The sequence below is a fragment of the Lolium perenne genome, chromosome 3 (genome assembly GCF_019359855.2).
Source record: "Lolium perenne isolate Kyuss_39 chromosome 3, Kyuss_2.0, whole genome shotgun sequence".
Taxonomy (NCBI): Eukaryota; Viridiplantae; Streptophyta; class Magnoliopsida; order Poales; family Poaceae; genus Lolium; species Lolium perenne.
Genome location: NC_067246.2, coordinates 44014711 through 44082637, shown reverse-complemented (window position 1 = coordinate 44082637; position 67927 = coordinate 44014711). Strand labels below are relative to the sequence as shown.

The window sequence follows — 67927 nt, the reverse complement described above, 5'->3', positions numbered from 1 at the left end:
ACATAATTTCCAAACCCCGAATGCGGCACATTTTATTAATTTCATATAGCCTATAATACTACTCCCTCCTATCCAGGTAATTTGTCACGTAGTTGTCTAAATACACACGCGTCTTGACATATTTTAGTGTATAGATATATGATAATTTAGGCAAATCTGATAACTAATCTGGATGTGGGAGTTTTTTTTTTTTTTTTGAACAGGATGTGGGAGTAGTAATTTCACATTGAGATTTAATATGACTTTATTTTACATCACTGACTACATTTTTTTTAGTTCTTTTAAAACTTATAAATATGGTTATAAAAAATAAGTGGATCCCTAGAGCTTGGCCTCCATTTGTCCATGCTTATGTATGGTGAGGTTTTTTCTTCACCTTAATTACAGGCTTATAAGCCATGCATTGGGCTGAATGCTCTGCTTGTACTCTATCTTTCTAAAACCATAGTGGCTTAAGAACATAAGGACGAAACTATATAATCCCCAAACCTCTTCGGTGTTATTTTTAATTGTGGTTATGCATCTTGAAAATATTAAGAAAATGTAACAAAACTGCTAATGGGTAGGGAACCTGCAAAGTTTCAACAAAAAAAATTATTTTTATGCACAATATAAAGTAGAAAGAATGGTTTTTTGTTTTTGCATTTATTTAATAAATGTTCATAGTTTGCTCAGGAAATTTCCCCGTCATCATTTCGCAACATTCCCTACCTATATGAATCTTTCCAATTTCTGAAATACGAAACCACTTTCAAAAAACGAGATGAGGGTCTAAATTAAATGGTTTGATAAAGTTCACGGTGCAATATTGACAGTTTTCTAGTTTCGGGATTCAAAACAGACTTTAGCACCATACTTCACACCCTCCATCGTTCTCTCTTGTGCTTGTGTGACTCATGCGTTGTTGTCCACTCGATGTCTCATGAAAATGGATATTGTTGAGAGTTTTGATCAACATTATCTTGTTTATGTTGTATATAGATGTTGTTGGATTTGTATTGGAAAAACACATTCTCATGATATCAATTTTTTTTATCAAATAATTCTTATATATTTAGACTAATTTTTGGTCAAAACAAAATCTTAAAATATGTGCACCTTATCTATTGGAATAGAGGCAGTACTACACACTCTCCATCGATCTCTCTTGCACCCGTGTGAGCCTGTCAATGTCCGCTCGATGTCTCGTGATATGTTAGCGGCATTTGTTTTTACCAAATTCAGTGAAGTAAGATTGGTTGTGTACATCTCTACACCCGACAGGTTTTCTCGTGTCAAGCTTGGTTGATCGGTATTTATCATATATTCTGCTGTTGATAGCGACGTTTAATATTGCAAAATAAGTTTCTTCCGCTAACATGTTAATAAAGTCCATCGATCAGCTATCGCCAAAATGCATTGTTTGACGCGTCATCCTAAGATGCATTTTAAGAAACGTCCACTACAATGCATGGCTGTCGAAATCAAGAAAATCGGTGGCGATTTACACAAAAATAACCCTTTTGTCAAACTATAGCACAGACCTCCAGCGAAACTATTTCACTCATCTAACCCTTTTGTGTGGCGCCCCTCTCATGGGCGCCACACATGCCCATGTGGCGCCCGTCCTGCCGGCGCCACACACCCATCCGACGTGGCCCGTCGACGCTGAGCTGGTGAGCTGATCCGATGTGGCATCCCGTGTGGCGCCGCTCCCATCGGCGCCACACATGCACTTGTAATTGCCCAAAACATACTGTAAGACAAAGCGTCTGGGACTTAGCCGTTTTGGCGAGGCTGTTTGTGTGGCGCTGACGCCACGGGCGCCACACAGTGAGGTGTGGCGCCAATGTCACCGGCGCCACACAAACAGCCTCGCCAAAACGGCTAAGGACTAAACTTCCGAAGCCCCTGGATGTGTTGGACATATAAGTTGCATCGTGTAGCGCTGATGCCATAGGCGCCACACTGTGATGTGTGGCGCCGGCCTGAGTTGTGTTAAAAACATAAAAATTCTTGCCTTAATTAAACAGTTTTCAACACAACAATAGCAATTTCATACACATAGAACATGCACATAGCACGCATCATAGATCACATCTTAGCACATAGATTCAAACAACACGTAGCAATAGAGACACGGTTCGAAATGACATAGGGTTCACAACACGATACTTATGAAATAGAGTTCACAACACTAGCAAATGCATCTATCCTCCGCGACGTCCCCTCCTGACGGGCTGCTTCCGGACGGCCAACCTTTTCGTCTGTTGCCGTGGCTGTTGCTCCTGCTCCTGCTGCTCTTGCTGCTCCTGCTCCTCCTCCTCCTCTGAAGATAACGGCTCGTCATTCCTCATCTTCCTCAAAGTTGATCTCCGCGGCGGCGTCTCATCCTCCTCAATGACAACCTTCTTTCCTCGGTTGACATAATCGTCCGGAGTGTATCGTCCAACTGCGTACATAAGACATTTGGTTAGAGGTAGAGGTAGGCACAGTACTATAGAACAACAGTACATACAACAAATCATCACCTGTCGGTAGAGGTAGGCAAGTGCCGCTGTTCCCCAACTCCACCGGCGCTCCAACACCGTAAGCGCCTTGAGCCAACACCAATGGGCCAACTTCCCACCACTGTCAGCAAAGAGAGTCCTCGATATCATGTACCACAAGTACACTCGGGTGTACGTCCTAATAGTGTCACGCTCGGCCCCTTCCGGCAGGAGTTCTCCAAAGTTAGTCCGTATCCAAGCGAAAGGTGCGCCGACGGGAGCTCTCTCCTTTGGATTTTCTGGCGCCGGAGGAGCCATGCCAATAAGGTTCGCCATCTGCTCGCGCCACCCATCAGAAGCTGTGTTCATACACAGTGGCTCGCCCTGAATAGGAAGTCCAAGTACATTGAGACATCCTGAAGAGTAGGGGTCATCTCGCCGGCCCTCAAGTGGAAGGTGTGCGTCTCCGGCCTCCACCGATCGACAAGGGCGGTGAGTGCCGCGGCGTTCATGTTCAGCCCCCCCCCCCCCCCCCGTCTTACAAGCGTGATGAACGGGAGAAGACCGGTGGGCTGGATGAACTCCGTGTACCTCTCGTCATACGGCATATCAGCTGTGCCATGGTACCGAATCTTCAAAGGGTGAAGATCCGTTCCCCTCTCCGTCATATGAAAAGCCCGGTGATTCCTGTCATACTCTTGATCTACGAGCCACACCATCCTACATGTTTACACAAATACACCATATTATTAGCCATTCCTAACAAATATGAGCAACACATACATGATAACATATCCAAATAAGTCATCACACATGCAGCATATACATACATATACATTCATATCTAGGGATAAAACACCATATTATAAGCCATTCCTAACAAATATTAGTTATTTCATCACAAATACTACGCAACTATAACACATTTCAATGCATTTGCTAGGCAAATATTACACATTTCAACACATACATACATAGGATTTCAACACATACATGTAAAATTTCATATCTAGGTTTCAACAAATCTATGGTTCAAACACATGCATACATGAGGCTATGAATTTCAACACCTACACTACAACATAGAGTTCACCAAAAAAAAATTCCATGTCTAGGGTTCATGTCCAAATCTAGCAAGATCTATGAAATTTATGGATGAATTGAAAGGATTCGAAGGGGATTACCTTGAGGAATGGATGGGGAAGAGATTGGCCGGGCAGATCTGATGATTTGGTGGTGGATTTGGTGGGGGAGAGGGGGGAGGAGGAGGAACCGCCGGCCTCCTTGCACTCTTGAAGAAACAGAGAAGAGAGAAGAAGAAGAGGGTCGGGCTGGGGGCGGCTCAGGCGCCACACTTAAGTGGATGTGTGGCGCCCTTCCGAGCGGCGCCACATTTTCACAGTGTGGCGCCGATGGGAGCGGCGCCACACGGACTGCCACGTCGGATCAGCTCACCAGCTCAGCGTCGACGGGCCACGTCGGATGGGTGTGTGGCGCCGGCAGGACGGGCGCCACACCCATGTGGCGCCCATGAGAGGGGCGCCACACAAAAGGGTTAGATTGGTGAAATAGTTTCGCCGGAGGGTCAGTCTGTGCTATAGTTTGACAAAAGGGTTATTTCTGTGTAAATCGCCAAAATCGGTGCCCAGTAGTTATTAAATTCCAGGTTTAACACTTTGTTGTCTCATAAAGACAAAAAATATTCATTGGGAGGCTACATTTCCGTCGATTCCTCAGAGGGAATCATTCTTGGGGTACTATTTCTGAGCGTTCAGGGCATCTCTAGCGGTGCGACGCAAACGGATACTGAGCGACCATTTTCGTCCGCCGTGACCGGAAATGCGTCCGGGCTCTGCTCCAGCGGGGCGACGCAAAGTGACCGGGCCGTCCACGGAGACGCAAACCTGGCCTAAATATGCGCCAGGCTTGCGTCTCCGCGGTCGCGCAAAGTGTCCGCGTTGGGTGCATCCAGGCCCGGTCAGCAATGACTAGGTAAGAAAAAGATTTTTTCATTCCTATTGATTGGCCAAAAGGACCATCTTTACAGAGATGGTTAGTCGAGTTAACCTAAAACTACAACGGCCGTACCTACTCGCCGTCGCGCGGCATACACTGGCCTCGGTTACTCGCAGTCGCGCGGCCTACTACTGGCCGTCGGAGGGGCCGGCGCCGTCGTCGAAGCGCGAGCGCTTCGCGCACTCTGCACGCTGGGCACGCCCCAGATTGGCCACCCCCTCCTGACTGCGGCGTTCGAGGGCCTCGGCCAGAGAAGAGTCCCACAGGACTGCCCTGGCCATAGAGTTGGCCTCCTCCGCCGCCGCCGCCTGGGCCACCGTCGCCTGGGCCGCCGCCGCCTCCTCCTTCGCCTGGGCCGCCGCCTGCAACCCCGCCACCTGGGTGACGAAGCAGGCCTTGTCCCTAGCTGCTTCCGCCACCGCTTCGTCCTTGGCAGCGATGGCGACCGCCAGCTTCCGGTTCTCCTGCTCGACCCGCGCGGGAGAAGGGCCCCTCCGCTGGAGCGAGTCTAGGTCGGAGCACAGTAACCCCCCAGCCATGGCGATCGCATAGTTGTTGGCTTCCTCTTCCGCCAACCAAGCCTGGCGGCGCTGGGCGTCCCCAGCGAGGGTCTCGAAGGACGCGATCAGAACGAACTGGTCGCCGGCGCGTTCGAAGCGGTCGGGCATGGGGGCGTCGTCGTCCGCGATGTCGTGGATGACGGCGTCCGCTGGTGGGGCCGCAGGAGGGGCCGCCATCGCCGCCCGCGCCTCTGCGAGCTCCGCCCTGGCGTCGGCGAGCTCGGCCATGGCGTTGGCGATCTCCGCCCTGGTCGCCGCGAGGCACCCTTCGGCGCGCTCTGCCGCCTCCGCCTCCGCATCTGCAACCTCCGCCTCCAGTGCCGCCTACAGGTCCAGCTGCTGGGCCTCAACGCCGGCGGCGACTATCTCCTCCTCCTCCTCCGGGTGGAGGTGGCGGTACATCTGAACAACATGCCCCAACTAAGGTTCTGGTCGGCCATGGATGGATGGTAGAATTTAGCTTGAGGTGTGCCCGTCACCCCCGCCGGTGTCCACCATATATAGCCACGGCGCGGCGGGAAACGGCGTTGGCGCGCAGGTCGTTTCCCGCGCGCGAAAGGCCGGCGAAACTTGCCAATGTATTGGGCACGCGCGGGAACGGCCGTCGTCGGGCGGGAACAGTTAATCGCCGGCGGCAGTCCTCGACGGGACGTAAAATGCCATTAACGAGCTTGACGCTGTCCCCGCTAAAAAAATGTGTCCGCACCACTGGAGGTACCCGACGCAAACGGTCGCCCTGGGCCGCATGGCGTCATCGGACCGACGCAAACGGACATTTCAGACTTCCGAAACGCGTCGGCTGCCCTGGAGATGCCCTTATACTATATTTCGCCACAAAAAGTTGTGTTTAAGTTTAATAATTTTGGGCTAATGTATGCATGCATATGATTGCATTATCAAAAAAAATTTGTTATGCCTCCTTGAACAATAATGCCAGGCTTTAGATGTACCGGTCCTCCCAACAGGTGCACGAGGCCGACCAAACTCCAATTATTAAGGATCGAGAATTAATGGAGATCTGATAGGACTAGAAAAAAGGAAAGAGATTTGCGAAGCGGAAAGATTCGAAAAGGAAAATGCTTCTGTTCCCCCGGGGGATCGCGTCCCATGATCCTCCGCCTAGGTGGCACTCTGCGTGTCCTCTCGTACGTGGGACACAGCTGCATACGGGGCCCCACTACGTGAGTTATCTTCTCCCCTTTCTTCTCTGACCGGTTCTCCTTCACCCAACTTTTCCCCTTTGTTTCTCTCATCTCACACACAGAAAGCTCGATCCGCCATGAATCTCTTGGCCCACCGCCCCCCATGGTGCTCGCTTGCTGCACCAAGAGCCCCAAAATCGAGCTCTATCCCGCCGCCTCCACGTCTTTCTCCGTGCCCCGCAAGCTCCAGCGCTAGCTCACCGCCTCGTCGTCCTGCGCTTGTCATCGTCGCGAACGACTCACGTGGTGCTATGGGGGCAGCAGCGCTGCTGGTGAGCGGGCGGCGCAGCTGCTAGCCATGGGGGTGGTGATGCACCATGCTGCGAGGAGCGGCGACAGAGGCTGTAGGTGTCGGGGCGGCGTTGCTGTTTATGGTGGTCGGAGCTGCTGCGAGTGGTTGTCGGCGCTGACGGCCGACCTTGCTACCATGGGCGGCCAGACTTGCTACATGGGGCAACCGGCGTTGCTACAAAATGAGGCCTGGTATGCTACCATGGCGCGGCCGCGTTCCTTCCAGGCGTTGCTACGAAGGGTGCCCAGCGTTGCTACCATGGCATGGCGGCGCTGCTACAAATGGTGGCTGACCTTGCTACAAAGGGAGGCTTGCTACCATGGCGCGGCGGAGTTGCTACAAGGGGCGGCGGACCTTGCTACAAAGGGCAGATGGTTTTGCTGCAAGGGGCTACCTCAGGGGTGCGGTGGTGCTACAGGGGCTAGCGGCTTTGCTGTTTCAGTGGACAGCGAAGCTACTTCACCGGCGGCGTCGCGTCGGGTTTCTCCGACGACCGCCATGGCCGTCGCACGGCATGCACGGCGCGAGGGGGAAGATGCTGCATCACTTCTCCGGCGGCGCTCGCGACGAGGTTCTCCGGTGACGCCCGCGACAAGCTCTCCGGCGACGGTTGTGGCTCACGGCAGGAGCTGGGGCGGCGGAATAGAGGAGCTGCATGACGGCGCCATGTGCGGAGGTTGGCGCTGCCAAATCGTGGAGTGTGTTTTTTTTCCTTCTTTTTTGCTGCTCTGGCGTTGACCGGGTGTGGACGGTTTCGATCAACCATCGTGTGGCTGGCGAACTGGGGGATCAGAGGATTTGATCCCCCGGGGGACGCTCAGCACGCCCCATTCGAAAACCACCAAGACACGGCCGACAAAACACAAACCAAGGTCGACTCCTTTGCTTTCAGAGACGCGGGACCCTGGCGGTGCGCCCATGTCGGGGACCCCGGGGGTCGTAGGCTAGACAAACCCAGATCTCCATCTGGCATAAGCCTAACCTAGATCTCTAGGGCCTACAGGGTGAGAATCGGTAACACAACAGTGACTCTACGACTCAAAGAGTAATACTATCTCATAACTGAGCGAAAAAACAAAGTATTACAAGCAGAGGTCACTGACCTGACATTTCATCAATCAACGGAAGCGAAGTTATGCTATTCTAAATAGCAAGATAGTAAAAGGCCTAAGAGGCCAGGAGCATAACGGCGACGTCCCAGCCCATAGATTCCAGGCTGCCACCTAGGAATCCCAAGCTACTCGTCGAGGTCGACCTAGAAACCACAATTTGTTGGAGCGACTTTGTCTGAAACAAAGCATGCAAAGCTGAGTACAGGGACTCAGCAAGACTTAGTACAACCATTTAGCAAAGCTGGTATGCGAGGCTTTATGTGGAGCTTATTTTGCGGAAAGCCAGTTTTCCTTTATAAAACAAGAGGGAACAGAAGCTCGTCTACTCAGATCATTTTAAAAGGGGATAAGAGAGTGACATTTCTAGCTCTACTGATCATCATATTGAATCCACCGAATCTTCATCATCAGCTGAACCTATCAACTAGGAGCACCCCCTCGATACCCTGAGGAGGGATCCTTATCACACATTGATTCCAAGTTTTACGATTAGGTTCAAGTTATCTATGATCAACACGTAGTTCCCCAAGTCGTCCGTAACCGTGGACACGGCTTTTCGAAAAGATTTAACCCTGCAGGGGTGTACAACTTTACCCACACGCGCCGACCGACTCTTAATGCCAGAACGTTAGCACACTTCCTTGGTGTGCCGGCAGAGGGTGGTCGACCAAAACCTTTCCCTTGCTTCGCCTATTCCATGAGTCAATCTAACTGGGGAGCTCCGTCATCGTAGGTAGCCATTCTCCGAGGCGGTCCCGGTCATTGTGTGCAGGGGATCCAGTTCAATGCCTCCAGCATCCTTCACCCTAGCCACATCCATGTATGATGCACCTTTGAAAACCTTTTCCACGCCTTCGCCATGCAGAATGCCAAATGAAACTCGCAAACTAATTGACTCATGGGTAAGCTAGGCAAGTTCGGGCCAAGGGGTTCCCATGGGCCCCGTGTGGTTGTACGCTCAGTCTTGGTTCCGAAGGCGAGAACCTCAGGTCCTAGTATCGGCGAGAACGAGTCAAATCACCACATCCCCATGTGGCGGCCCATCCAAGCCTTTAAGCATGTTTAATTATCATCACTGATCTTACCACGTCATCCTGCCATACTAGGTTCATTCGTAGCTCTGATTCATCAACCGGATGGATCAGAATTCGTCAACTAAGCATGGCTGAGCATATTTGATATAACGGCTCTAGCGATGCACACATAGCTCAAACCTAGTCTTGCTGGGAGCAGTGGATCAGAATATTTAGGCTACAAGGATGGTAAATGCAACACACATAGGATAACTATATATGCCGATAAAATATATTGGAATCGTATGCAATATGTAGGAACCAGAAGTAAAAGCATTTCGAAATCATAATATGAACCAGGCTAGGGCTTGCCTTTGTCCCTGACAAACCGATATGGATCTTCGGAGATCCCATGCTTGACTTGTTCATCGATGGACAAGTATTGACCTTCGTCGTTGTCGATCTTCATCGTCTCGGGCACTTGCTCTATCGATCGCGAAGAAGCAAACACCGGAAAGGTAAAAGAACAATCAACACATGGCATCGATGCAATGCGCATACAAGAATGATGGTATGCCATGTTAATTAGGTACTGAAATTAACCCTAGAACATCATCAAATTAACTGGGGTTCGACGGGACTAGGGTTACTAGTTCCGGAGCCTCAGAGGGGTTGATAAAGTTCTTCTAAAACAACTAGGGTTAAAAGTTGTTTAACAATGCATGATTTTGCTACCAAATTGTAGATCTCATTTTTCTGAAAATTTTGATATATTATACATATTTTTCTGATTTAAAATGAATAAGTTATTAATTTTACAAGTTTTTATTCATTTTAAATCATTTCTGAAAATCCTGGAAAATGTTAAAATCCTGACAGGTCGGACCCACTGTCATAGATTTAATCATTTCCTAAAATATTTCTGAAAATATTAAAAATCTGACAAAGGGGCCCACATGTCAATTTATTTTCATTTACAGAAATAAAACAAATGAAAAGAAAAAGGGCGGCGGGTCCCACGGCGGTCAACTGCCGGTGGTCAACTCCGGCGGCCGGCGCCGGAGACCATAGCGCAGCGGCGCTGGAGGGCTCCCCTGGACGCGCAGCCTAGCGCGTTTGACGCGGGCGACCATGGCGAGCAGGCAGGTGGCGGCGCCGCGACCTATTGGTCGCCGGAGCATCGCCGGCGACGAGGCCGAGCGACGGCCGGCAGAGACGCGCGGTGCGGGGACGCTCCAGAGGCGTAGGGAGAGGGAGGAGGGCACCAGCAGGTAGAGCGGCTCACCACGGAGATGTGGAGCTCGTCGGTGAGGCGGAGGAGGGCTGCAGCGCCGGCATCGTGCCAATTTCTGGCCGCCGGACGCGGAGAAGAAGGGGGCGCCGGGGTCGATTGGAGGCTTCCCCGGTCGATTCCTTCGGCCAGGAGATGGAGGAGGACACGGCGGTGCTGATGGAGTGCTCACCGGGGCTCGGGGATGGCCGGAGCTGTGGGGCAAGGTGGTGGCCGGCGGGCTAGGGTTCGGCCTGCGCGTGCGGAAGAGAGCCAGAGAGAGGGGGAAGAAGAGAGTGGCGGGCTAGGGTTGCTTGGCGGCGGCGGAGGGGCAGTTATAGGCCGCCGGGGGCGGCGGCGAGGATCTTGGCGCCGGCGACAGCGTCGGCGGGCGACACGCAGCTCCTTCCCGAACGGAGGTTGGGGATGAGTTCGTGATACGCGTACAACACGCGTCCGTTGGGAACCCCAAGAGGAAGGTGTGATGCGTACAGCGGCAATTTTTCCCTCAGAATGAAACCAAGGTTTATCGAACCAGTAGGAGCCAAGAAGCACGTTGAAGGTTGATGGCGGCGGGATGTAGTGCGGCGCAACACCAGAGATTCCGGCGCCAACGTGGAACCTGCACAACACAACCAAAGTACTTTGCCCCAACGAAACAGTGAGGTTGTCAATCTCACCGGCTTGCTGTAACAAAGGATTAGATGTATAGTGTGGATGATGATTGTTTGCAAAAACAAGAGAAACGATTGCAAGAGATTGTATTTCAGTATAGAGAATTGGACCGGGGTCCACAGTTCACTAGAGGTGTCTCTCCCATAAGATAAACAGCATGTTGGGTGAACAAATTACAGTTGGGCAATTGACAAATAGAGAGGGCATGACCATGCACATACATATTATGATGAGTATTGTGAGATTTAGTTGGGCATTACGACAAAGTACATAGACCGCCATCCAGCATGCATCTATGCCTAAAAAGTCCACCTTCAGGTTATCATCCGAACCCCCTCCATTATTAAGTTGCTAACAACAGACAATTGCATTAAGTATTGCGCGTAATGTAATCAGTGACTATATCCTTGAACATAGCACCAATGTTTTATCCCTAGTGGCAACAGCACATCCATAACCTTAGAGATTTCTGTCACTTCCCCAGATTCACGGAGACATGAACCCACTATCGAGCATAAATACTCCCTCTTGGAGTTACAAGCATCTACTTGGCCAGAGCATCTACTAGTAACGGAGAGCATGCAAGATCATAAACAACACATAGACATAACTTTGATAATCAACATAACATGTATTCTCTATTCATCGGATCCCAACAAACGCAACATATAGAATTACAGATAGATGATCTTGATCATGTTAGGCAGCTCACAAGATCCGACAATGAAGCACAATGGGGAGAAGACAACCATCTAGCTACAGCTATGGACCCATAGTCCAGGGGTAGACTACTCACACATCACTCCGGAGGCGACCATGGCGGCGTAGAGTCCTCCGGGAGATGAATCCCCTCTCCGGCAGGGTGCCGGAGGCGATCTCCTGAATCCCCCGAGATGGGATTGGCGGCGGCGGCGTCTCAGTAAGGTTTTCCGTATCGTGGCTCTCGGTACTGGGGGTTTCGCGACGGAGGCTTTAAGTAGGCGGAAGGGCAAGTCAGGAGGGGGCACGAGGGCCCCACGCCACAGGTCGGCGCGGCCAAGGCCTGGGCCGCGCCGCCCTAGGGTTTGGGCGCCTCGTGGCCCCACTTCGTCTCCTCTTCGGTCTTCTGGAAGCTTCGTGGCAAAATAGGACCCTGGGCGTTGATTTCGTCCAATTCCGAGAATATTTCGTTACTAGGATTTCTGAAACCAAAAACAGCAGAACAAAGAATCGGCACTTCGGCATCTTGTTAATAGGTTAGTTCCAGAAAATGCACGAATATGACATAAAGTGTGCATAAAACATGTAGATAACATCAATAATGTGGCATGAAACATAAGAAATTATCGATACGTTGGAGACGTATCAGTTCGCCATTTTGCACATAACCCCCCGGGGGTCAGGGTGGGCTGAAATGGGTTGCTGACTGGGCCGCTTGTTGGGCTGCTGGCGCTGGAGAGAGGAAGATGAGAGTTGGGCTGCGCCCAACTAGGTAAGGGAGGTTTTTCTCTCTTTTGCAAAATCTGTTTTTATTTTTGTTTTTCAAACTCTTTTGAAATTTGAAATCTGTTTGAAAATGCAAACTTTTGAAACTTCCAAAATAACAAATGTACTTTTTAACAAAGCACAAATGCAAATTATTTTAGTTTGAAACTTTGAAACATTTTGAGCATTTAGAAGAGAGGGAGATTTGCATATCATTAGGGTTTTCCAAAATTAACTAATGCAATTTTTCTTAGGAAAACATGATGCTCATGAAATGATGCACAACCAAACCTAATTAGGGTTTAACAAAAAGAGGGGTGTTACAGATCTATCCCCCTTAAAAGAATCTCGTCCCGAGATTCCAAGGTAGGAATAGAGAAAGTAACAAGGACTACACCGGTCTTCAACGATCTTGTCCTTCTTGAAGAGGTTGATTCACGACATCATGAAGAAGTTGGTCCACAACACCATGAATGAAGTTGATCCACCACACCACGAAGAGCTCTTCATTTGCTTTCTTCACTCTAAAGGAAAGAGGGAATGACACTGGACGGTGGATCTTAAGAAAGATCGAGTATCTCATGGTCAACTCATGGAATGAGTGTTGCAAAACAACTCTTGAGTTAACAAACATGAAACATGTCAAGGTAACGGAGGAGACAGAAGAAGTTTCAAATTTTGGTAGACAATTGCTCCACGCTTTACAAGAATATGAAGGGAAAAAGTAGCGAGGAGTTAAACTGCCTTTGATACCATGACGAGGCACTCTTAGAGAGGGTGACTCGTAGAAGCACGGATGATTATCCAACGAGAGCGACTTTGGATTTCAAAATCATAGTCACTCTTCTGGAAGGATGCATGAAACGATTGAAAATCTATTCAAAAGGCTGGGGCACTAGATGACTGACGAATTCACACAACGTGTGAATTGATTAGAACTTCGGGTACAAACCAAAGAAAGCGAAAGAACACTGGCTACTGAAGGGCCATGGTTCATGATATAACTTCATGTTACTTGAACGAATAGACAACGGAGATTTGGCACCCTAAGGAAAGATACTTCTTTGAGGATTTGAACTTTGAATATGACAAGAGGAGTGCCATTAGTTTAAAGCTTACTCAAAAGTACTGGGGTCACATATGGCTGACGAATTCACACAACGTGTGAATTAAAGAGAACTTCAAGCAAAATCCAAAGGAAGGGGAAAAACATTGTCGGACGACGTAGCAAGGATCATCGGGAGGTGATACTTCTTCCCACAGAGTTGTTATCACCGGAGAAATGGTTTCGAGGGATTGACCGAGAGACATTTAGCAACGCTGCTTCTAATGTTCTCCTTGATGTTCTAGTCACCAATATCAGGCTTCTGACTAGCCTTCAATAGATCATCAAGTGAAGGTCGAGACATCAGGATTAAAAAGACATCATAAGGGCAACTCCTAGAATAAGTCACATAAGATCCTTTTGGGGAGTGGTTATTCTTGTTGTTTCAAGAGATTATGACATTAGACCTTCCGACTAATTCCGTTAACCACAACATCAATCTTGTCGGATTTACAAAGAGACCTATGTCATGAATCCTTGAGAAACACTAACCATCATTACTGCTTGAGATTCAGCTTAGGTTAGGTGGAAAGATATTTTAGACGTAGCAAGTCCAAACAGAAATTTGCAACAGCTACCACCAAGGTAAAGCTGCTAGATTCTCAAGATATAGACTACAGTGTCAAGCTCCAAAAGATAGAGCTAGATTGCGTAATACATGTGGTTGCGATTGCCAAAAGGCAATTGCGCGCATATGATCTGCTTGCAATGAAACACAATTGAGTATTGGTGGGGACATCGAAGAAGATATTGAAGTTCTTAAACTTCTTCTCTTTCTTGAACAAATCAGTCAGTGGCTTTGTGTGCATAGATGAACTTTTCAAGAAAATGGAGGTAACAACCTGCCACTCAAGAATATTCCGCACATGCATGGCCGACTTGTGATGATTCCCGGGGAAAACGAATGGAACCCTTCTCGGATCCACGGCGACATCTTTCAGCAATTGCACGTGAACCAGAGAAGGTCACTTCTAGCATCCAGAACACATACCTCGTGATAACACAAAGATGGTTCTTAAAAGTTTCTAACATTAGTGCTTGTTCAATATGAACCTCTTTGGACATGGAGAAAATAAGAATGTCATCGATGGGCTCAACAACAAACTTATCAAGATACTCCAAGAAGAGGGACTCACATGTTGCTTGAACGAGGCAAAAGTATTGGTCAGACCAAAGGACATGAGGATGTATTCAGGTAAAACACCATGAGTATAAACATCATCATCAAGATAGTCCTTGGAACTGAGTTTGATTTGACGATAGCCCAATCTCAAATCAAAGACTTGGGAAGATAGCATATCCATCAAGGATATACTTCCTGATTTCAACACGAACAAAACTAGATATTCCTTTAAGAAGAATCAAGTCGGGTAGAGCTCTTGTCTTTAAACTCTCCAAGTTGTTGTTTAAGCTCAACCAACTAGTCTAGGATATCCAGTAAGGTTTCTTGGAGAAGTAGTGATTCAGAGAACTAGCTTTGACTCATGATCTGGACAACACGGTCATGTGTGAACATGGCGATACTTCTAGAAAGACAACCAGAATATCACGTACCACCGATGTATCTCTAAGTTCGAGAGGGAAGCTTGCTTTACAGAGCAAAGGATGTGGTCTTGAGAGCTTCGGCGTGAACCTAACTCTTTGACCGAAGAAGGTGTGCCTAGATAGCAAACAAGGGAAACTTTGCTTAGTGATCAGTTAACCAACCATGCTAAGTATGACGCAAACATCCTTGGATTTCAAAGCAATGAAAATTGCTAAGAATCTCGGATGGCCACATCAATACAAACACCCAAACATTCCCAAGCACGAACAGCTCGGAGGAAGGGCGAGTAAAGATATGTAAGAGCATCACTTCATCGATAAGGCCATGAAACTTAGCACGACCTATGGATATAAAGGAGTGCGATACTCTAAGGTAGAACAGAACAGAAGGTGCATCATCCTCACATTCTGCGGATTACAACACTTTGACTGGGTCCTAGAAAGGGACGAGGTACTGGAGTTTGTTTCTCCTGACATCTCGAAGTGAAATATCTTGACGGACCACAAGAGTAATATGCACTGGAAGATTCCAATGCAGAATTACAACTTGGCTGCTAACTAGCAGACAAAGGTCGGAAAGTAACTAAAGAGGAGGAACATGATCAGAATTAGAAATACTGAGATGTGGATGCACAAGATAGCACTTTTGTAAAACTCATGCTGAAAAGAGAGGCGTGGCAGAGTCACAGACAAAGATGTGAGACTCACAAAGAGCAATCTTGTCATAAACCATTTGGTTCCATGAAAGAACCTCTGCCATAGCCAATGGTAGGAAAGATCTTTTGTTGCCGCAATTCAATCACGACTACAACCAAAGACTTGAGGGCTAGATGAATTTGAAGTTAGCCATCCTGATGTATGGTTTGACCATAGACAACAGGGGTCAATGGAATGGATCTTGGGTTAAAGGTCAGCATCATGTACTGAGGTTCAAAAGAACACAGCACAATCCGGGACCTTCGGTTCAAGTCCAAGGGTTAAAACATAGAGAAAGGAGTAACTACTAACTAAGTGACACAAAGGGCACTACGAGGTAGTAATCACAAGGTAACTTTCAAGAAGCCATACCTAACTTCATAAGTATCCAAGAAAAAGGAAAGGAGGCATCCATGGTGAAAGGAAACCTCGAAGCCTAGAACAGAATAATGTGGAACCCACAAAGTAGAGAGATTATGATGGAAGGAAATCTCTCGATTGAAACAAAACAAAGGAGATACAAAGAACACACAAGACTTTAGAGAACTCAAGACTAGGTCAACTGGTTAAGAAACGTCCTGCCCTTGAGGCACCTAAGTTTTGAAAGACCAGAGGAGATGGTAAAACTTTTTCAAATCAACACAAGGTAAGGTGACTCTGAATTACAGCGATACCAGATAAGGAGTAAAAAGAATCCTAACCAGATTTTCACAAGTACTTTTAGCTTTCAAATAGTTTTCACAAACACTAGACTCAACATCGACCAGTAGAAAGGGTTTCCTACAGGCAGTCCTGCTCTGATACCAAAACCTATCGGGGACCCCGGGGGTCGTAGGCTAGACAAACCCAGATCTCCATCTGGCATAAGCCTAACCTAGATCTCTAGGGCCTACAGGGTGAGAATCGGTAACACAATAGTGACTCTACGACTCAAAGAGTAATACAAGCTCATAACTGAGCGAAAAACCAAAGTATTACAAGCAGAGGTCACTGACCTGACATTTCATCAATCAACAGAAGCGAAGTTATGCTATTCTAAATAGCAAGATAGCAAAAGGCCTAAGAGGCCAGGAGCATAAAGGCGACGTCCCAGCCCATAGATTCCAGGCTGCCACCTGGGAATCCCAAGCTACTCGTCGATGTCGACCTAGAAACCACCATTTGTTGGAGCGACTTTGTCTGAAACAAAGCATGCAAAGCTGAGTACAGGGACTCAGCAAGACTTAGTACAACCTTTTAGCAAAGCTGGTATGCGAGGCTTTATGTGGAGCTTATTTTGCGGAAAGCCAGTTTTCCTTTATAAAACAAGAGGGAGCAGAAGCTCGTCTAATCAGATCATTTTAAAAGGGGATAAGAGAGTGACATTTCTAGCTCTACTGATCATCATATTGAATCCACCGAATCTTCATCATCAGCTGAACCTATCAACTAGGAGCACCCCCTCGATACCCTGAGGAGGGATCCTTATCACACATTGATTCCAAGTTTTACGATTAGGTTCAAGTTATCTATGATCAACACGTAGTTCCCCAAGTCGTCCGTAACCGTGGACACGGCTTTTCGAAAAGATTTAACCCTGCAGGGGTGTACAACTTTACCCACACGCGCCGACCGACTCTTAATGCCAGAATGTTAGCACTCTTCCTTGGTGTGCCGGCAGAGGGTGGTCGACCAAAACCTTTCCCTTGCTTCGCCTATTCCATGAGTCAATCTAACTGGGGAGCTCCGTCATTGTAGGTAGCCATTCTCCAAGGCGGTCCCGGTCATTGTGTGCAGGGGATCCAGTTCAATGCCTCCAGCATCCTTCACCCAAGCCACATCCCTGTATGATGCACCTTTGAAAACCTTTTCCACGCCTTCGCCATGCAGAATGCCAAATGGAACTCGCAAACTAATTGACTCATGGGTAAGCTAGGCAAGTTCGGGCCAAGGGGTTCCCATGGGCCCCGTGTGGTTGTACGCTCAGTCTTGGTTCCGAAGGCGAGAACCTCAGGTCCTAGTATCGGCGAGAACGAGTCAAATCACCGCATCCCCATGTGGCGGCCCATCCAAGCCTTTAAGCATGTTTAATTATCATCACTGATCTTACCACGTCATCCTGCCATACTAGGTTCATTCGTCGCTCTGATTCATCAACCGGATGGATCAGAATTCGTCAACTAAGCATGGCTAAGCATATTTGATATAACGGCTCTAGCGATGCACACATAGCTCAAACCTAGTCTTGCTGGGAGCAGTGGATCAGAGTATTTAGGCTACAAGGATGGTAAATGCAACACACATAGGATAACTATATATGCCGATAAAACATATTGGAATCGTATGCAATATGTAGGAACCAGAAGTAAAAGCATTTCGAAATCATAATATGAACCAGGCTAGGGCTTGCCTTTGTCCCTGACAAACCGATATGGATCTTCGGAGATCCCATGCTTGACTTGTTCATCGATGGACAAGTATTGACCTTCGTCGTTGTCGATCTTCATCGTCTCGGGCACTTGCTCTATCGATCGCGAAGAAGCAAACACCGGAAAGGTAAAAGAACAATCAACACATGGCATTGATGCAATGCGCATACAAGAATGATGGTATGCCATGTTAATTAGGTACTGAAATTAACCCTAGAACATCATCAAATTAACTGGGGTTCGACGGGACTAGGGTTACTAGTTCCGGAGCCTCAGAGGGGTTGATTAAGTTCTTCTAAAACAACTAGGGTTCAAAGTTGTTTAACAATTCATGATTTTGCTACCAAATTGTAGATCTCATTTTTCTGAAAATTTTGATATATTATACATATTTTTCTGATTTAAAATGAGTAAGTTATTAATTTTACAAGTTTTTATTCATTTTAAATCATTTCTGAAAATCCTGGAAAATGTTAAAATCCTGACAGGTCGGACCCACTGTCATAGATTTAATCATTTCCTAAAATATTTCTGAAAATATTAAAAATCTGACAAAGGGGCCCACATGTCAATTTATTTTCATTTACAGAAATAAAACAAAATGAAAAGAAAAAGGGCGGCGGGTCCCACAGCGGTCAACCGCCGGTGGTCAACTCCGGCGGCCGGCGCCGGACACCATAGCGCGGCGGCGCTGGAGGGCTCCCCTGGACGCGCGGCCTAGCGCGTTTGACGCGGGCGACCACGGCGAGCAGGCAGGTGGCGGCGCCGCGACCTATTGGTCGCCGGAGCATCGCCGGCGACGAGGCCGAGCGACGGCCGGCAGAGACGCGCGGTGCGGGGATGCTCCAGAGGCGTAGGGAGAGGGAGGAGGGCACCAGCAGGTAGATCGGCTCACCACGGAGATGTGGAGCTCGTCGGTGAGGGCGGAGGAGGGCTGCAGCGCCGGCATCGGGCCAATTTCTGGCCGCCGGACGCGGAGAAGAAGGGGGCGCCGGGGTCGATTGGAGGCTTCCCCGGTCGATTCCTTCGGCCAGGAGATGGAGGAGGACACGGCGGTGCTGATGGAGTGCTCACCGGGGCTCGTGGATGGCCGGAGCTGTGGGGCAAGGTGGTGGCCGGCGGGCTAGGGTTCGGCCTGAGCGTGCGGAAGAGAGCCAGAGAGAGGGGGAAGAAGAGAGTGGTGGGCTAGGGTTGCTTGGCGGCGGCGGAGGGGCAGTTATAGGCCGCCGGGGGCGGTGGCGAGGATCTTGGCGCCGGCGACAGCGTCGGCGGGCGACACGCAGCTGCTTCCCGAACGGAGGTTGGGGATGAGTTCGCCATTTTGCACATAACCCCCTGGGGGTCGGGGTGGGCTGAAATGGGTTGCTGACTGGGCCGCTTGTTGCTGGCGCTGGAGAGAGGAAGATGAGAGTTGGGCTGCGCCCAACTAGGTAAGGGAGGTTTTTCTCTCTTTTGCAAAATCTGTTTTTATTTTTGTTTTTCAAACTCTTTTGAAATTTGAAATCTGTTTGAAAATGCAAACTTTTGAAACTTCCAAAATAACAAATGTACTTTTTAACAAAGCACAAATGCAAATTATTTTAGTTTGAAACTTTGAAACATTTTGAGCATTTAGAAGAGAGGGAGATTTGCATATCATTAGGGTTTTCCAAAATTAACTAATGCAATTTTTCTTAGGAAAACATGATGCTCATGAAATGATGCACAACCAAACCTAATTAGGGTTTAACAAAAAGAGGGGTGTTACAGCCCAATACCACGCGTACGTACCATGAAGGAGAACATCCACAACACAAGCAGCCGGGCAATGGCAGCCGCGGACGCAACCGCGACCACGCCGCCGGCGCCGCCACTGCCAGATGACATCCTCGTGGAGATCTTCCTGCTCCTGCCGGCCAAGTCTGTCCTCCGGTTCCGCGCCGTCTGTACGCCGTGGCGTCTTCTCCTCTCCGACCTCGCCTTCGTCCGCGAACACCACCGACGTGCACCTCACGCCATCCTACTCAGCAACCCGATCATCGACAACGGCGACGCTGTCTCCGCGCTCCCGTTCCCCTACGCCGACCAATCGACAGCGGCGCCCCTCTACTGCGGCACCACTTGTCAGCAGACGTTCCTTTATGAGTGCTGCGACGGCTTGCTCCTCTTGCGGTGGAGCCGCGCGCTTTCCGGTTGGCGAGCGCGATGCCACCGGAAGAAATTACTACCGCTACTTCGTGTGCAATCCGGCGACACGGGAGATGGCCAGCCTTCCCACCGACATTGACTCCGAGGACTTCGTATGCTTAGTGGGCGTCTACCGGCATGCGCCCACGGCAGAGTACCGCGTCCTCGGATACAACTCCTACTGGTGGTCACCGCCGTCCATAGGCCAGCATCGTTATGAGTACCTCGTGGCGGCGCCGGGCCAGGAGAGGGCGAGGAAGCTCGAGCCCACCGACGTATGGACGTCCGCAGACTGCATCAACTCGAGGTTGGACCACCGGCCGGTGATCCACCGCGGCTGCCTGCACTGGATGTCATGGTTCTACAGCAAAGGGGCGGTGGTGTTCGACACGATCTCGGAGGAGTTCCGCCCGATGCAAGGCCCGCTGGACGGCGACGCTCGCATGGACCGCATGCACGGCAGGCTCGTGGCGCTGGACGGCACGCTGGGCGCGTCGGTGTATCAAAATACAGAGAAAGATTGGATCGGTCGTACCTCAATGGGTCGCCGTGTGTTTACTTTATATAGCCTCCTGGGTATATCAATTACAATAACTAACAACCAAATCTTATACAAACTGATTTGGTGTTTATCTCTACAATGATCTTGACGTACAAGCCAAGATAACTATACATGAAACAACCTTCTAGATACAACTCGTTTAACACTCCCCTCAAACACAACGTATCAAATTCAGATGTCGTTTGAAGTTCTCGAGTTGTTTCACCGGAAGGGGTTTTGTAAATCCGTCTGCCACTGATCACCGGATGGAATGAAACGCACATCGAAGAGCTTGTTCGCAACACGTTCTCGAACAAAGTGAAAATCTATCTCGATGTGTTTAGTTCTTGCATGAAACACCGGATTCGCAGACAAATACGTTGCTCCAAGACTGTCACACCAAAGACATGCTACCTTGGGCTGCGGTACACCAATCTCAGCAAGAATAGACTGTAACCAAATGACTTCTGCAGTAGCATTTGCCAAAGACTTGTACTCAGCCTCTGTGCTAGAGCGAGAAACTGTCGCTTGCTTTCTAGCACTCCATGATATCAGATTTGGACCAAAAAAGACAGCAAACCCTCCAGTGGAACGGCGATCATCTGGGCATCCCGCCCAATCCGCATCCGAGAATGCACTCACAAGCAAAGACTGTGATCTCCGAATATACATCCCAAGATGCATGGTATACTTAAGATATCTGATAATCCGCTTAACAGCCATCCAATGCACACTGGTTGGCGCATGCAAATATTGACACACCTTGTTTACCGAGTAGGAAATATCTGGTCGTGTCATAGTAAGGTATTGAAGGGCTCCAACAACACTTCTATACTTTGTTATATCCTCAATTTGCAGCGGAATACCATCATGCGCCGTAAGCTTCTCTGATGAGGACATGGGAGATGTGACTGCTTTACAATTAGTCATACCGACTTTCTTGAGCAAATCTGCAGTGTACCTCCCTTGCGAAAGTGTAATACCATCACCTGTCTTCTTCACTTCTATCCCTAAGAAATAATGTAAGTCACCCAAATCCTTCAAAGAAAAATCATCCCGGAGTTGGTGAAGAAGCTTTTCAACAGCAGAAGGGATTGAACTGGCCACTATTATGTCATCAACATAGACAAGAACAAACATAGTGATATCCGATTTAGCCAGGAAAAACAGTGATGTATCTGACTTGGAAGGAGTAAAACCAAGATACTGGAGCTTTGTACTCAACCTGGAATACCATGCCCTTGGCGCCTGCTTCAGGCCATACAGTGCTTTATCAAGTTTACATACCAAACCTTGACCTTTCTCAAAACCAGGTGGTTGTCTCATATAAACCTCTTCTTCCAGAACGCCATGCAAAAACGCATTCTGTACATCGAGCTGACGAAGTGACCATCCTCGTGAGACTGCAATAGACAACACAAGCCTAACAGTAGCAATCTTCACAACAGGACTGAAGGTGTCCTCATAGTCGATTCCATAGCGCTGCTTGAACCCCTTTGCTACTAGCCGGGCTTTGTAGCGATCAACAGTGCCATCAGATCTCCTCTTGACCTTGTATACCCATTTACAATCAATAATATTTTTGTCTTCCTTTGCCGGTACAAGATGCCATGTATCATTCCTCATGAGAGCCATGTACTCCTCATTCATTGCATTCTTCCAATCTGGATTTCCAAATGCTTCAGCAACATTCTCAGGTTCACCAGTTGCACAAAAATTCGCATACCGAATCATCCCTTCAAACATCTTAACAGGTTTCTGAATCTTGTTCTGCAAGCGGGTCACAGGGCGAGTTGGCACAGAAGATCCAGCCGCTGGCGCAGAGCTGACAGCAACAGATTCCTCGGACTGATCTGCTGCAGAGCCATCATGTCCCCCTAATTCAGACGAGGATCCTGTGTGGCTGGCATCGGCGTGTGACGCTGGTGCAGAAGGAATCGTCGCCGCAGACGATCCGGCGCCTGAGTGCGCCTGGCTGCCGGCGCCCATGAGCGCCTGACCGGATCCGCCAGGTGGAACGCCTGCCCCTGGCGCTGCACCCCCTGTCGGTAGCGATCCCGAGGTGGATCTGGACCCTGCCGCGCCTGACGACAGCGATCCCGCGGCGGATCCAGCTGATCCCGAGGCCGATTCTGCCTCGCTTTCTGAACCCGAGTGTGCTGCTCCGTGTACTCCATCCTGTGTACCAGAAAAATCTCCAGACGTGGAATTAGTAGGATTAGCAATCAAATGATCATCTATTAATTCTCCCCCTTGATCAAAACGTGTAGAAGGGAGTAGATGGGATGGAAGGAGCAGAATTTCAGCACGAGGACGTGCCCCAGCATTGGAGTGTAATTCGGAAAAAGGGAAGACACTCTCGTCAAAAACTACGTCTCGGGAAATATAAACGCGGCCAGTAGAGATGTCTAGGCACTTGTAGCCTTTGTGCATATTACTGTAGCCTAGGAAGGCACAGCGTGTGGAGCGGAACTGAAGTTTGCGAGAATTATATGGACGCAAATTTGGCCAGCACGCACACCCAAAAATACGTAGGAACGAATATTCGGGTTTGCGATGAAAGAGACGTTCGAGAGGTGTATCAAGGTTGATCACTTTGCTGGGGACACGATTTATGAGAAAAGTGGCAGTAGAGAAAGCTTCATCCCAGAATTTTAATGGCATGTGTGCATGAGCTAGAAGGGATAAGCCTACTTCCACAATACGGCGATGTTTGCGTTCTGCTGACCCATTTTGTTGATGTGCATGGGGACATGATACATGATGCTCTATGCCTATGCGTTGGAAAAAAGAGTTGAGTTTTTGATACTCGCCTCCCCAATCAGATTGTAATGCAAGAATTTTCTTGTCAAATAGACGTTCAACATGATTTTGGAAGTCATGAAAGCGAGCAAAAACATCAGATTTATTCTTGAGAAGATAGATCCAAGTAAACTTGCTATAATCATCAACGAAGCTTACATAGTACTTGTTGTTCCCAATGGAAGCACAAGCTCGACCCCACACATCTGAAAAAATGAGCTCTAAAGGAGCACTAGAAACACTACTAGACTTAGGATAGGGGAGTTGATGACTCTTCCCCTTTTGACATGCATCACAAATAAAGTTTTCTGAATTATCCTTTGAAGAAGGAAGTTTATTTTGACTAAAAACTCGCTGAACAACATCAAACGAGGGATGTCCTAGACGCCTATGCCACCGAGCAGTCGATGGTTTATTGACTCCAAAGGCTTGTTTTGTCGAAGTGGAAGGATTCGACGAAAAAGGGTAGAGACCACCATGTGATCTACCTCGAAGAAGTGTTCTCCTCGTGCCCTGTTCCTTGACAAGAAAAATATCGGGATGAATCTCAAGAAAGGTGTTGTTATCACATGCTAGCTTATGGGCAGAAACAAGACTTTTAGTTGCATGAGGAGAACGAAGTACATTTTTCAGTTGGAGTTGTTTATCACAAGGGGTAGGAATAATAGCACGACCAATGTGACTGATTTCCATACCTGCTCCACTGGCAGTGTGGATCTGCTCATGGCCATGGTACCTATCACGGACGGTGAGCTTCTCCAGCTCGCCGGTGACATGATCAAAAGCACCGGTGTCTAGGTACCAGTTGGTGTCGACGCCGTACGCATGCGCAGGTGACCCGGCAGGCTTCTCCTCGCCGTTGTAGTCCTTGTTAAAGCGCTTCCAGCACTTCAGCGCCGCGTGCCCATACTTGCCACAGAGTTGGCATTGTGGGCGAGGGTTGCCGTTGGCGTCGAACGGCTGCTGACTATTGGGGCGTGCAGAGTTGTTGTAGTTGCCGCCCCCGCCGCCACGTCCACCATCACCGCATCCACGACCGCCTCCGCGGCCGCCGCGATAGCCATTGCGGCCTCCACCCCGGGAAGCCAGGTTGACAGTGGAGGGATGCCACCACCACCGCCGCCCCCAGGAGGACCGCCGCCATAGTTGAAGGAGTCTGCAGCAGCTCCAGGTGACCCACCGTTCTGGATATCGAGGCGGGTCTCGAAGTTCAGCAGATGCGCGTACAACTCGGAGAGGGAGACCGTGTCGGTCCTGGTGGTCATGGCCGTCACGAGCGGATTCCACTCCGCGTCCAGTCCGGCCAAGATGTATGCGGCCAGATCATCGTCTTCCATCTTCTTCCCGGCAGAGCTCATGGCGTCGCCGAGGCCTCTCATCCGTGCCACGTATTCAGCGACACGCATCTCGCGCTTCTGTGTGTGCTCGCAAGCTGCATACGAATCTGCATGACTTGAGCACGGGACTGCGACGAGTACATCGCCGTCAGCGCTGCCCACACATCTGCCGTGGTCTCCAGAGCGGAAACCTGTGTGAGCACCCCCCTCGATAGGGAGGACAGCAGAAACCCAAGAACCTGCTGATCCTGGGCAACCCAAGCAGCATACGCAGGGTTAGGAATAGTCTGCATCTCTTTCTCACCTTTTTCATTGGTGGACTCGATCTCACGAGTCTCGGCCGGCTGCGGCACCTTGCCGTCCAGGAAGCCGACCAGCTGGCGCTCCCGCAGGGGCGGCATCACCTGCGCCCTCCAGAGCGGGAAGTTGTCTCCGCAAAGCTTCTCCGTCACGACGCCGGCTTGCGGAGCAGAGCTAGGGACAGAGGATGACGAGCTCGACATGGTGGAAGAAAGGAGCTCTGATACCATATCAAAATACACAGAAAGATTGGATCGGTCGTACCTCAATGGGTCGCCGTGTGTTTACTTTATATAGCCTCCAGGGCATATCAATTACAATAACTAACAACCAAATCTTATACAAACTGATTTGGTGTTTATCTCTACAATGATCTTGACGTACAAGTCAAGATAACTATACATGAAACAACCTTCTAGATACAACTCGTTTAACACGGTGTTCGTGGAGTCTGAGGGGCTGCTCAAGGTGTGGGTGCTCTGAGAGCTACGAGGAGGAGGCGTGGGCTTTTCGGTACAGCATCGACGTGGGCTTCTTGGAACCCAACGGGGCCTCTCCTCGTTTCACAACGCTCGCCCACGTGAGCGACGACGGCGACGCTGCGGCGTGTACAGCCTGAGAAGCGGCGAGGTGGTGAGCACCAGCCATGAGTCGTTCAATTCCATGTCGATCTCGAAGCGACGATCCATGTCTACCAGGAGAGCCTCGCTCGTGTGGCTCCAGAAGGCGTCGGTGAGCGTCATCCACCGATCGACGTGAACCCATGGCACTAGCTAGGCCTCAGGTGTACGATTTAGTTATCGGTTGTAGCCTTTAATCCGAGGACAAGCTCATACTATGCTACTAGTACTTCTGAGAGTCAAAGAGCAACTACCAACTTTAAGGATGTATGACCAAGCGAGAAGTTTGACTATTAATAAGTAATCCGACTTGATATTAAGCGTACTTAGAGATTAAACTGTCAAACAATTTGAAAAATATGAATTCTTTTTCATGAAAACTGATAAACAACCATTAACCTCTATGCCGATGGTACCCTACACCCGACGGTAAACTCGGCTACACCAACGGTAAACTCACCTATGCCGACAGCTAAAATGGCACTACGGGAAAAATAGGCGTTGCCGTGCATCCTTTCTTTGCCGTGTGTTCCCGCACGGCAAAGATTTCTTTGCCGTGCGCACAGATAAAAACGCACGGCAAAGATCTTGGCCACGGGAAAGATAGACACGAGCGCACGGTAAAGATACGATTCACGGCAACGACGGAAGAGGCCGCACGGCAAAGAAATGTACACGGCAATGGCCCAACACACCGCACGGCAAAGATTCGGTGCACGGTAAAGGCGTTAGGCATTGCCGTGCAACGTTGGTGCACGGCAAAGCAGCCTTTGCCTAGTGTTTTTAACAAACGCACGGCAAAGAAGGCTTTGCCTAGTGTAAGCGCACGGCAAAGATGTAAAAACTGGATTTCTTCTCATCTCAAAAGATGTGGCGTGGTATAGTTATCAACAAACAAACACTTAGCCCAGTGGCAAGGTTGCATGCTTTCCCTACTCTGCGTCCTAGGTTCGATTCCCGGACCAACCAATTTGGGCCTTTTTTTAGATAAAACATATTTGGCACACGACAAAGAAGCGACCTTTGCCGTGCGGCATCGCACGGCAAAGCCTTTGCCGTGCAACGTTGGCGAGTCACACGGCAAAGAAGCCTTTGCCGTCGATGGCATTGCCGTGCGATCTTTGCCGTGTGTTCCCGCACGGCAAAGCCTTTGCCATGCATATAGTGTCCTTTGCCGTGCAAATAGTTGCACGGCAAAGACATATTTTCCCGTAGTGTGGCATATGCCGACGGCTCGGCACCTTAACTATTGCCTGTAGTGAGTACACTTAAATTTAATGGATTACGTTCAACTTTAACAGAGATTGGAAAGAGGGATCTAAAGTTTTCACTCAGGATTAGAGGAAGGAGGGACGAGGAATGGACTTCAACATCTCCTACGAAGAGGGGAACATCACCTGAAGCATCATCGTCATTGTGATTGCCGCAAACCAATCAATGGTTTCATAGAAACATTAGAGGTTGATTAGGTTTAAATACAATGATATTAAAGATAATTGCCCTATGTTGATCTAGAATCACAATTAAAAAAAACTAACACATGGTAGCAAAAGGTACATGATTTCAGACGACGGCTGGAAAAAAATATTTTGCGCATCTTCCTTCCTTTGTGATCAAGATGGAGCTTCTAGATCAACTTCATACAACACTATTACTAGGGAAGGAGGTAGCATAGCACTTTGCAGTGGTACACCTTCATGCGCTATAGCTACAAGTGTGCTACAGGGCTGCTGCAAGACCCATATAGGCCTACCCACCATCACCGCACCCTGCGACATAGCCCTGCCTAGGGTGTGTCTCCAACCATGACTATAACTCATAATTTTATCCATTTTCCTGAAGTCTCTTGTTCTACATGTTTTTTTCAACTCTTTGTTTCTTATCTAACAAGTCTTCCCAGATTGCACGACAGTACCTATACATGATATAGAATGACACCTACTATATGTAGTTAAGTTGGAGCTCTATATCGGAGGAAAGAAGTAATTTACACATGCCAAAGTTGGTTGAGTATTCATTTATTTTCATGTGGTTGACGCCATGGATATTTTTTGAAACTTCTACTCTAGGGGAGCCCCCTCGGCCTTTTATTAACTTATCAAAAGTATGTACAACCTAATAAAAAAAGAAACTAGAAGAGATTGTCAATCAATAATGACAATATTGAAGCTAAAATGTTGCAGATATAGAATAATGTGTTGTTCACTATCACATGCATACTTTTGGATGTTTGAGAAAGGTTGAGGGGATGTTCCACCCAAAGTGTATAAGTTTAGGCGCATACACATATATTTAAAAATAAGTGTTATAGTTTTCTCTAGATTAAAATGCAGTATTTTCAAAAAATTGCGACACTTATTTTAAAACAGTGGGAATAGTTTTAAAATATAACTTTACTTCTTAAAACAAAAGTAGGTCAAACGGTTTGACATAGGTTGTAAGCAGAGATAAATATTAGGTATTTCGGCGCGTCGAGAACGTATAAGTATCTCCACCTCTTTTTTTAGGTAATAAGTATCTCCACCAAATTAGCTGGAAATCTTTCCTATTTTCAGCTAACTATACTTACAAATCCTTTTTTTTTTGAGAACACAGTACAACGCAGACGCTCACAAATACGCACGTACAAACACACCCCTATGAACGCACGCACGCACACCCTACCCCTATGAGCACCTCCGAGAGACTGAGCCGGCATATCTTGAGGTTGACGAAGTCACCACTGGCGCCTCGCTGTTGACGGGCACATCACCTACCACTGAAAGCATAGCGCCGATTAAATCCTGGAATAGTCACATGAGGATAACACACAAAAAATCACTGACAAGTGACCCATGTGTCACGGAGGGCAAACCCGTCAATTCCGCGCTCACCGCTGTCCAGGTCTCGTTGACTACCTACCCATCGCCGTCTTCTCTCCACCGCCGCAGCCTCCCCTCCGCTCCGCCGCGTCTCCGTCGGCCGGCGCCTCCGAAATGCCGCACCACGTGTCCTCCCCGCGCCCTCTTCTTCCGCGCAAGCTTCTCCAGCGGCGCCCCGCGGTGGTCGCCTGCGCCGCCGTCGCGGTGCTCGCGGCGGCGGCGGTTCTGCTGCTAGCCGCGCCGACCACCGAGGCCCCCAGCCGGACCTTACTGGCGGGCGGTTCCCTACCCTCGAGGCCTCGTGAGGAGCCGCATGCGGTCGCGGAGAGTTCCTCGCTGCCGCCAGCCGAAGCGCCGGCTCCTTCCCTCAAGGTGTGTGCTTTGTTTCCGCAGCACGGATCTATGCGCTCTAAGATCATAACTCAGATTGGAAAAAGCATGGTGCTTTCGTGTGTGGTAGTTGACTGATGGTAGCAGACCGGTTGAAATGCGGTCAAATTCTGTCTTCTTGGATAGTTGGACTCTTGCTAAATTTGTTCAAACCCACAGAAAATCCTAATGCGTTGAAATGTAGAACCGTGCTCTAATTTGTCAAATCTTCGAAAATGTGCCCTGCTCTCATAGCAAATGGTAGGGCTTAACTGTAAGAATTTTTTCGGTGATTTGAAGTACTACTACTACTAAGTTTGCATGTGGGGTAGGAGAATGTGCTACAGTTGGTCATGACTGTGCAAAATGATACTCTGTTTGTTACTTTGTTTTGCAGAGTAGTTTTAAGATTGCACCAGTCCCTTCCATGTTTTCGGCACCAGAACCTGAGCATCTAGATACAAAGGTATTTCGCTTTGCAGTATTTACTTTATCTTTTTGAACTTTTTTTTTGTTCCATTGTTGGAAAGTAGTGGAAGCCACCGTGTGAAAAACAAAAAAAAAATGGGCATGGTAGGCTATGTCATGCTGTATATTGTTCAGTTACACTTACACATGAGGTTTTTTTTGTCTCAGAATTCTGTTGAACATATATGCAAGGTAGCCAAAAACTAATTTTCTGGATCGGCAGAAAAACCGTTTGTATGCTGGAGCTAGAGCAGAGGCAACCATGGTGCCACAAAACATTTAAATCCTTGGTATAGGGGTGCACATATGGTGAAATTTTGTTGATATATAAAGAAAATTATTTTTTACCGGTGTCCAGTGCACCCTGTTGGCACCATGTAGATCCGCCAGTGTGTATGCATATGTTATGACCGGTATTGGTTATGTTAGGAGGGGGCCCAACCATGGGCCCAACTAGGGGCTTAGCCCATTATCAGTTTAGGGTTTAGCTCTTTATATACCAGATGTAACGATGCAAACAATCAAGCAATAATCAGATTCATTATTGCCGACTCCCTGAGGAGTCGGTCTCCCAAACCTAGCCGCCGCTTTCCTCTTCTCCGCGCGCACGACGGCGCCCAGCCGCCGGCGTCCGCCGCCTCGTCCGCACACCTCTCCCTCCTTCCCCTACAAACTACGCCCTAGGCCCGGTAGAGCTGTTGGTTCTACCAGCATATGCCTTGCTTTCTGATCATGCTACAACTTCTGTGTCAACTTCATCCAGCACCGGGACTACTGTTTTGCTCATGTTCCTGAAGCCTCATGTTCCTAAATATTTTCTCAAACTCTCAGGCTCTTATCTAACATATCTTCCCTGTTGTTACATGATAGACCCTATACATGATATACCAAAATACGTGCTGCCAAAAAGCTAAAACAAAATGAAATAATGTAACACGATGTGTACTTATATGGTGAAGTTGTAGCACTTTGTATAAAGGGAGAGTATTTATTCACACATGTGAAATTGGTACAGCATGTATTTATTTCCATATGGTCGACGCCATGAATCATGATAGGTATGTTGTTAAGTAATATATGGTGTGTGCACTAGCCAGTTCACATTGAAAGCTCGAACTAACGTGAAAAAGGTAGCAACACAAAGCAATTTCTACTTCAGTATAAATTACTGTAGCTCATTCTCATTCTTTCTCAAAACAAAGATTTTCCATTTGGGTAAAACTTGTTAGCTTGTGCGGTCGAGTGGAGGGTCTGCGTGTCCACAGACACACAGAGAGGGGGAGGTGGGGGCAGTTGGGTTGGGAGCTAGGGACAGAGAAGAGGTTTTTGTACATGGTTGATTTGCGACATTATTGAAGCTAGAATGTCGCAAATTTAAAATAATGTGTCCACAGGCAGATGCAGGTTTTTGGATGGCCGAGAGAGATAGGGATGTCCCTTGGCTGTGGGCTAACTGTATCTATTTAGAAGCGTGTACACACATTTTTTTTGAATAAAAGATCATATACACACATATAGTTTCAAAATAAAATTTTAGTTCTTGAAACAAAAGGGAGGTCAGACAATTGGCTTGACATGGATAGCAGAGAACGTATGAGGTATCTCAAGGCGTGGAGAACGTATAAAGTACACAGTATCCCCAGGAAGGTAAATCACGATTAACTAGCTGGAAATATTTCCTATTTTCAGCAAACTATTGCTACAGACTAGTCACAGGAGGATAATACAAAAATCACTGATAAATGACCATGTGTCACGGAGGGTAAACCCATCAATTCCATGCCCACCGCTCACCACTGTCGTGGTCTGGTTGACTACCCACCCATCGACGCTGCCTCCTCTCCACCCCGTCACGCCTCTGGTGGCCAGTTCCTCCGAAATGACACACCACATGTCCTCCGTGCGCCCTCTTCTTCTGCGCAAGATTCTCTAGCGGCGACTCGCGGTGGTCGCCTGCGCCGCCGTCCCGGTGCTTGCGGCAGCCTGATTCTTCTGCTAGCCACTCCAACCACCGAGCCCCCTAGCAGCGCCTTACTGGTGGGTGGTTCCCTACCCTCGAGGCCCCGCGATGAGCTGCGTGCGGCCGCAGCGGAGCGCTACGCGGAGAGTTCCTCGCTGCTGCCAGCTTATCGCCGCCTCCTTCCTTCAAGGTGTGTGCTGAGTTTTCGCCGCACGGATCTATGCTCTCTAAGATCATAATGCAGAATTGAAAAAACATCGTGATTTTGTATGTGGTAGTTGACTGATGGTAGTAGACCGGTCGAAATGTAGTCAAATTCTGTCTACTTGGACAGTTGGACTATTACTAAATTTGTTCAAACTCATAGCGAATCCCGATGAGTTGAAATGTACCACCATGCTCTAATTTGTCAAAACTTCTAAAGTGTGCCCTGATGGCCTGCTCTCATAGCTATAGTAGGAATTAACTGTAAGAATTTTTTCAGTGATTGGAAGGACTATTACTAAGTTTGCATGTGGAGTAGGAGAATGTGCTATATTTAGATCTGAGTGCGCAAATTGATATGTTTGTTTTGCAGACTAGTTCTCCATCTAAGATTGCACCAGCCCCTTCCATGTTTTCGGCACCAGAACCTGAGCATCTAGTTACAAAGGTATTTCTCTTTGCAGTATTTACTTTATCTTTTTGAACTGTGTTATTGTTCCATTATTGGAACGTAGTGGAAGCCACCGTGTGAAAAACAAAAAAAATGGGCATGGTAGGGTATGTCATGCTATATATTGTTCAGTTACACTTACACATGAGGTTTTTTTGTCTCGGAATTCTGTTGAACATATATTCAAGGTAGCCAAAAACTAATTTTCTGGATCAACGGAAAAATCTTTTGTATGCATATGCCTTCCTTTCTGATCACGCTACAACATGTTTGTCAACTTCGTCCAACACCGTGACTACTGGTTTTGCTCATGTTCCTGAAGCCTCATGTTCCTAAGTATTTTCTCAAACTCTCAGGCTCTTATCTAACATATCTTCCCTGTTGTTACATGATAGACCCTATACATGACATACCAAAATAAGTGCTGCCAAAAAGCTAAAACAAAATGAAATAATGCAACGCGATGTCTACTTATATGGTGAAGTTGGAGCGCTTTGTATAAAGGGAGAGTATTTATTCACACATGTGAAATTGGTACAGCATGTATTTATTTCCATATGGTTGATGCCATGAATCATGATAGGTATGTTGTTAAGTAATATATGGTGTGCCCACTAGCCAGTTCACACTGAAAGCTCAAGCTAACGTGAAAAAGGTAGCAACACAAAGCAATTTCTACTTCAGTATAAATTACTGTAGCTCATTCTCATTTTTTCTCAATACAAAGATTTTCCATTTGGGTAAAACTTGTTAGCTTGTGCGGTCGAGTGGAGGGTCTGCGTGTCCACAGACACACACAGAGAGGGGGAGGTGGGGGCAGTTGGGTCGGGAGCTAGGGACGGAGAAGAGGTTTTTGTACATGGTTGATTTGCAACATTATTGAAGCTAGAATGTTGCAGATATAAAATAATGTGTCCACGGGCAGATGCAGGTTTTTGGATGGCCGAGAGAGATAGGGTTGTCCCTTGGCTATGGGCTAACTGTATCTGTTTAGAAGCGTATACACACTTTTTTTTTGAATAAAAGATCATATACGCACATATAGTTTCAAAATAAAATTTTAGTTCTTGAAACAAAAGGGAGGTTAGACAATTGGTTTGACATCGATAGCAGAGAACGTATGAGGTATCTCAACGCATGGAGAACGTATAAAGTACACAGTATCCCCAGGAAGGTAAATCACGATTAACTAGCTGGAAATATTTCCTATTTTTAGCAAAATATTGCAACAAACTACTCACAGGAGGATAATACAAAAATTACTGATAAATGATCACGTGTCACGGAGGGTAAACCTGTCAATTCCATGCCCACCGCTCACCACTGTCGTGGTCTGATTGACTACCCACCCATCGCCGCTGCCTCCTCTCCACCCCGCCATGGCTCCGACAGCCAGTTCCTCCGAAATGACACACCACCTGTCCTCTGTGCGCCCTCTTCTTCCGCGCAAGATTCTCTAGTGCCGACTCGTGGTGGTCTCCTGCGCTGCCGTCGCGGTGCTTGCGGCGGCCTGATTCTTCTGCTAGCCGCTCCAACTACCGAGCCCCCTAGCCGCGCCTTACTGGTGGGTGGTTCCCTACCCTCGAGGCCTCGTGAGGTGCTGCGTGCGGCCGCAGCGGAGCGCTACGTGGAGAGTTCCTCGCTGCTGCCAGCTGTAGCGCCGCCTCCTTCCTTCAAGGTGTGTGCTGAGTTTTTGCCGCACGGATTTATGGTCTCTAAGATCATAATGCAGAATTGAAAAAACATCGTGATTTTGTATGTGGTAGTTGACTGATGGTAGTAGACCGGTTGAAATGTGGTCAAATTCTGTCTACTTGGACAGTTGGACTATTGCTAAATTTCACAAACTCACAGCAAATCCCGATGAGTTGAAATGTACCACCATGCTCTAATTTGTCAAATCTTCTAAAGTGTGCCCTGATGGCCTGCTCTCATAGCTATAGTAGGAATTAACTGTAAAAGAATTTTTTCGGTGATTGGAAGGACTACTACTAAGTTTGCATGTGGAGTAGGAGAATGTGCTATAGTTGGATCTGAGTGCGCAAATTGATATGTTTGTGTTGCAGACTAGTTCTCCTTCTAAGATTACACCAGCCCCTTCCATGTTTTCGGGACCAGAACCCAAGCATCTAGATACAAAAGTATTTCTCTTTGTAGAATTCACTTTATCTTTTTGAACTGTGTTGTTGTTCCATTATTGGAAACTCGTGGAAGCCACCGTGTGAAAAAAGAGGCAAGGTAGGCTATGTCATGCTATACATTGTTCACTTACTACCATGCTCTAATTTGTCAAATCTTCAGAAGTTGTGCTTCTCTCATAGTAGTAGTGCTGAATTCTAAGAAAATTTTGGGCGATTTGACGATGACTCATGCTAAGTTTTCATGTATTATAGGAGAATGTGCTATAGTTGGATCTGAGTGCACGAAATTATCTGTTTTGTTTGCAGGCTAATTTTTCAACTAGGATTACACCATCCCCCTCCATGTTTTTTGAACCAGCATCTTCGCCGGTGGAGAGTTTTGATGATAGATCAATGGAGGAACCTGAGCATCCAGATATAAAGGTATTTCTCTCTGAGAAAATTTACTTTCTTAGGGTAAGATGTTGCAGTTTATTCTAGTTTCTGTTAGACATCTTGCTTATTTACTTCTTCAATCTTGTTGAACTGTGTTGTTGTTCCATTACTGGAAAGAAATGGAAGCCATCGTATGAGAAAGTTAAAAAATATTTTATGTTCTGTCATGTTATACATTGTCCAGTTACACGTATGCATGTTTTTTTTTGGTAACTGAGTTATGTTGGACGTATATGCACAATAGGAAGTATTTGCATGCTATCTTTTGTTCTCTATAAAGATAGAGTATCCATTTCTTTTTATGGCCTGTAATGAAATGTTACTATTTATTAGGAAAATTCACCAAAGGAATCTGCCCCTTTTCTCCAGGAGGTACATATCTAGTGCTGGGTGAACTTGTAGCTAGAATAACCTTGTGAAGCCTATGTCCATTTCTGGATTTAACTTCTATACTTGTGAAGCCTATGTCCAGTGATTCTACAAACAGCTCGGATGTCAGCTCAGATAGAGTGCTGCCTCCAGACCCAGAGGTTAATGATATACCTTTGTAACCTCTCTAATGATATGTTCGATATCTAAAAGTCTATATGATGAAAAACTTTGTTGCATTGCCAATTTAGCAGATACCACTTTGGTCAACTGCAGCAGATGAAGATCTTATATATGCAAAGAAAGAGATTGCCAATGCACCATTGGTATCTGGTCACCCTGACTTGTATGCGCCTTTATTCCGAAATGTGTCTATCTTTAAGAGGTAAGACGCTGGGCTTACTCCATTATTCTCTAGCAAGAAATGGGGGTTTGCCAGCCTATGAATTGTTAAGTATTGACTTAACTGTCTGGATATGTGGCAAACGACGCTTTTATTACCATTTTGTCCATAAAGTAAATGATGCTTAGTTTTCTTCAGTTCAGAAGATGGCTTATTAAATGCTTTCAACTCATGATTCCAGGAGTTATGAGCTGATGAAAGGACTTCTTAAGGTTTACATATACCATGATGGAGCAAAGCCCATTTTTCATTCTCCATATTTGAAAGGCATTTATGCATCGGAGGGATGGTTTATGAAATTAATTGAGGGGGATGAGAGTTTTGTTGTGAGAGATCCAAACAGAGCTCATCTGTTCTATTTGCCATATAGTTCTCGTCAGCTGGAGCATAATCTTTATGTGCCCGGATCAAACACACTTGAACCGCTCTCTATATATGTGAAGAATTACATAGATATGATCTCTGCCAAGTTTCCGTACTGGAATAGGACGAAAGGCACCGATCATTTCTTTGTTGCTTGCCATGACTGGGTATGTTTTTCTCGCCCGCGCATTTGAATCATCAAACAACCGTCTAAAGTAAGAAATTTGGTGATGCAAACTGTATCACATATGAAACCAGCATTATGTAACTGACTTGAGATCTTCTTGACAGGGACCTTACACGACAAAACTACATGACGAGTTGCGGAAGAATGCCATCAAAGCTCTCTGCAATGCAGACCTCTCAGAAGGAGTTTTCATCCGTGGAAGAGATGTGTCCCTTCCCGAAACATTCGTTAGATCTCCAAGGAAACCTCTAGGAGGCATTGGTGGGAAACCAGCCTCAAAGAGGTCCATCCTCGCGTTCTTCGCAGGGCAGATGCACGGCCGAGTACGGCCCATTCTTCTCCGGCACTGGGGAGGCAAGGACGACGCGGACATGAGAATATACAGCCGGCTGCCACGCCGGATCACCAGGAGGATGAACTACGTCCAGCACATGAAGTCGACCAAGTACTGCATCTGTCCGATGGGGTACGAGGTGAACAGCCCTCGGATCGTCGAGGCGATCTACTACGAGTGTGTCCCGGTGATCATCGCTGACAACTTTGTGCTACCCTTCGACGACGTGCTTGACTGGAGCACCTTCTCCGTGGTGGTGCCGGAGAGAGACGTGCCGAGACTGAAGGAGATCCTGCTGGAGATTCCGGAGGGCAGGTATGTGGCCATGCAGTCCAACGTGAGGAAGGTGCAGAGGCACTTTCTGTGGCATCCGAAGCCTGTGAAGTATGATATTTTCCACATGATACTGCACTCGGTTTGGTTTAGCAGGGTAAATCAAGTGCTCCAAGTATAGTAGCAGTGTAGAGTGTAGACCTAGTTAGTCGTCCACGTTTTTGTAAGGTGTTGTTAGTCTGAAGGCAGCAGGAGCAGAGCTGTAACCTGATTATGGACACTACTGTTGTAGGTGCAGGTTTGATCTTCAGAGAACGTGCTGGGTTTAGATCCTTGCCTTAAAAAAGAAAAGGAAAAAGTAAGAGTTGAGATCCTGGCATTACTGAATATGACAATAGAACATCGACATGTGCATAGGTCGAGTCGGCTAACACATTTTCAGGAACCTTGACATTATTATTGGCCAGATAATTTATCATAGGCAGTATTAACCATGCATCCAAAATATAACTGTGAGCTAAACTTAATTAAGGTTGTGCTTAGCAATACAGTGAGTGAGTTATGATAATCCTGTCTAAGAAATTGTTGGTCGTTTTATCGTTCGGCTGACCAGTTCTCTTCCTATGTGGCTTATATATCTACCGAACACAACGCAGCACAGTTCGGGAAAGGGGAAAGCATGCCATTCATATGTACTGCGTAGAAGATTATATATAGTTGTCCTACGTCAAAGTATCACAAATCCGTCGTAGTCTAGGTGGTTAGGATACTCGGCTCTCACCCGAGAGACCCGGGTTCAAGTCCCGGCGACGGAATTTTTTGTTGCTATCTGCTGTACATCATTAGATCCCCTTGCATGTTCATTTTGTTTTTGGACAACGCATGATCTCCATGGGATCAAGTAACTCGGGAACGTATCAGGTGAAAATGAGATAGATCCTGAATATCTGAAAGTGACGAACAAATGGGACTATCTCGTGTAGATTTGGACTTGGAACTACATTCCCACATCAAAAACACAGTCTGGAATGGGGCAGCACTGTCGATTAGAGGTCTGAATAAACTCGAAATGAAGAAAAGGGAATCGAAGACATATGTTTCCCAGAATATTTGCCAAGATCTGGTCTCCTTGTTGACGAATCTGCGTAATAGTCCATGCAAAATCGAATTAGTGGTGACGTTTTATTTTGTGTGGGAGGAATCAACGGAGGTCGCAGGGGGAGGCAGCCATCGGAGAAGCCAAACCCGACGACGGATCTGACTGTAACTTGAGAATGGAAGAACAGGACAGAGAACAGAGGAGGGGATGGACTCTGTTGTGCTTCAGGGGGGGGGGGGGGGGGGAGAAAATTTTATTACTTAACCACATTTTACAGAGAGTACCGTGAAGGGAGCCACGCTATTTGCAGAGAAGATATCCTGAGTTGGACATTGACCTGACTCAGAGCATATACACCTGATGGATACAACATTTGTTTGAATTCTAGTTGCTAATCTAACCTGATGATGTGCTTTAACATTGTAGCTTCTCTGCAAATGAGTAATCCTGCTAGGTTGGAAGGAAGAGCTTGCTTGAATAGCTGCAATGAGTGGCCTGATTGTCCAATGTCCTGGAGCCGTGACGATATTTGTTGTAGCAGAACGTCAAGATAGAGCTATCGGTATAGAAGTGTGGTTGCTGTAACTGAAGTATTTCAGCAAGCTTAGTGGCCAGCAAAAGGGCAAAAGCTTCTGCCTGCAAAGGTGAAGACGCCGGGGGGGACCTGGCCGATATGTACAGCTGATTGCAATGTCCAATATGCTCTGTTTTGATGAATATACCTATGCCTGCTTGAGCCGTTCGGGCGTCTTGCTGCAACTTCCAGGCTGCATCACAAAAAATGGTTACCCCTTCGAGATTGGAAGCAGTGTGTATTACATGCCCCGAAGGGCTGAGTTGTTGTAAGCTCGGTTTATCCGCAGAGGGTTTTGGTCCTTCAAGCTTCATACCCTGCATTATAGCATTTGAAACAACAAAAACATGGCCAGGGCTAGAATGTATCCTGTTAAAAAGACAGTCATTTCTTGCCTTCCACAAACACCATAGGAAAGTGTATAAACTTTCTATATTGACCAGGGGATGCCCGGATGATAATAAAACTTGAATCATGTCAGAAATATTACTATGAGAAGCAGCTAGGACTTCAGTTCTAAGATACCAAGGATGACAATACCAAGCTGCTTTGGAGAAAGGGCATAGGAAAAAAAGGTGCATGTCATCTTCTACACAACCACATCTAGAACATTCAGGTTTAATATGCCTTGATAATCTGCTTGCCCGTTTACCTGTGGCTAGCGCCTTACGAAGGAGTCTCCAAGCAAATGTTTGGACTCGAGGTGCCATCGTATTAGTTCGCCAAATCTGATTGAGCAAAGAGATAATCGGCTGGGATACTTCCTTGGGCTGCTGGTTAACAGGGAGTGAGAGATTATTGAAACAAAACTTGTAGGCGCTGGAGGTGGGCGATCTGAGCGTTTGTATATGATCTAGCGGTGCAGACCAACATTTTCAGATTTTCAGAATCTACTCGTTTTCACCTGACAAGTAACTCTATGCAAGTCCTGGGATCACAAGTTTAGATTTCCACTGTTTTCATTCAAGTTTAGTTCCACATGCTTTGTCATTTTTTTCTTTTTAGTTATTACTATGCGAGGAATAGAATTCTTTGTGCCATGCTTAAATTTGACCCTTTTCTATCCTTTTACTTGGTATCTGAAGGAAAAAAGAAAGAAAAGATGGATTGGGTTGAATCTCAGAATCATAAAATATTTGATAAATTATATTTTGAAAAAGTTTATTAAGTAAAATAGTATCCAAGCTAAACCAAGCCTCAAAAATCAGAAATCAAAAGGTCACGCCGAGTAATATGTATACCACAACGTTTGGAAGTCTAAGTGGTATCACACATGACAGAGCTCAATAGACAAACATGTCGCCTCTCTATAACCTTACATGACACAAACTGACACAATTTTTGAGAATCAACCCGAGGTTGGGTGGTTAGAAGGGTGGTTGTACCCCCAGTCCACCCGAGTTTAAACTCTAGGTTTGACATCTGTATGTCTCATAAAGGTGGAATATTCATTCAGTGGGAGGCGGCATTCCCGTCGATAGCGAGACGCCTGTAGTGATTTCGTCAATTTCAAGATCCAATCCACCGGCTCGGTCTTCCGAGGTGCTCATAAGAATAGAGTGTGCGTGTGTATGTGAGCGTCTGCGTTTATGCTGTGTTTCAAAAATAACTCACACAATTTTTAAGTTTTCTTTTTAGGGAAAAAGCTAAAAGTGGATTAAACACAAATTGACACTAAATCTGACGAGGAACCCACCAGAACGCCTATGTGGCACGAGGGAGAATGTGATCGACTATTTAAGTATAATGTTGTTTGCTGGTGCATATCTGTTGGTTGAATATTTGTTCGTTATTAAGCATTAGTGAGCTGACCTATGTACAAGTTCTGAGTCCCTGTATCCCCTTGCCTTTAATCTATCATTCATCTATTTATATGCATGCTTTAGCGAAGTCCCCATCCCCATTGTGGGGCCCACCATTAAGTCGCGTGAACTTAACTTTTTCGGCCCGTGCCTCACTCACTCGTGTCCCCGTCTACCACTCGACCAACCCTAGTTGCTCGGTTCACGTGCTAGCCGCAGCCCGCAAAGCAACCGGATCGTCGCCAAGGGACTCTGCCTCCTGATAACCCACAAGTATAGGGGATCGCAGCAGTCTTCGCGGGTAGTAAAACCCAATTTATTGATTCGACACAAGGGGAGACAAAGAATACTTGGAAGCCTTAACAGCGGAGTTGTCAATTCAGCTGCACCTGGAAACAGACTTGCTCGCAAGAGTTTATCAGTAGTAACAATTTTATAACAGTAGCAGTAGTAGAATAACAGCAGCAGAGTAACAAAGACAGCAGTAGTAATTATAGTAAACAGCAGGATTAAAATACTGTAGGCACAGGGATGGATGACGGGCGTTGCATGGATGAGAGAAACTCATGTAACAATCATAGCAGGGCATTTGCAGATAATAATAAAACGGTGTCGAAGTACAAAGCAATCAATAGGCATGTGTTCCAATTATAGTCGTACGTGCTCGTAATGAGAAACTTGCACAACATCTTTTGTCCTACCAGTAGGTGGCAGCCAAGGCCTCAAGGGAATCTACTGGATATTAAGGTACTCCTTTTAATAGAGTACCGGAGCAAAGCATTAACACTCCGTGAACACATGTGATCCTCACGTCACTACCATCCCCTCCGGTTGTCCCGATTTCTGTCACTTCGGGGCCATTGGTTCCGGACAACGACATGTGTATACAACTTGCAGGTAAGATCATAAACAATAAATATCACGATGAAACAATAACATGTTCAGATCTGAGATCATGGCACTCGGGCCCTAGTGACAAGCATTAAGCATAACAAGTTGCAACAATATCATCAAAGTACCAATTACGGACACTAGGCACTATGCCCTAACAACCTAATGCTATTACATGACCAATCTCATCCAATCCCTACCATCCCCTTCAGCCTACAGCGGGGGAATTACTCACACATGGATGGGGGAAACATTGCTGGTTGATGGAGAGGCGTCGGTGGTGATGGCGGCGATGATCTCCTCCAATTCCCGTCCGGCGGAGTGCCAGAACGGAGACTTCTGGCTCCCGAGACGGAGTTTCGCGATGTGGCGGCGTTCTGGAGGCTTTCTGGCGACTTCGACTTCTCCCCGTGCGTTTTTAGGTCGAAGGCAATAAGTAGTCCGAAGGAGGGCGTCGGAGGCCGACCGAGGGGGCCACACCACAGGGCCGCGCGGGCCCCCCTAGGTCGCGCCGCCACATGGTGTGGGGCCCTCGGGCCTCCACCTGACTTGTCCTTCTGGCTCCGTCAGTATTCTGGAAAAATAGGGCCTTCTGCATAAATTCCGAGGATTTTCCCGAAAGTTGGATTTCTGCACAAAAACGAGACACTGTATCGGTTCTGCTGAAAACAAGCGTTAGTCCGTGTTAGTTGCATCCAAAATACACAAATTAGAGGCAAAACAATAGCAAAAGTGTTCGGGAAAGTAGATACGTTTTGGACGTATCAACTCCCCCCAAGCTTAGCTTATTGCTTGTCCTCAAGCAATTCAGTTAACAACTGAGCGATAAAAGAACTTTTACGAACACATTTGTTCATATGATGTATATATTCTCATTCTATGGCTAACACTTAGGCAGTTCATAATAAGATGCATGCAAATAAGATCATCTAACAGCTATGTCAATCATGGAGAGGTACCAACAATTAATAATAAGCATCATGAATCATGTCTATAAGCAGGATTGCAATGTTCATAAAAGAGTATGATAAAGTGGTATCTCGCTTGCCCGTATTTGATCAGCAAAACATAAATGCTCAGGCACCTCTGAAGTTCATAGAAAGACTAGAAATAGAGATTGTCAAAGATAAAAGCATCAAAGTTATACCACAATCAATAATATTTTGAGACAAGCATATTGTACTAAGAATGACAGTTGTGCTCTCAAGAAAGTGCTCTAAGAAAGGATGGAGACACAACATAAAAGTAAAAGATTGACCCTTCGCAGAGGGAAGCAGGGATTAACATGCGCTAGAGCTTTTCATTTTTAAAACAAGAGTAAAATTATTTTGAGAGGTGTTTGTTGTTGTCAACGAATGGTAATGAGTACACCAACTACCTCGCCAACCAGACTTTCAAGAGCGGCTCCCATGAAGGACGTTATCTTTACCAGCAAGGTAGATCATCCCTCTTCTCTTTTGTTTACACACGCATTTTAGTTTTATTATGGATGACACTCCCCCCAACCTTTGCTTACACAAGCCATGGCTAACCGAATCCTCGGGTGCCTTCCATCAATCACATACCATGGAGGAGTGTCTATTTGCAAAATTAAGTTGCTTACTGATGAATCAGAGCAAAACATGTGAAGAGAATTATTAATGAAGTTTGATTAATCGGGGCTGGGAACCCCATTGCCAGCTCTTTTTGCAAAATTATTGGATAAGCGGATGTGCCACTAGTCCATAATGAAAGTCCGTCAAGAGTAAATGACAAGGTTGAAAGTTAAACACCACATACTTCCTCATGAGCTATAAAACATTACACAAATGGAGAAGCATTTTGAAAGTTTTAAAGGTAGCGCATGAGAATTTACTTGGAATGGTTTGAAATGCCATGCATAGGTATTTATGGTGGACACTTTGGAACAACTTGGTTTTCAGGTGTTTGGAAGCACGAGCAGCGTTCCCGCTCAGTACAAATGAAGGCTAGCAATAGACTGGGGAGCGACAAATCAAGAGAGCAAGAATCGTCATAATCATGCTTGCGGCAAAATAAATTAACGGAGGCATAAAATTGATACAAGAACTCTGAAGCAATGTAAATCATCGAGGCTTAATTGACTTTTGTTCAGTCATATGCATGCGTGAGCATGTGCCAAGTCGATATAAATGAATTATTCAGAGGAGGATACCACAATGTCATACCTATTTATGAATAAAACAATGCAAACAAACATCCATGACATGCTACTCATATTAATAAATTGGAGCTGAACATGAGAGATCATGAACTACTAGACTTTCTCAAATGACATATACCTCACATGAACCAACCAAGCATGCTCACATGGATGAGTATATGTACAAAAATGAAAACAAATAGAGTTCATACCAGCCTCTCACCACAGTCGAATTGTTGTAGATCGTCATTATTGCCTTTCACTTGTGTAGCTTGGATAATATGAAATGAAAACCACGCTCCAGCCACCGAAGACCATTGAACTCAAAATGAACTTTACAAACCAAAGAAGAACAACAAATATTTTTGGTGTTTTCGAATTGGAAACAAGAACAAGAGGAAACAAGCGAACAAAGCAAAATCTTTTTGGATTTTCTTATAGCAAACCAACGATAGCAAATAAAGCAAAGTAAAAGCAAGAAACCAAAATAAACAAATGGTGAAGAGAAACAACAGAAATATTTTTGGTATTTTTGTGTTTTAGGAAGGAAACAAAGCAAAAACAAGAAATGTCAAACTAGAAGACTCACATAAACACAAAGCAGCAGAAATTCGTCAAACTTGTCAGCAGTACAGTACTCGATTTTTAAGAAATTCTTCCACTGCTCAAATCAAAAAGTGTTCAACTAATGAAAGTTAGATAACAACCTGGGGAACATGCTCAAAAATTGGCTTCGCAAAATAACGTTCTGGCTGTTTTTGAGAATTTTTATGGTGACAGCCCAGAATCTGTTTTCAATCAGCACTTCCCCAAATATCATCTCCCTCTCATTAGAAATCCACTCAAAGAAGCAAAACAAGTATATACAAGTATCCAGCAACCATAATATGCAAAGAATGAGTGATGCCGGTATACCTCCCCCCAAGCTTAGGCTTTTGGCCTAAGTGGAGTTCAACCCCAGCGAGGATCGTTGTTCCTTGCCGGTGGATAATGCATGGCGTAGTCATAGTAAGGTTCCTGTGCAGAAGAAAAGCGTGGAGGCTCCAGATCCCCAATATGTTGATGCGAGGAACTTGCTGCATCGGATGATGAGTCGAGGTGTTCCTCGGCCTCCATGTTGTCTCTTGCATGGTGGCCTCCTCCTTCTATGTGTGCACTCAGCGCACCTTCTGTGACTGACCAATCATTCCTGGAATCAAGGTTAAATAGAACAGGCGCAGGCAATTTTACTAGTTTTTCAGTTTTCTTAGTTAATCTCCAAGTTTTCTTATAAAAAGTCATCTTGTACAACAGGTTACCCAAGTTAGATGAATTAGAAACAAATTCATGTTTAATCATGGAGGCTATGTCAAGTTTCTCTACGGAGAACGGAATATCAAGATGGTGAGGTTCTACACCATGCATAGCTAATAAACGAGAGGCGATGAGACCTCCACAAATTCCTCCCTTCTCACGGTTAGTAGCAAGTCTATAGGCTATCAAAGCACCCAAGTTATAAGTCCTATCACCTTGTAATGCAGCAGCTAAGAAGGCTAAATCCGGGATAGATAACTTACTTCCATTCTTTCTGGCAAGAACGCACTTGGTGATGAAATAAGCAAAGTAACGAATAGCTGGGAGTTGAATACTACTGATTTTACCACTATCCTCTGAGAAGCTCCTTTCATGACAAATCATCTTGTAGAGATTCAAGAACTCTTGTGGCGATCCCCTCATCTTTTCGCACGATCCCCATTGCGGTACTCTAATTGCTGCACAAAAATCACTAAATGGCAAGTTGACAGCTTTATTATAAATCTTATACTGAACCGTGGGGTTAGATCGCGACCAATTGAACTTAAAGTCCTGCACAACAGACATAGTTAATTTTGCATATTGGCTTGGTTCTCCATCAACAAAATCACTCAACCCTGCACGAGAAATTAGACTCTGAACATCTTCCAATATTCCTGCGCTTCTCATGAAATCTGCGCACGGGTAGTAAGAGGGGTATACTCCCTCTTCGCGGTTCACTCTCATGACTTGTTGCACCTCCAATTCTTGTTGGTTCAGTTGATATCTATTCCACTCCATTTTCTGAAATTTTTCAACAATCATTATAAAATTTGATTTGGTGACATATAATCAAGGGAAACTACTATAGGAACTTGCTAGAGTACTAATCATGCATCAAAACTAGTTTTTACATCATAGAACAAGCATGCAAGCTCACTAAACATGTTACCTACAGCAGCAAAATATTCGAGATATACTTAACCAAACAAAATTCTACTTGGATCATTGGAGGAGTAACATACCAAGGAGCAAATGTGCCAAATTTCAGCAAGAAATCTGGGCTGAGCAAAGAGATCGAAAAATCCTGAGCTCTTGAGCAAAAACGCGAGTGAGAGAAAGCTGGTTCGAGTTTTTTCGGGAGAGAGAAGATTCTGGGAGAAAGAGATGGCAAAGTGGGGCAAGGAGGGGCCCACACCACAGGGTGGCGCGCCCCCCTCCTTGGCCGCGTCGGCTGGTGGGGTGGCCCCCTGGGGTGCCCCACTAGTCATCCCCAGGTGCTCCCAGGTGCCTCTTCGAAAAATAGGACCAACGGTATAATTTTTATGAATTTTTGAAAACTTTGAAAAATGCACATTTCTGGGTATTAAGTTTATTATTACTGGCCAGGAAATTTTTTGGAAACTCTAATTAACTAAGGAGCTTTGAAAATCAAAAGTCCTACAGCAAATAAAACAAGTGGAGGAAGAAAGAGATGTTGTTTACCCCCTCTATGCATATAAAAAGTATTTGTTAACAAGGTTGATCAAGTCTTGCCACCAAATAAATTTTACATAACATATGAAGAAATAAACCTCAAATCAATCATGTTACCTTGAATTGTATTGATATGGACCCAATCATAAGAGTTTGATATTCTTCTTTAGGCTCATATATTGGACAATCAATAGTTCCAATTTTGATAGTTCTCACATTAGAGATAGTATTAACTCCACATGCTTTCTCAATCCTCTTGGGAAAATAAACGGTATGTTCCTTATCATCAACATTGAAAGTAACCTTCCCTTTGTTGCAATCAATAACAGCCCCTGCGGTGTTAAGAAAAGGTCTCCCAAGAATAATAGACATATTATCATCTTCAGGCATTTCCAACACAACAAAATCAGTTAGTATCAAGCAGTTAGTAGTAACTTGAACAGGAACATCCTCACATATACCAACAGGAATAGCAGTAGATTTATCAGCCATTTGCAAAGATATATCAGTAGGTATCAACTTATCTAAATAAAGCCTCTTATAAAGAGAAAAATGCATAACACTAACACCGGCTCCCAAGTCACATAGAGCAGTTTTAACATAATTATTCTTAATAGAACAAGGAATAGTAGGTATACCTGGGTCGCCCAACTTCTTTGGAACTTTACCATTGAAAGAGTAATTAGCAAGCATAGTGGAAATCTCCTCATTAGGGATTTTCCTTTTGTTAGTAACAATATCTTTCATATACTTTGAATAAGGAGGCAATTTAATAGCATCAGTCAAAGGGATTTGCAAGAATAAAGGTTTCATCCAATCACAAAATTTATTATAGTGTTCTTCTTCCTTTGATTTTAGTTTCTTAGCAGGAAAAGGCATTTGCTTTTGCACCCAAGGTTCTCTTTCATTACCATGTTTCTTAGCAATAAAATCTTCTTTAGTATACTTTTTATTTTTAGCATGCTTTTCAGGTTCATCTTCAACTTCTTCTTTATAATAAACATCATTATTATCATTAACATTAATATTATAATGTTCATTAACACTTTCGGTTTCAAAGATCGGAAATAGAAATACTATTAGGATCATTAACAGGTTCAGAGGATTCTACAACATTTTTATGTTTCTTCTTCTTTTTCTTAGAAGGAGCACTAGGTTCAATTCGTTGAGAATCTTGTTCAATTCTTTTGGGATGCCCTTCAGGATATAGAGGATCCTGGGTAGAGACACCGCCTCTAGTTGTTACTTCATAAGCATGTTTCTCTTTAGAATTATTTTTTAACAAGTCATTTTGCACTTTAGTGAGTTGATCAATTTGAGTTTGAACCATTTGAAAATGTTTAACAAGCATCTTAACATCATTTGAGGTTCTCTCCACAATATCATGCAAATTGCTAATAGCTTGAGAATTTTCCATTAGATGATTCTCTACTCTCATATTAAAATTTTCTTGCTTAACAATATAATTATCAAACTCATCTAAGCATTGAGCAGGAGGTTTTGAATACGGAATATCTTCCCTAGTAAAGCGTTGAAGGGAGTTTACCTCGATCATGGATGAAGGGGGAATTATCTCACATATATCTTCTATGGGAGGTAGATTCTTCACATCTTCGGATTTAATACCTTTTTCCTTGAGAGACTTCTTAGCCTCCCTCATATCTTCATCATTCAATTCAATTAAACCCCTCTTCTTCAATATAGGCGTTGGAGTTGGTTCAGGTATATTCCAATCATCATAATTCCGGCTTATTCTAGCCAATAATTCTTCAGCTTCGTCTGGAGTTCTTTTCCTGAAAACACAACCAGCACAACTATCCAAATATGCTCTAGATTCAATGGTTAGTCCACTATAAAATATATCAAGTAGATCATTCTTTTCTAAATCATGTCCAGGTCGAGCTCTGATAAGAGAACAAAATCTTGTCCAAGCCTCAGGCAATTTCTCTTCATCTCCCTGGTCAAACCTATAAATTTTCTGTAAAGCAATATGTTGAGCACTAGCAGGAAAGTATTTTCGAAAGAAAACATCACGCAGCTCAGTTGGATTTTTAATAGAACCAGGAGGCAAATTATTATACCAAGTTTTAGCATCATCTTTTAATGAGAAAGGAAAAAATTTAGCAACAAAGTAAGTACGCATCTTGACATCATCAGAAAACAAGCTACTCGTAGAAGAAAGTTCAATCATGTGTTCTACAGCACTTTCTTTTTCAGTACCACAAAAGGGTGTTTTCTCTATAATAGCTATATGAGATAGATCAAGAGAAAAATCATAATCTTTATCCTTAATGCATATAGGAGATGTGGCAAATTCAGGATCAGGAGATAACTTATGTCTAACAGTATATTGTGCGAGAAACTTTTTAATTTTTCTTGCATCAGTAGTAGCATTGCATCTATTAATAAAATCATCATTAAGCTCCACATAATCCTCATCAGGATCATCACTAGAATAATCAAGTTCGTGTGAATTAACAGTGTAGCAGCATTAGGAGTTTCAAAGATTTTCAATTTGTCTAGACCTAACACATGTAGAATCTAGAAAGGATCCCAATGAACCACTATTATCAAGCACAGCAGAAATATTATCAATATTATGAGAGTTTTCAGATTCAGCAGAAGTACCAGCAAGTGAAGCTTGCGGCGGTGAAACAAGTTGATTTATCACAGATGGTGAATCAAGTGTAGCAAAGGTACTCAGAGTTGTACCTTTTCTTGTAGTGGATGGTAATATGGCGACTTTAGGATCGCGAGTTTTACCCATGATGGAGAATTTGCAGCGAACAATATCAATCCAAGTGAACTTCCAAATAAAGCTATGCTCCTCCCAAGAACGGCGCTTAGAAAACAAATTCCTTGATAACCCACAAGTATAGGGGATCGCAGCTAGTCTTCGCGGGTAGTAAAACCCAATTTATTGATTCGACACAAGGGAGACAAAAATACTTGGAAGCCTTAACAATGAGTTGTCAATTCATTGCACTGGAAACAGACTTGCTCGCAAGAGTTTATCAAGAGTAACAGCTTTATAACAAGATGCAGTAGTAGAATAACAAGAAGAGAGTAACAAAGACAAAGTAGTAATTATAGTAAACGAGGGATTAAAATACTGTAGGCACAGGGATGGATGACGGGCGTTGCATGGATGAGAGAAACTCATGTAACAATCATAGCAGGACATTTGCAGATAATAATAAAACGGTGTCGAAGTACAAAGCAATCAATAGGCATGTGTTCCAATTATAGTCGTACGTGCTCGCAATGAGAAACTTGCACAACATCTTTTGTCCTACCGGTGGCGGCAGGCCTCAAGGGAATCTATCGGATATTAAGGTACTCCTTTTAATAGAGTACCTGAGCAAAGCATTAACACTCCGTGAACACATGTGATCCTCGCGTCACTACCATCCCTCCGGTTGTCCCGATTGGCCACTTCGGGGCCATTGGTTCCGGACAGCGACATGTGTATACAACTTGCAGGTAAGATCATAAACAATAAATATCACGATGAAACAATAACATGTTCAGATCTGAGATCATGGCACTCGGGCCCTAGTGACAAGCATTAAGCATAACAAGTTGCAACAATATCATCAAAGTACCAATTACGGACACTAGGCACTATGCCCTAACAACCTAATGCTATTACACGACCAATCTCATCCAATCCCTACCATCCCCTTCAGCCTACAGCGGGGGAATTACTCACACATGGATGGGGGAAACATTGCTGGTTGATGGAGAGGCATCGGTGGTGATGGCGGCGATGATCTCCTCCAATTCCCCGCCCCGGCGTAGTGCCAGAACGGAGACTTCTGGCTCCCGAGACGGAGTTTCGCGATGTGGCGGCGTTCTGGAGGCTTTCTGGCGACTTCGACTTCTCCCCGTGCGTTTTTAGGTCGAAGGCAATAAGTAGTCCGAAGGAGGGCGTCGGAGGCCGACCGAGGGGGCCACACCACAGGGCCGCGCTGTGACGCCCCAAAACCGGTACCATGAGGATCCCAGCGAATCCGCCGAAATCCGCACGATGTCGATTTTAGAAGACGCACCACCAAGCGCCTCGTACACGCCGAAGCATGCACGCGATGCGGGTGGAATCAATCACGAGCGGTAACATTACAACAGGATTACAATAGAGCCCACAAGATACATATATATTACAACAACGACTCCAACGAGTCAAGATACAAATATACAATACAAAGATCCAAATCATACAGAAGATCAAATATATCCGAGTACGAAGAAGATACAAATTGGACTAAGAGTCCTGAGGATAACCAGTGGCGTCCATAACCCTGCCCAGGCCAAGCCGGAAGGGTAACTTTGCTAACGTCGTCTTCTCGTACCTGTCAAAGTCGGGCCATCGGTTGCCGACAAAAGGGAGGAAGCAAAAGAGAAAGAGGAAAGGCGAGAGTAAGTACCAAGGAACGAACTCCGGCACGTACTTAGCGAGACTAGAAATGGCTATGCTCGCCGGGCGAGTATAGATATATATCGCCTGGGGCTATATGGTAGGTTTAGCGGCAGCAAAACTATAACCAATAGAGACACGCTACATCATCCGTCTAATCAGAGAAGATAAGAGAGCGCACAAGGTAACAGATAAATACTACACAAACATAACCCAGCCGATTACACATATCCCCTTCAACAATTGCGAAGAGGCAATGTAAAAGGCACTCAACGGTGGGCAAGTTTTATTAGGTATCGGTTGTAGTAATGTTATATTACTACGCAAGTTATTATCAGATTATTACCAACAAGTAAAAAGGTGTAAGTTGTCTATAATCGAGTCATACAGCTCCAAGTCGTCCATAACCGCGGACACGGCTTATCGATAAGATTTAACCCTGCAGGGGTGCCCAAATGTGCCCACACGCACGATCAACCCACTTGCGACAGGTGGATATCACGACCCGCACTCTCCTTCACGACAACAATGTCCAGGAAGCCACCTAACCAAGTTAAACCCGTATCGAAGTCCGGCCGTATCTCCGAAGCGGACTTATCTATTTGCGACCACGACTTCCGAGGGTCAGAACACACACTGGGGCGAATGACCCGCTTCAGCACGCGATAAACGCTCATGCCGCACCTATACGTGCATACCAGAAACAAGGGATACAAGGCACCCAGGGGCTTCCCAAAGTAAAGAAGTAACAGGCTGGCATGCATGCAACAACAAATGGTAAAACATTGCAAACTAGTTGTGGCCACTGGACAAAGTCAGAGATTCCTAAGAAGGTCGAGGGGAGACCCAAAAACATACCCACGTGTGGTTAAAGCGCTCAGTCTCAGAACAGATAACAAGAACTCGGGTCCTAGGGGACATTAGTGAGTCAAAGTTCCGATGCTTTCGCAAAGGGGCTCACAGATGCCTCTGCTTACCATTTTAGTTGTTAATAATTAAGTAAAGCATGTGTATCTCCAACAAACTAATATAGCATGTGATAACCTCCCAACAACCCAACATATTCCCGATAACAGATCGAGATAAACAACAGATCCTAAACACGCCTACGACTCGCAAGGCTCAAACATCAAGCAACGGCTATGGGTAAGGAATGATACATATAGGATTATTATGGTAAACAAGTGGAATAGGACACGTGACTCGATAAGGAAACGCAACATAAGGATAGCAATGTGAGGGAGAGCAAAATATAAAATAGGTGAAGGAGGTGGGCTCGCCTGTGAAAAGTTGCAGAAGAACTTGTCGGAGAACTCGTCGTATCTCACAACACCACTTCGCGATCCTATCCGGGAAGAAGCAAATGCTACAATAAACAACGGATGCAAATCTTACAACTATGGATAAAGAAGATCCAGCATGATCAAGATGATATGCATGACATGGCAGAGATGGTGCAATGCATCTTATCCACATTAAGCGGGATCGGAACCCGGGCAAACAATTAGGGTTGAAGTTGCATTTTCTACCGTCAAAATTAAGTGTTGATTAGCATGGCATAACATGGTAGGGTGAGCTACTTCAAAATTAGACGGAGCGGGAAAAACCCTAGATGGAATTCCGAAATACTCCGCATATATGTTAGATGAACATGTACGATTATCAACACGCGACATGATGCAAGATGCAAACAGATGAATGGAGGGTATAATCATGTTCCTCAAGTTTTTCTGATCAAAATGGACATAAAGTTTGTTTGATTTGAATTTGTAAAAGTGGAATTATGAAACAAATGAAAACCCATCTGATTGTGAATTTTCTGGAAACTGAGTTTGAATTGAGCCGAAAACTGTTTACGCCGTGCTGGAAGCTAGCCAGAGTCAAAGACAGGTGGGTCCACATGACACGTCAGAGCCAGCGTGGAAAGAAATAAAAAGGGGTTTTAACTGCGCGGTAGGATATTCGAACTAGGGTCTCCACGGTGGATGATCAGGGTGGTAGCCAGTGGGCTGATGAAACAGATTTGCAAAGGTACAGATTGCATACATGGTATAGTGCGGCGCAGAAGTTATCTGAATTTTGATACTTGCAACTGAAAACAGGACAGCTGCTGTTCCTGTAGATGGAGAACCTGCACAGTTTTTAAAGCGTGTGCCGCGACGATTCTGTGCATCGATTTGAGTGAAACAAAGGAGGTTGAGCAAGATGGGAGGACCAAGATTCTAATGGGATGGGTTTGGTCGGAAACGGCCCACGGACACGACGGAGGATCTCGCCGGGAAAAGGAATCGACGAAACAGCGACGCTGAATACTGAAAACCGAAAACAGAATCTGTTTTCTGGAGCCGACTTTGAATGAACATGGCGACGCCGTTTCTGCTCCGATTTGGATGATTCAAGAACCAGTAGATAGCTGGTGATGTTGTGCATCTAGAGAAACAAGAGTCTCGTGCTGGGGTGACCTGTGCCGGCGAGGATCTACACCGAAAGACGGTACCGTGTAACAGACAAAAAGAGCAACCTTTGATTTCGTTTCCGTTTTTCTTCTTCGTTTTCTTCCGATGCAGAGGGTAGAGACATGCAGGGGAGGGAGCTGGAGCGCTGCTGCTCACCTAGGGGTGGTCGGTGACGAGAAAGAAGCGGCGGAGAGGTAGCCGGACACGAGGACGACGATGTGGCCGAGGCAGACGTTGGCGACGACGACGAGCTTGTTGAGATTCTGCGGGCGCTTAGCTTCGGGAGGACGACGAGGAGGTAGAAGAGGAAGGCATGATCCCGTTCCACGTCTGAGGTGAGGCCGAGGGTGGCCATGGTGTCGGCGACGGCGAGGTAGACGGCGAGGAGCTCGGGTGAGGGTTTGGTGAGAGGAAACAGAGAGGGTGGCGGCTGCACGGAGGAGGCGAGCTAGGGTTGATGGGACGCGGGTTGCTGGTTTTAAAGGAGGAGAGGGGAGCTCAGGGAGCCGTCCCATCACTTGGACAACGACGTGCAGGAGCTTGGATGCTCTGCCGTACAAGAAGAAGAGCAGGGAGATGGTTTGTTTGCTTGATGGGCTGGGAGTAAGGATGATATGGGCTGCAAAGAAAAAGAAGAAAGGCTTCTTTGGTAGCCACGTGAGATTGCCTCCAAAGGAGGATTAGCTCAGGTCTCACGAGCTGGCCGAACAAGAGAAATAGAAGAATATAAGATATAAGGAAAGAGGTGCACTGGATGGTTCGAACCACATATTCAAAAACTTATTTTGAAACTGATAACATTTAGAAATATCCTTTTTTTTATACTTTTGGTCTTAGAGTTTTGTTAAAAGAAGAGACAAGAGGAGGTAATATATATAAACCATATGAGAGGGGGAAAACTCGAAATAGTTTTTATTGAAAATAATTTTATTTGATAAAATCTTGTGGATGATATGATGCATGATGCTATGATGATGCACAAAAGAAAAACAACAACCAAAATCTAATAGGGGTATTTTTCTGGGCCGCTACACGCGCGGGCCCCCCCTAGGCCGCGCCGCCTCATGGTGTTGGGCCCTCGGGCCTCCACCTGACTTGTCCTTCTGGCTCCGTCAGTATTCTGGGAAAATAGGGCCTTCTGCATAAATTCCGAGGATTTTCCCGAAAGTTTGATTTCTGCACAAAAACGAGACACTGAACAGATTCTGCTTTAAACGACGTTAGTCCGTGTTAGTTGCATCCAAAATACACAAATTAGAGGCAAAACAATAGCAAAAGTGTTCGGGAAAGTAGATACGTTTTGGACGTATCACCTCCGATGGCCTAGCCAGCCATGTGTAAGTCCAAACCGGAGCCAGAGAAGCTGTTTGTTGATTATAATTACCTAGTCTCTTCCATCATATCGATTTTTTTGGTTAAACTGACTAGAGCATGCAATTCCTACATAGTACCGAAACTACAAAGTTCTCGTTTCAAATCCTAACCAACACAATATTTAAAATAAATATTTGCGAACTCCCTAAAAAATCTAACGACACAAGCTCATGCAAATCTTTAAAAAAAAGACCCACCAGCCCACACGTGAGGGGAGGTATTGAATATAATTACTTAATATCTTCCACGAGATCAATCTTTTGTTTGAACTAACTAGAGCAAGCAATTCCTACAACTGACGCGGATTGGCCAGGCTACAATGCCACGGTCCGCGTGTCTCAAGCGCATGTCGCGATGCACTAGTGGAGCATGACGCGACATGTGCTAGTGTAGATTGGGCCAATTGACAGGAATGACCTCCATACGGGGAGACAACCAAATCTTAGGGGAACGCCGGGAGACAAGCATGTGCCATGGACAGGAATGACCTCCACTACGGGCCGCCTCCTCCTAACGGAGGAGGCCGAGGATGACGGCGATTGGAGCGACCAAAGTCGTACGATGACAAGATGGAAAGCCAGCAGGCTGCCAGAAAAGTGTTGTTGCCGCCACGCGAGGAGGTTGTCTTGAAGGACATGTCGGGACTCATGGCCACCATCTCACGTCTATGGCCGAGGCGGCCGTCGTCTCGACTCTAGCTCCAATTAGGGTTAGGGCTAGATTAGTTTAGTTTAAAGTTTCACCGTTTAGTTTAATTTCATTGAATTAAAACAACTCTTTAATTAAATTTGGCAATATTTTTTTAAACATTAAGTGTTTTTAAAGTTTAAACAACGGATCAAGGCTCCGTTGTGGCAGACTTCTCCATTGGTCCAAACATATTTTTTTTTGATCTATGTAACTTGTGTGTTATCAGTTACGGATTATCAAGATCAATTTTATGATCTTGAAAGTTTCCTAGATGCCAAAGCATCTGTACGTGGTCGAGGACGGACATATTTTGGGACTATCTGGATACAATCTCATTGTCGTCGTGGAGCACTATACGCCTATAAGTCGTTGGGAAGCTAGGCTTTCATTTCGTTTGTAGCATTTTGAAATGAATACATGTATTTGTTTTATCTACATTGTAATTTCAGAAATGAACACTTGTTTGGTTGCCACATGAATTGCAAGTGACAACAGAATTTAATATTGAATTTGTAAATGGCTTTCATAGAGAAACACAAATGACAAGTCTCAGCTTGAAATTATGTTTACCCATGGTGTCATTTTGTTGGATTTCCTAAATAAAATGATAGCCCAATTTTATGGCAACCAAACAATCCACCTGTAAAATTCCAAAATGAATTTCAGAATTCCAGACCCAAATAATAGATATCAAACGACTTCTTAGCATCCAACCCGGCGCAGTAGCTAAAGAGTCTTTTTCCATATATAAAAACAGAACAAATCATGAATTTAGGTATTTTCTGCATGGGGGATGAATGAATGAATTAAGCCCAGTCTACGGTCCCAATACATCCATCAACGTCTTTTGTTTTTGTATTTCTCGCGACAAAGAAAATACTCCGTACAGCACGAGATAAAAAGGAGGTGACATCCCATCCCACTAATTCGATTCCTCCATCCCCTCCGAGACCCACAACTCACCACTATCACCAGAGCCGAGAATGGCGCCGTGGTCACCTCCCGTCGCCGCCGCCGCCGCCCCGCAGGCGCAGCTCGGCTTCTCGCCCGCCCGCCCGGCGCACGCGCGGCAAGCCCTCCTCCTGCCGCCGCCGCTCGCCCGCAGGATCCCCCTCCTCGCCGTCAACACCGCCGCCAATTCCCCTGTATCACCGGCATGGAGGCGCCACGCGCTGGCCACCGAGGTCGAGGGCCTCAACATCGCCGACGACGTCACCCAGGTAACCAGCACCCACCGCCCCACTCCAGTCGCTCCGCCGCCCAGTCGTAGTAGACCTAGGATTCGGTTAGTCAACTCAGTTACTGACGCCACAAGCCTAGACTGAACAACCAGTATAAAGATTCATTTTTTTTGCGGGCAAGTATAAAGATTCGTTCACCCCGCGGGTTCTCCCCTTCATCAACTACTAGTACTGAGTAGTAGATCATATCGTCCTGAGTTCCACACGCACGGATTCATTATTACCAGAAAAGCATAGCATCGCGTCTCAGAAGATAGAGCAACTGTCTAAAGAAACTCTGTTAGATTTGATGGCAGCTCATCGGCAAGACACCCATGGTGTACCTCAACAAGATCGTCAAGGGCTGCGTCGCCAACGTCGCCGCCAAGCTCGAGATCATGGAGCCCTGCTGCAGTGTCAAGGACAGGTTGCATCAACATTCCTTCTTATATCCCTCCTCCTTGTTCCAGTTTCTTTCCCTTGATGGATAGACCGAGCAGCTAAACGTGCTTTCCGACCCGTTATGTTTCAGGATTGGAATCAGCATGATATCTGATGCCGAAGAGAAGGGTTTGATAACACCCGGGAAGGTGATTGATTGACCACATCTTCTGTCTTAACGCTGGCTTGCTTTCCCATGCTGCATCTCTCTTAATGATAATTATTATTTCTTCATGTTGTATCCGCAGAGTGTTTTGGTGGAAGCAACGAGTGGGAACACAGGCATCGGTCTTGCTTTCATTGCTGCCTCCAGGGGATACAAGTTGATTCTGACCATGCCCACGTCCATGAGCATGGAGAGGAGAGTTCTGCTCAAAGCCTTTGGCGCTGAGCTCGTCCTTACGGATGCCGCAAAGGGGATGAAAGGGGCCTTGGATAAAGCTACAGAGATTTTGAATAAGACACCGAACTCATACATGCTTGAGCAGTTTGACAACCCTGCCAACCCGAAGGTAGCAAGGAAAGATAGCTGCATTAATCTATCTATCTATATGCCCTCTAGCGATGTCTAACCTGCTTCCCCAATTTTCAATCAGGTACATTATGAGACTACCGGGCCAGAAATCTGGGAGGATTCAAAAGGGAAGGTGGATATATTCATTGGTGGAATTGGAACGGGTGGGACAATATCTGGTGCTGGTCGTTTCCTCAAGGAGCAAAATCCTGATATCAAGGTTTCTTCAAATTCTGCCCAAATAAAATGCGCTGTGTCTGCCCCACATATGTAGTCCTCATACAGCCACCTTTTTTTAGGTTATTGGTGTGGAGCCTACTGAAAGTAACATTCTCTCTGGTGGAAAACCTGGTATGTTTGCTGTCAGTTTTCCTCTGAGTTTGTCAAACATATGTTCTTTTCCTTACAACTGTTACCCCATTTGTGCAGGCCCACATAAGATTCAAGGCATTGGAGCTGGATTTGTTCCAAGGAACTTGGATAGTGACGTTCTAAACGAAGTAATAGAGGTCAGAGCTTATTCCAGTCTTATCTATTCCACCTGTGTAGTTATGTGTTCGGTTCTGTATCAGACAATAATCACTCCTCTTGCTTTCGTTGGTACTGTAGATTTGTTGGGATTGTTGTGTGGTTCTAGTTTCTTCGGATTATTACTGTGGCGTTCTCTTCTTATAGTTATCTCTGATTATGTTCTGCTTTTGTTCTAGATATCAAGCGACGAGGCTGTTGAGACAGCAAAGCAGTTGGCTCTCCAGGAAGGATTGCTGGTACGTAATTTCACATGTTGATACATTCTTTTGTGTGGTGAATACATTATATTGATGTGGCGTTCTATTTGATATATCGTCACTTCGTTGTAAACACGCGCATATGCTTAAAGAAAAGCAGGCGAATCATAACTTACATCATCCCAGTCCATGCATGTTTTCCCCCTTGGCTTTCTATTAAATGCAAGCACCTCACAGGTTTCCTTATATATCTTCTAGATATACTGACATGAAGTAGGCACCATGTTTGAGGCAGTGAAGTTGCTCCATTTCCCCATCTCAATGCTGCTATATCTACAATGCATTCCAGTACAATTTTGTCACGGTGCATCATATCCACCTTCAGTGGCATACTACTTCATGCAAGACATGCCAGGGTGTAGGAGATCACCATGTAATCTCATATTAGCAAAATCTCAAGTCTGTGTGTTATGTACCATTGCTTTTAAGGCGTCCGCCTTAGGACAATTAAGCAATGTTTAGGTGAAGCGCCCCCAGCGCATTAGATTTTTGCCTGCTTTAGGTCTGCTCTAGGCCCTTGATAGAACACCCCTCCAGCGTCTTAGGATGCCTTACCGCCTTAAAAGCCATGGTTATATACGGCTATTGCATTTCTCATGATCTGTAGTGGTTAAGCAGTAGGAGCCTGCTTATGAATGGGTCTCCTGTTGATTGTCCCTTAAGAATGCTGAAGTTGCATGTATGGATGCTGTGCAGGTTGGAATCTCGTCGGGTGCAGCAGCTGCGGCCGCCATAAAGGTCGCCAAGAGACCAGAAAACGCTGGGAAGCTGATAGTGGTAATTAAGCGTGCAACAACATTGTGTACTTTTTTACGAGCTAGAACATTTTTTTCGCAACATTGAATAATGACGCTGCTGTTTCGTGTGGACGACGACATTCCAGGTTATCTTCCCGAGCTTTGGCGAGCGGTACTTATCATCGGTGCTGTTCCAGTCCATCAGAGAAGAGTGCGAGCAGATGCAGGCTGAGGCATAGAACTTAGACTGCTGTATCATGTTTTTTGCTGGAATAAATAAGGCAGCATGGAAACTCTTGCACACAGATTTTTTTTTATTGCTTGTATGGAAGCAGTTATTTGTCCATTTCCATTGGAGGAGCAATGGTCGTTAAAAAAGAAGCAGTAGTCGGGCAGCACAGGCTGGCTATGTTGGGGTTTTGAATGATATTAGTTGAAAAACAATAAATCGGCTCTCATGTGTGCATCGTTAATCGGAACCCCACAAGAGAAAAAGGCTCCTCCTTTTTCTATGACATTGAACTTCTTAGTAATGGCTCTGGTGTCCGATGGAATCTTATTACTGTAATGATCAGCACCTCTTGAGCAGCCTAGAGAATCTTGACCTTAAATATATAGTTTCATGTAAAAAAGGTGCATAAATCGACCTGATGCAAAAGTTTTTACGACCATCATGGATTATATCATCACATACCACCATCATGCAAATCGTTGTCACATTTGTCGTTGCAGGTAATCTGGCACCAACCACTAGCAAGCGCACATACAGACTGCTTCCATCAATACAACATCAACCTCCCGGCCATTGGGTCAGATCACTTGAAGACCAGTGCCCTTAAAAGGCAGGAGTAACGAGAGACATATGCTTCAATAATTCATAGAAATCTCCTTGCGTTGGCGGAGAGCAAAGACACATCCGTGTATCGGTGTCATCTTTGCATTTCACTTGTAATCTCCTTCAAGTCTAGATTTGGGAGACATTGGGAAATAGTTCAACACTGATAGGCTAATGTACCTTACCTGCATCCCCTTGTACACCAGATCCAGTGAAGTTTCCAGTACTGTCTATTCACCATGCGTTACCTGCAACCCCTCGTACTGGAGATCAAGTGAAGCTCTCCGTAGTGGCTCTGCACGATGCAGTATATAGGTGATTCAGAATATAAATGATTCAGTAGTCCATGCAGCTTGTACTTACAGATTAGCTTCCTGTCAAGGACAGCTAGCACTACAACTTTGATGTGTCGCGGTGCGTTGCCAACAGATTTACAATCCCATTATTACTATTCAAATATGCAGTGGCAGAGGTTGGGATGGGGGGCAAATGGGCTGGAAAGGCCACCACTAGACTATTTTTTCTCAGATCTGGGGGATCCTATACACCAACCAGGTCGGCGCGTACCGCACACCCCTACGCGCCAGCCCAGGTAGGTGCAGGCCATTTTCATTTTTTTGAATTTCCATTCTATTTCTTTTTCTTTCCTGTTTCTTTTCTCTCTTTCCTTTTAAAAAGATTTAAAATTTAAAATTATGAAATTTGGAAAATGCGAAGATTTTAAAAATGTTCAATTTTTAATGAAAACTCAAATTTTTTAATAGTATGCAGATTTAAATTGTTTAAATTTCAAAAAAATGAAAATTATTCTTGAAAATTGTTCAAGTTTTTTTTTGTGAAACAAAATTGTTCAAGTTAGAAAAATGTTCCAATCCAAAAAATATTCAAATTTTAAATCGTTGAATTTATAAAAATTGTTTAAATTTAAAAAATGTTTAAATCTGATTTCTTTTCAAATTCAAATTTTTTCAAATTCGAAAATTGTTCAAATTTGAAAATATTCTAATTCAAAAATTGTTCAAGTTCCTAACTATTGAAATTCAAAAATAACATAGAATAAATGAAAAGAAAAACGAGAAATGAAAAAATAGAAGTTAGGCCAGCCCACTATATACCCGCCAGGTCGGGGGTGTGCTGCACCCCGTACCCACCGACCCGGTCGGTGTATAGGACCACCCGGGGGTGGGGGGCAAATAGTACTTCTACAAGGCCTCCCTTCCTTAGGAACCCATGAGCTTGTCCTTACGGATGCCGCAAAGGGGATGAAAGGGGCCTTGGATAAAGCTACAGAGATTTTGAATAAGACACCTAACTCATACATGCCTGAGCAGTTTGACAACCCTGCTAACCCGAAGGTAGCAAGGAAAGATAGCTGCAATTCTCTATCTATCTATACGCCCTCTAGCCATGTCTAACCCGCCTTGCCCAATTTTCAGTCAGGTACATTATGAAACTACTGGGCCTCGGAGGATTCAAAAGGGAAGGTATATATTCATTGGTGGAATTGAACGGGTGGGACAATATCTGGTGCTGGTCGTTTCCTCAAGGAGAAAAATCCTGATATCAAGGTTTCTTCGAATTCTGCCCAAATAAAATGCGCTGTGTCTGCCCCACATATGTAGTCCTCACACAGCCACCTTTTTCTAGGTTATTGGTGTGGAGCCTACGGAAAAGTAACATTCTCTCTGGTGGAAAACCTGGTATGTTTGCTGTCAGTTTTCCTCTGAGCTTGTCTAACTTATGTTCTTTTCCTTACAACTGTTACCCCATTTGTGCAGGCCCACATAAGATTCAAGGCATTGGAGCTGGATTTGTTCCAAGGAACTTGGATAGTGACGTTCTAAACGAAGTAATAGAGGTCAGAGCTTATTCCAGTCTTATCTATTCCACCTGTGTAGTTATGTGTTCGGTTCTGTATCAGACAATAATCACTCCTCTTGCTTTCGTTGGTACTGTAGATATGTTGGGATTGTTGTGTGGCTCTAGTTTCTTTTGATTATTGCTGTTGCGTTCTCTTCTTATAGTTATCTCTGATTATGTTCTGCTTTTGTTCTAGATATCAAGCGACGAAGCTGTTGAGACAGCAAAGCAAGTGGCTCTTCAGGAAGGATTGCTGGTATGTAATTTCACATGTTGATACATTCTTTTGTGTGGTAAATACATTATATTGATGTGGTGTTCTATTTGATATATCGTCACTTCGTTGTAAAAACACGCGCATATGTTTAAAGAAAAGCAGGCAAATCATGACTTACATCATCCTAGTCCATGCATGTTTTCCCCCTTGGCTTTCTATTAAATGCAAGCACCTGGCAGGTTTCCTTATAGATCTTCTAGATATAATGACATGAAGTAGGCACCATGATTGAGGCAGTGTACTTACTCCATTCCCCCATCTCAATGCTGCTATATCTACAATGCATTCCAGTACAATTTTGTCACGGTGCATCATAGCCACCTTCAGTGGCATACTACTTCATGCAGGAGATGCCAGGGTGTAGGAGATCACCGTGTAATCTCATATTAGCAAAATCTCAAGTCTGTGTTATCTATCATTGTTTTTAAGGCATCCACCTTAGGACACTTAAGCAATGTTTAGGTCTGCTCTAGGCCCTTAGGCCGGTAGAACGCCCCTCCAGCGTTTTAGGATGCCTTACCGCCTTAAAAGCCATGGTTAATTTCTCATGATCTGTAGTGGTTAAGCAGTGAATGGGTCTCCTGTTGATCGTCTCTTATGAATGCTGAAGTTATGCATGTATGGATGCTGTGCAGGTTGGAATCTCGTTGGGTGCAGCAGCTGCGGCCGCCATAAAGGTCGCCAAGAGACCAGAAAACGCTGGGAAGCTGATAGTGGTAATTAAGCGTGCAACAACATCAGGAGACACTTGTTCCTAAATCACATATAGGTGGCCTTTAACACTGTCAGGTGCATCAAGGCTAACATCACGAGCAATACATCACATAGATATATACTTCTCAGCTCGGTTGGATTTTACATCACCCAAGTTCATCCAGGTTACTCCTCTTCACCGTAGTAGATGACCTCGTCGCCTTCTTCGCTAGGAAGAATCACGTAGCCGTCCATTTCCTCGAGGGGGCGGTAGAGATCCAAATTGCTGCTCTCCAGAGGGGGGAAGTCCTCGGGATTCAGGGCCCAGAGGATCTCGGGTTGCTTCTGCCGGTCGCCGCCTTGTCGTGCCCCAGCTGGTTCTTCTCGGTCGACGCCGACGCCTTCGCCTTGATCTGCTTCGTCGAGGCCTTCGCCTTCGCCTTGATCTGCTTCATCGAGGCCGCCCCCTTGATCTTCTTGGTCTTCATCTCGTGGACCGGGATTGTTTCAAGAGTTTCTAAAATTAACTAAACAGTGAAGTTTATAGTATATTTTTCCCTTTGTGTCACAGGGATGATTAGGGGTGCACAACCAATCTAGCAAACAATTGATGCCTCGGTGAGACTTGACTGATCAAGGTTCTCGAAAATTCTGGGCAGCTTTGGAAGAAAGATTTATAATCATCTAGAAGGATAGAGTCACTGAGGCAAGTTTGCAGAACCGCAGATGCGTGCATGCAGAGAAAGTGTATCGACAACATTAAGCGTCACAGGTTCATCTATATGCTTGTTTGGCAAATGGGTGCACAACCTATCTAGCAAACAGTCGGAGGTCACACTTGTTCATACAACACATATAGCTGTTGCCATTAATCACGAGCTAACATCAGGTGCATAACATAGTTTCACATAGCAGATAGATATGAACTTTGTCACAATCTTGCACTGCTCCATTTGCACTCTTTGAACCACATCAGAAAAAAAAAACCCGCCTCAAAACAGGATGAATAAGCCAAGAATAGATTGGAGGCACACAATGTGCAGGGATATTTTAAGAGTAATCCAGCAAACAAATTTTGATGGCAAACGAGGTAAAACTTGTTCATACAACCAGGTGGCCATTATAATTACAAAGCTAACATCAGGAGCATAACATAAAACAAACATACTTGAAACAGGATGAATAAGAGACAGCATCAGACTAGGGGCAACAATTGAGAAGAGAATTAACAGGAATTCAACAAGCATAGTTTGATTCAAAACACACACACAGGAGACACTTGTTCATAAACCACATATGGCTGGGCATTAACACACTCAGGTGACACTTGAACCACATCAAGGCTAACATCAGGAGCAATACATCACATAGGTAGATATAGACTTCTCATCATCACCCAAGTTCATCCAGGTTACTCCTCTTCACCATAGTAGATGACCTCGTCGCCTTCTTCGCCAGGAAGAATCACGCAGCCCTCCATCTCCTCGTAGGGGCGGTAGAGATCCAAATTGCTGCTCACCAGAGGGGGGAAGTACTCGGGATCCAGGGTCCGGAGGATCTCGGGCTGCTTCTGCCCGTCGCCGCCGCCGGTCGCCACCTTGTCGTGGCCCAGGTTCTTCTCGGTCGACGCCGACGCCTTGATCTGCTTCGTTGAGTCCGCCACCTTGATCTGCTCGGGTGACGCCGGCGCCTTGATCTGCTTGATCTTCATCTTGTGGACCGATCGAGTCCGGCGCGCGCCGAGGTGTTCCTCGAGGCTCTGAAGTTACGTTCGTTCAGCGGACCCGGGCTATGGATCGGTGGATCTAAGCTGCAGGAGCGATTTCGCAGTTGGATTTCGCGGGTGTGGAATTTCGAGGAGGGAGACGAGGAGGCGATGTATATATATAGCGAGCGGCCGAGGGCTACCTAGCTAGCCACCATTGCCACGACTCGGAGTCGGTAGTAGGGTCCGCCACGGATTCGGATCACTGCTGGGACAGGCCCGGTGTAGAGTATTTTTCTTCCATACGTGTTCTGCTCGTTCTGGGAAATCTTCAATATATGAAGCAGTTTTTGACATTTTTCTTTTTTATATCTCTTAAATTATGTAATTTTTTGATTTGATTTTTTTGCAAGTAGCTAAAAAATAACAAATATAATGGGGGGAAAGAGTTTGGAATTTTTTTGCAATTTCAAATTATGTTAAAATTTAAAATAAATTCTTGAAATATATACTGTAATAGTTACATTCTGAAAAAAATGATTTGAAAAGCTAGGGGTTCATCGATTCAAGAAAAAACTATCCCTAGCCAACTCGTTGGCAACTAAGTTCGGATCTCTCCCACAATGCATGAATTCAACCTTGTAAAAAAACATCAGCATGTATTGAAGTGGCCTCATTCCAAATTATCTTCTCCCCTAAGCAAATCTGAATAACTTCTAGCGTGTCCAATTCGGCTTCAACATCTTTACCTCAAATTCAAAAAAATTATTTTTCAATTTTTTTATTTGGAAAATATTGATGTTCTGATTTTGATAATATTCAAAAAAAAAATTAAAATAGAAATGATAAAAGAAAAGGAAAAAATAAGAATACTTGTTTATGCTCCGGCCCATGAATAGAGCTCCCATTCAAAGCCTAACGAATCTAGAATTCCAAAAATGCATTGTTTATCTAAAAAATAGAAGGGCCCAGTTCAAAGTCTACCAAACCACGACCACCCATCCCATGGACTTGGTTAGTTGGACTGACTTCATCATCTATCGTGTCACGTCTGGTTCTACATTCCTCACTGGAGTTGTCGCCACCAACATTTGCCTATGGTGTGCCCTCCTCCTTGGCGCCCGCGCACCACTTATGCTTTTTTGTATCGCCAAAGGATTACTAGATGGGTCATCCGTTGTAGAGTCCCATTGGTGTTTAAGGCATCGACTATTTCCATTCGCTTACGTTTTGTTCGATTGCGGGTAGCCCAATTGTTATGCATGATCAATCGGGGCAGAATGCACTATATAAGCTGATATCATTTTCGTAAGGCTAGTCATACAGGGGAGTAGCATAGCGTAGTAACATGCAAATGTTACTAATCTATGTTACTATCTCTATAGTGGTTAGTAACATATGTGTGGTATCACATAAAATCATATTTATTAGGTTGGAGACTAATCTTGTTTATAATAAATTGTGATGTTATGGTAACATAGCTGGTTACCACAAGCACCTCTCTCCTCATTTAGTGACATGCCATGTGAGCTAAATGCCTATGTGTCATTGCATGTTGTTGCATGGTACTAGCTATGTTAGTCCCACTACGAGAGCATCTCCACCGGCGTATGGAAACGCTAGTCACTTTTTGGGTCATTGGCATCTAGATCCCATCTTCCTCTGCACCTATACTTGTTGGATCAAGAAGGACGAGACGATGTTGCGTTGCACGTGTGCATAGCTCGTAGGCGTCGTCCGTTGCGGCAGCGATCGGATTGTACCATGTGGAGAATGGTTATAAACCATTTCCATTGTGCGGTCCACATGGGTATGTAGATCTAATATCACTTGTTGCTAGTATCTTGTAGATTATTGTATCTTTTCTCTCGCATATTGGATCTCCTTTTTGTTCGCTTCTCGTAGGAATTTTTGTTTTATCTGCTGTGAATCCCATCAATTAGTACCCTCCATGGCACTCTCAACATAATTTCTATTATTCAAAGAATTAGTACAAGGAGGAAGATTCAAGTTTTTAACATACAAACATAATGAATCTCTAATCATGTCGAAACCCGAAAATGCATTTTATGATATCTTCATTTTTTTATTTTTACGCTTTTCTATATGAGGAAAAGTTGAACACAAAACTAAAAATAAACTAATCTACAATGCAACATCAATAAACTGAAGAAAAGCTCATAGTCAAGTAAGTCAAAGAAGTAAACCTCTCCAAGATTTGGTGAATGCAAGATATGCAACAAACTGAAAATAAAAACTAATGCAAGACACAAAACTTAAAGTAAATCTAATGTTCAGTGCAAATAAGAATAAAAGCTTAAGCGCGACGCTCTCCGACAACAACGCTAGAAAAGTGATTGATAACCCCTAATAGCAGGGAATCACTATAGCACCTCTTAATATAGGAGACGAGTGTCGATCCGCAGAAGTAGGAAGAAAAAACTACTTACTCTCTCGAGTTAGAGTGCACGGTTCTAGTTGTCTATGACTAAACAGAACAAAGTAACGGTTTAACTTAATACTTGAAAGTAAAAAAAAAAAGCAGAAAATGTGAATTATCCCACCAATCCTCTAAATGCAAGAAGACAAGATGGATGTTTTACTCTTATAGGAAGAATGGACTTGTGTTCCTTTTTTAACATGACGTAGCTCATTTTGTAAGGTGATGATTTAATTTTGAGGAAATAAAAAATCTCTTAGACTAGTTTTAATTTTTTTGAGATTAGGCTTCGGTATACCTGGTCATATCTCGGGCTGGGCCGGGCTTCGGGTGAGGTCAAAAAAAGCCCAATGCTTGAAGGTCAGGCCTAGGCCCGACCTGGCCAGACGAAATTCATTCTTTCCTAGGCCCGAGCCTGGCCTGACGCGAAAGCCTGATGGCCCGAAGCTGATAGTTTCCTACCTATTTTCAGCAGCAAAAATATGGTTATTTGAGTCACTGTGTTCATCATTTACAATAGCACTTACCAAGTTACCATGAATACAACAAAATAGCACAGTTTACACTAGTAGAAAAAGGACCTCTAGTGCATAAGAAGAGAGAGCAAAGCAACATAAACCTCTGAGAGAGCAAAGCAACATAAACCTCTTGTGCATAAGAAGAGAGAGCAAAGCAACATACACCTTTTGTGCTAAGAAGTGGAAAAAACTAAGTGCCGCTCACAAACTTGGGCAGGGCAGGGTATATATAGAGATGGCCCTTTAGTATCGGTTAGTAATACCAACCGGGACTAAAGGGTCCAAACGAAGCGAGACTAAAGGGTTCCGTTTCCTTTTTAAACTGGGACTAAAGCTCCAATGGGCTTTGGACGAAAGCCCTATTTTCTAATAGTGTTACAACATATTTGATAGCAAAGAACTGTTGGAGATATGCCCAAGAGGCAATAATAAAATGGTTATTATAATATATCTTTGTGTTTATGATAATGTTTACATACCATGCTAAAATTGTATTAACCGAAACATTGATACATGTGTGTTATGTGAACAACAAGGAGTCCCTAGTAAGCCTCTTGTATAACTAGTTTGTTGATTAATAGATGATCATGGTTTCGTGATCATGAACATTGGATGTTATTAATAACAAGGTTATGTCATTATATGAATGATGTAATGGACACACCCAATTAAGCGTAGCATAAGATCACGTCATTAAGTTATTTGCTATAAGCTTTCGATACATAGTTACCTAGTCCTTTCGACCATGAGATCATGTAAATCACTTATACCGGAAAGGTACTTTGATTACATCAAACGCCACTGCGTAAATGGGTGGTTATAAAGGTGGGATTAAGTATCCGGAAAGTATGAGTTGAGGCATATGGATCAACAGTGGGATTTGTCCATCCCGATAATGGATAGATATACTTTGGGCCCTCTCGGTGGAATGTCGTCTAATAGCTTGCAAGCATATGAATGGTTCATAAAAGACCACATACCACGGTACGAGTAAAAGAGTACTTGTCATGAGACGAGGTTGAACAAGGTATAGAGATACCGATGATCAAACCTCGGACAAGTAAAATATCGCGTGACAAAGGGAATCGGTATCGTATGTGAATGGTTCATTCGATGACTAAGTCATCGTTGAATATGTGGGAGCCATTATGGATCTCCAGATCCCGCTATTGGTTATTGGTCGGAGAGAAGTCTCAACCATGTCTGCATAGTTCACGAACCGTAGGGTGACACACTTAAGGTTTGATGTCGTTTAAGTAGATATGGAATATGGAATG

At 45.2% G+C, this 67927-nt stretch overlaps 4 protein-coding genes, 2 non-coding genes and 1 pseudogene across 11 annotated transcripts; 5 read left to right on the top strand and 2 right to left on the bottom strand.

Annotated features, from left to right (window-relative positions):
* The first annotated feature begins 19633 nt into the window (after window positions 1-19633).
* On the top strand, window positions 19634-20740 carry LOC127339317 (F-box protein At3g17710-like). Its single transcript, XM_051365184.1, has 3 exons — window positions 19634-19997; window positions 20116-20523; window positions 20730-20740. The coding sequence occupies exons 1-3, from the start codon at window positions 19634-19636 to the stop codon at window positions 20738-20740; spliced, it is 783 nt and encodes a 260-aa protein (XP_051221144.1).
* A 15-nt stretch (window positions 20741-20755) lies between these two features.
* Window positions 20756-25715, bottom strand: LOC127338196 (uncharacterized). The gene is made up of 5 exons (XM_071827164.1): window positions 25553-25715; window positions 24977-25192; window positions 24304-24920; window positions 24031-24244; window positions 20756-22728 (listed from the first exon to the last, which is right to left on the bottom strand). The coding sequence occupies exons 1-5, from the start codon at window positions 25713-25715 to the stop codon at window positions 20756-20758; spliced, it is 3183 nt and encodes a 1060-aa protein (XP_071683265.1).
* Window positions 24537-24675, bottom strand: LOC127346280 (small nucleolar RNA Z247). The gene has a single exon (XR_007879447.1). It is a non-coding gene; the product is annotated as a small nucleolar RNA Z247 (small nucleolar RNA).
* A 3495-nt stretch (window positions 25716-29210) lies between the features above and the next one.
* LOC127341426 (probable glycosyltransferase At5g03795) lies at window positions 29211-36823 on the top strand. Of its 6 annotated transcripts, none has more exons than XM_051367278.2 (7): window positions 29211-29288; window positions 34353-34469; window positions 34815-34853; window positions 34943-35011; window positions 35102-35235; window positions 35435-35783; window positions 35908-36823. In XM_051367278.2, the coding sequence occupies exons 1-7, from the start codon at window positions 29250-29252 to the stop codon at window positions 36589-36591; spliced, it is 1431 nt and encodes a 476-aa protein (XP_051223238.1). In that variant the 5' UTR covers window positions 29211-29249; the 3' UTR covers window positions 36592-36823. The 6 variants fall into 6 exon arrangements, with proteins under 6 accessions (XP_051223238.1, XP_071684005.1, XP_051223232.1 ...); XM_051367272.2 differs by lacking the exon at window positions 29211-29288 and adding an exon at window positions 33197-33583 and having other exon boundaries at window positions 35105-35235; XM_051367271.2 differs by lacking the exon at window positions 29211-29288 and adding an exon at window positions 33197-33583.
* A 329-nt stretch (window positions 36824-37152) lies between these two features.
* TRNAE-CUC (transfer RNA glutamic acid (anticodon CUC)) lies at window positions 37153-37225 on the top strand. Its single transcript has one exon. It is a non-coding gene; the product is annotated as a tRNA-Glu (tRNA).
* An 18321-nt stretch (window positions 37226-55546) lies between these two features.
* On the top strand, window positions 55547-58627 carry LOC127341429 (cysteine synthase). Its single transcript, XM_051367279.2, has 10 exons — window positions 55547-55842; window positions 56160-56269; window positions 56375-56432; window positions 56532-56795; window positions 56880-57017; window positions 57097-57148; window positions 57227-57306; window positions 57505-57564; window positions 58282-58362; window positions 58469-58627. Exons 1-10 carry the CDS (start codon window positions 55606-55608, stop codon window positions 58559-58561), a joined length of 1173 nt encoding a protein of 390 aa, XP_051223239.1. The 5' UTR covers window positions 55547-55605; the 3' UTR covers window positions 58562-58627.
* A 1849-nt stretch (window positions 58628-60476) lies between these two features.
* LOC127339319 (cysteine synthase, chloroplastic/chromoplastic-like) lies at window positions 60477-62052 on the top strand (annotated as a pseudogene).
* Window positions 62053-67927: the final 5875 nt, after the last annotated feature.

What these genes read in the sequence shown, in the direction of transcription:
- LOC127339317 (XM_051365184.1), top strand. Translation starts at nt 19,634, where the DNA reads ATGGCAGCCGCGGACGCAACCGCGACCACGCCGCCGGCGCCGCCACTG. An exon ending in GTGGAGCCGCGCGCTTTCCG is followed by an intron (nt 19,998 to 20,115) that starts GTTGGCGAGCGC and finishes TCGTATGCTTAG; the next exon opens with TGGGCGTCTACCGGCATGCG.
- LOC127338196 (XM_071827164.1), bottom strand. Translation starts at nt 25,715, where the DNA reads ATGACGCTCACCGACGCCTTCTGGAGCCACACGAGCGAGGCTCTCCTG. An exon ending in GCGTCGCCGTCGTCGCTCAC is followed by an intron (nt 25,193 to 25,552) that starts GTGGGCGAGCGT and finishes ATATGGTATCAG; the next exon opens with AGCTCCTTTCTTCCACCATG. An exon ending in CGAGTCCACCAATGAAAAAG is followed by an intron (nt 24,921 to 24,976) that starts GTGAGAAAGAGA and finishes TGGGTTGCCCAG; the next exon opens with GATCAGCAGGTTCTTGGGTT.
- LOC127341426 (XM_051367271.2), top strand. Translation starts at nt 33,212, where the DNA reads ATGCCCACCGCTCACCACTGTCGTGGTCTGATTGACTACCCACCCATC. An exon ending in CTGCCCCTTTTCTCCAGGAG is followed by an intron (nt 34,854 to 34,942) that starts GTACATATCTAG and finishes ATACTTGTGAAG; the next exon opens with CCTATGTCCAGTGATTCTAC. An exon ending in TGCTGCCTCCAGACCCAGAG is followed by an intron (nt 35,012 to 35,101) that starts GTTAATGATATA and finishes TTGCCAATTTAG; the next exon opens with CAGATACCACTTTGGTCAAC.
- LOC127341429 (XM_051367279.2), top strand. Translation starts at nt 55,606, where the DNA reads ATGGCGCCGTGGTCACCTCCCGTCGCCGCCGCCGCCGCCCCGCAGGCG. An exon ending in GTTTGATAACACCCGGGAAG is followed by an intron (nt 56,433 to 56,531) that starts GTGATTGATTGA and finishes TTGTATCCGCAG; the next exon opens with AGTGTTTTGGTGGAAGCAAC. An exon ending in TTCTAAACGAAGTAATAGAG is followed by an intron (nt 57,307 to 57,504) that starts GTCAGAGCTTAT and finishes CTTTTGTTCTAG; the next exon opens with ATATCAAGCGACGAGGCTGT.